We start from the raw sequence: 72089 nt of genomic DNA on the forward strand, positions 1-72089 counted from the left end.
GTGAATAAAACTACTGTATATTGTAATGGCCAAACTACTTATTAAAAGAAAATAATTGACATCGTTTCTGCTTCTGGGATTTTAAAATTGCTCATTATTAAAATTGCTTTTATTTTATAAACTTGTTAGTTTTATGGAAACACTAAAAATAATAAACACTGGCTCTCAAATTGAACTTAATGGATATATAGGGATAACAAAAAACTAAATGAATCAAAAATGTGCTTTATTACTACATTTGTTTACAAGTAACTTTATTCAAGTTAAAAAATAATAAAATCAATAGGATTTACGTAATATAGGCTACTGTAGAATTTAGCTTCTTTTTTTTTTTGGTCACTGGCGGCCACCCCGTTTGGAGGCAGTGCCCCAGCATGGCCCCCCCACTGAAAATGCTCTAGACACGCCCCTGCAGCCAGCACACACAGTTGCAACACATATCTGGCTACAGTGTGATCCAGGAGGTGACTGCAAACACGCAAATTCACAGGTCACTCATTTGCAGCAGACACAGAAGATATAAACTGCTAGGAGAAGCAGTGTAAAGTATTAATTAATAGGAATCTTGCCTACAATATTCACAGGGTAAATAATATTGAAGACTAAAATATGCATATGTGTAAAAAAGATCATCATAATTCTAGCTATACAGTATTAACCGTTTTAAAGACTTCAAGAAATTTTAAAAGGATAATCTTTTTTACTGAACACATTATTACATAGAGATGTTGCAAAAGAAACAAGGTGTTGTATTTGTTCTGACACAGCCACACTTGAATGCATGAGTTATTTCCTCAAGGGTTAGAGTAATAGTAGTTTTTTTCTAATGAAAATCTAGAAAACACAGAAGCTGTGTCTTCAGAGCGTACACAGTAGTCCATTTAACTTAAGGTCAAGGCCAAGGGAGGTCCAAACATAGCTAGCCATTATGAGTGTCTGTTGAATATGAGTTTGACATATTGAATTTTCTTTAAAACCAGGACAATCCAAACGAAGACAGACATGTCAAGGCTTTTTTAATTGCTAAAATTTTTATTGCTGTATTTTCTTAAGAACAGTAGTTTAGTTCAGACAACACCCGCTTGTTTTGTTTGAGGCCTACTTATCTGTTCTCAGTTTGTAACATACGACCACTCACTAGTGCATTTGGAAATCAGGACATTGTGCATATTTCCATCTCTTTATGCAATGAAAAAATGTGGATGAGGCAAAGTGGTATTTGCCTGTGCAGGAATCCCAGGAGATCCATGCTTGGTTGTAATGCCTGTAAAAAAAATCCCTTCAAGAGAACGAGGTCCCAAGAGGAGTAAGATATAAACTGTCAGCTTTTGGAAACTTCCCTCTGTTCCAGTAAATGTTTCCTTTTGGTTTGCTGAATATATTTATTTCTCTTTGTATCAAATGGCTTGGTAGTCTTGCTTTAGATTTACTGTTAACTTTTCAGCCTGCTGATACACTTCTCATAAAGAACAAAAATTAATGATCTGCTTCAAAGATAAAGATGAAGTTTTTTGAAGGTATATCAGAGCTTTTCCCCCATACTCTTACCAAGTCATTTTACATGCATTGTATGAATATATATTCATCAGTTCTATGGTGTCACTGCCACCCCTGACCTTTACAGGTAATCTGACAACCACAGTGATTGAAATTTCGTCAGTTCACCATTTTGTCAGTGGCATGAATACGATTATTGAATGCTAATGTTGGGGGTGTATTTTCAGGACTATCCTGCTGCCCATTCAATCTAAAGCAATCAAATAACCAATCAGAAAATATTTGAAGTACCTCGGGTCACAGTGCGGTCAAACTGATGATTCAAAGTACTACACAGTGCCTATGCAGGATAGTAAAGAAAATGTTGCTTTTATTTAAGTTTGTGTGATTGGGATTTCAATTTGATGGGATGCTCAACATTTGCCATAATGCAATATAAAAATAAACTACAACTCAAAGATGCAGCCTTCGTCCTATTCTATACCTATATCTCTCTCATCAGATATCTGCTACTTATTTTTTTTGCTTCCCTGGCAGTTATGTCACAGAATATGGCTAAATAATAATTTCAGTTACATTTAACCTGTCCTATTGCAGATTAATTATCATGTTTAAAGAGGACATATTATGCATTATGCTACTTTCTTTAGGGTGTAATGTTGCTGTTTGAGCATGAAAAAGGTCAGCAAAGTTGCAAAGCACAAATCTATGCAAAGTTACTCTTTATAAGCATTGTTTCTGAACTCCCTGAATCACCTCAATTGTATTCTCAATTGTATTTTCTTCCGGAAATGTACGCATCACAATATTTCTCATTTAAATAATTCCTGCCAAGGAATGCTCAAAATAAAAGGGAGCAAGGGCTGGTTGAGTTGCGTTAGTAGTGTGTTGTCGCCATGTTCAAGAGATGCTCTTTTTTCAACCCGGAGAACAGGGTAAAGGGCATGACATTTCGCTCAAAACGGTTGACCGATCACAACACACTGACCAGTCAACCAAACAAAGCACATTGCACTTTTCGGAAGGAGGGGCTTCATAGAGACAGAAGATAAACAGCGTTACTGACAGACTGCGAAGAGAGGTGCTGCAACAATGTAAAATTATGTGAAAAAAGATCATGTTTTTTTAACATTCAAGCATGAAAACCTATTCTAGTAGACCCCAAAAAATAAGACTTTATTAAAGAGGACCTGCTGTATTATGGCCTTTTACACTCAATGACTGTATACATCAGACTTTACATTGACATAGTTGAGTATATTCACCATTGGTGGGTGGCGGACGGGACTATCTGTTGACTGAACAATGAATGATGGGGACTGTTTGGAAAATCAAACTGAAAACAGTCATCATGTTTTCAGTTCAGTTTGGTAACGCTAATGGTGCAGACATTTCGTCTTCAGGTTCAGCTTTAAATCTCACTTTCTATGTCTTTCTCCCCCCTCTCTCTCTTTCCAACACATGCACATGTTTCCCTCCACAAGGTGCCAATCAATTATTTCACCATTATACCAATCTATCTCAGAGTTGTCAATATTCCAGCAGGCCCTGTAGAGGCAGCCAAGCCTCTCATTGTCTCTCTGGCTCGTGTCCTCACATGCCCACACATGCCTTAAGTGCTCTGATACAAGAGCAAAACCTTTCTCCAAATACTGGAGGGAAAAAAAAAGATTCAAGTCTAAAGGACAAACAAATGTACTTTCTATTTTCATACCAGGTTTACAAAAAATGTTGACCGTGCTTTTCAGTGTGTATTTGGTTAGTATAGTTCAAGAAATTTATCAAATGGTTTAAAAATGAATGGACTTATAGGCTGCTGAAAGATATGTGCAGCTAAATGAAGAAGCTCCACTGCAAATATTTGGTCTCAGAGCCATTTATCACGCATGTGCATTCCAAATCTGGTTGATCGAGTTACCCCCCTCTTACGAGATCAATGTTTGTTTTAATTTAAGCATGAACCCCTGAATACCTGATGAACCAGAGATTAGTTTCTGCAGCATATGTTTCTTGTAAACATTGTGGTTTATGACATACGCCAATGGCAAATCACCCTGCTGGCTGAAGTACTTATCCACAGGCCTCCCAGCTCTGTGACTCTTTCAGCAGAATTAAAGGAACTTTATGTCCACAAAACAAATGGTGGCTTCACACGGTGACTCCCATGAAAGATGGCAGCTCCAAAGGCATATTTCTTCCGGACTGAATGTGGTGGATGATGAATGTTAGGCGACGGCCGCTTCTGAGCACGCTCTTTCCTCGACCGTAGAGATTTTCAGCTGATACTCATCTCAGCCAACGGGGCGCCACGGCCATCCGCACAGGATGAAGATTCTCCCCCTTATGTCACCTTTACGTGTCACCTTCGGGCTCAGCGTAATCCATAGACAGACTCCACACTGCTACCGGCATCTTCGGCTGTGTTGTGCAAATAGAAAGGATATCAAACGTGATGCGAGCGGAGCCTTTTCATCTTCTTCCAATATATTTCAAATGACCTTTTCCTGGTTTCGTGACTGGAGCGACAGCAAATTATGAAAATGAAAATGGACAGCAGACATTTAAACCATACCACGATTCATTCTCAGTATTCAGATTTTTAAATTAACTACACAGTTACAGATAATTGCGGTGCTCAGCAAGAAAACCGTGTCGACAGAGACACATTGACATTTATAAGTCATTTGTATTTTTAATCATTTCAAAGTTATTGCTATTTTCTGCAGTTCAGAGGAAATGTACTTGAGGAGAGAACCACAAATCTTTAGAAAGATATACAGTTTGACTTTTGTTTTTGGGCCAATGTCAAATAAGATTGCCCATGATATTTATGTATATGTTTGTTTGTTTGTTTGTTTTATCTGCATGTTTCTAAATGTTTGTTGGGCCACATGACTTCCAAATATTAATAAGCTGAGAAGCTGTACTTTAAATATGTTACATATTATATAAACTGCTAGGGTTTCAACTTCATTCTTGTAATGTTTGGTTATATCACACTTAAAGAAGATCTATATTGAAGTCACTATGAATGGCACTTTAATGTTTTTTTTTTTTTTTTTTTTTTTTTAATAAATGAATAGATGGGGCAAAAAAATGTGTGCCATGCCACTGACCCATTTGACAATTTCATAAAAATGTCAATGCGCATTTTAACATTGAAGAATATCGCTTTAAGCTCACTGAATTAAATATGGGCCTTTATTAAAACAGTGTGGCACAAGGAAAAAAAATCTTTCTTTTTCTTAGAATGATGAGCACTAATGTCAAGAACAAAATTCTCCTAAAATCTATTCACAAGAGAGACAAACAACCTTTGTTTTCAGGTCCGCAGATGAATAAATTGTATTGTAATAGCAGAACTCAGTGGACCTTGGTGCTGTGCTTCATACCAAGGCGATCTGCAAGCAATGACATGGAAGCAGAGGTATTCCGCTCATGTTGTCGTGACAACTCACAAAGGTCGATGAAAGAATTGGAGTGTGCTGTACCTGTGAAAGCAAGGACAATAGTGGAAGTTTATCAGTTCAAGATCTTAAATCTAACAATGTATACCATCTGCCTGATACTACAGTTTGTCCTGTGACAAGCTTTCTCAGAATGCCTGGTCATTCACAGATAGACTTCAATTACTTGTCAAGCAGTGAATAGTTTGGTCCCATTTAAAGGGATAGTTCACCCAAAATCCTAAATTCTGTCATCATTTACTCACCCTCAAGTTCTTCCAAACCTGTATGAATGTCTTTCTTCTGCTGAACACAAAAGGTGATATACTGAAGAATATTGGTAAACAATTTCTTGTCCCCATTGACTTCCATACTTTTTTTTTTTTTTCATACTATGGAAGTCAATGGGGTCCATCAGCTGTTTCTTGATATTCTTCAAAATATCTTCTTTTGTGTTCAGCAAAGAAAGAAACTCATACAGGTTTGGAACAACTTGAGGGCGAGTAAAGTACAGAATTTTAATTTTTGCATGAACTGTCCCTTTAAGAACTTAAAATGACAGCCTCCAGTAAGTTCTAGACTAAATTTGCAAACCTTATTTAGCATTTTAACACAAAGTGACATGTTACACAAAACTGTCTTCATGAAATTTTGACCAGCTTATTTTCACTCTTGTTTTGTTCTCTCTGAAACACGTGCACATCTCTCATGCAAGGATCAGGTCAAGTGCAGAATGCACCTACATATTCAAACGCCTGTCCCCCGTGTTAGAGACAAACACCAGGGACACACTTCCAGATGGTGGGTTTCACGGTAAACTGGGTTATCCCTTGTTCCTTCCACAACACATTAGTCAAGTTACTACATGCTGAGGCAATGACGGACCAGTTATGTATGTATGCAATTTTGTACCAACTCTTCGGAGTCCACATTTTTTGTGCGTACAACTTCATTACGGACTCGTCTTTGAACGGCTTCACATTAATCAAACATGGTAGGGAAGAAGGCTGGGGCACAAACAGCACGCCTGGGGAGAGCTTTGGCTTTTAAATTTGGTGACATCGAGAGAAAACACATCCACGGGTCAAGCTCTTTGAATCTTTTGGGACAATCAGGAAAGCAAAAACCTGCCATTGAGCAGACAATTTGATCAGCCAACCCCAGCCTCGCTCCCTATTACCGACTGGAAATGGGCCGTTCCCAAGAGGACCAAGGCTCATTGAGCAGCAGAGGTGGATGCAGTAATTATATCTCAGGCTAACCCCCAAATCACTCCTCATTAGTCTGGGCTAGACCTGTGCCTCAAACTCTCGATATGTCACTATCCGCTTGGAGAGGCCTTAATTCTCCTCCTCTCAGTCTTGTGAGGCAGGATATCGTCCCTGGTTAATATATTAATTGCATGTTTTGGTGTTGGTTGGCGTTTAGATGAACGTCAACTTGCCTGTTTTCAGAAATAGAAGGGTCCTCTGGGATTTGCTTTGATTTCCCATGTCAAGTTGTTGGCGATGTCATTGGCAGACACTTTATATTCAGTCATCTGCTGTGACAGGAAACCAAACCAAAAACCACCCACTAACAGAGCCTTAATTGAAAAATAAAAATCATTTTACAGCTCACCAGCACCACACCACCCAAGTTATGTGCAATTATTTGATGAATGCAGCTTAATGGCTATCCCAATTGCCCTGGCAAAGAGGAAATGGATAGGGATCCAACATAAACGAGGTTAGAACTGGGTCACATGAACGGGAGAGGATGGAAGGGTCAGGTGCTTTCTTACATGTAGCGCTGCGGTGCCGATGTGCACAGACCTTTTAATCACATCTGCTCTGCGGCTGGTACAAGACACACCTGCAGGCCTCAGGACCGAAGGCCTGACTGAGCTGAACAGGGAAATGAGGGAACATAAAACATGCTAACTAGAAACTTCAGACACAAACCAACCAGGAGCACCCGGCCCGCCGCCATATGTCTAGATGTTTAACAATGTGATCTACCTAATTGCAAAGAAACTAACTAAAAATGGCATGTTTGGGAATCGGCATGTGCCTCAAGCTGAATTCATGAATAATGACTTCAGAACAAATAAAGGTTTCCATTGAGTTATATAGCTAAGCACAAGGATAAAGTGATATTTCTAATGAACATATTAAAAACTACAATGCAGTAGTAAGTCTTTGAAACCCATATGTCTGAAGTGTGAATCTGAAAAGATTCTTCTCTTTCTTCACTTCATACATTTTAAAGAAATTCTAATTTCTTACTTTTTATCCTTGCTTTTATTTCGTATGCATCTGTAATGATTATGAGCCAATTTAAGTAAAGCCCTTTGAATTACCATTATGTATGAAATGTGCTATATAAATAAACTTGCTTGTAAAAAAAAAAAAAAAAAAATTATAAACATATTTACACATTTTATGAATACAAGGCATATTTGCTTTATGGAAAGTTGGACACTAAAACGTGCACTTCTGGTTTAAGCCTCATCCACATTTGGTTCTATCTGAATACAGATAGAATTAATTTTGTCATTGCAACAGATACACATTGCATATGCATTCTCCATACATGCCCATTTGAGAATATGCTATGGCATAAATATTCACCAACACAGTATATATGTCATACTCTGTGTAGTATTGTGACAGTGAAAAAGTCAGTTTAAAGTAGAACTTCTCTCTCTCAGTAATGCTGGATGGGCGCACATCTTAGACTGAAGGGTGGTACATTGAGGAAGCAGTTGTCACACTGCCATGATGAAAATCAGGAGTATCCTGACAACACATCAGAAATAAAGAGCTCTCCAACTAGTCCAGCATACTAGAACAGTCCAAAATAATCACATGAGAACTTCCTTCCATGACAACTGCTTCTCCATCACAGTTTGACATAAAAATATTCATACATCTGCATAGTTTCACAAGCACAATGATAGTCTATAAGCATTGCTGTGTTTTATTAAAGCCCAAATAAAAAAGAAAAAGGTTTTGCTTAAGGAAAGAAAAAAGCAGGTTTTTTTTCCATTTTAGTAACTCATTCAAACAAAAGTTTGTTTACGCCTTTGGAACGTCAATGGGTGATAGTAACGTCAAACGCTCTCCTGAGAGCGTGTTTCTTCTGACTTAACATGATACAAATTTCCATTTGGATCTGCGAGACAGAGAAGATCAAGTCAAGGTCATGCATGTTTTTGCTTTCATTCTTTTTCCAAGCACAAATAAATCATACATGGCCTATGGGTTCTCCTGCTCTCTGAGCTGCGTCGGCCCAGAAGATGAGGACCTGATTAATTGATTCAGCCGCTCAGATCAATACAAAGCAAGTCCCTCTCTTCAGAAGAGCAGTCGGAATCGGCCCTCAGAGATTATTCGAAGATGTAGAATGCCTCTTACTCCCTCACTTCATCTTTCTCTCTGCCTGTCCATCCTTTTTCCTTGAGCTTTGTGGAGAATAAACCACTTTCTTGCCCCAAACTGCAATTAGTGCAGACATGTGTCTGGGCAGCTGTGGAGAGCAGTCAGGGCCCCAGCTGTGCTGATGGGACAGCAGGTGTCCTCCTGGCCTGACTGAATTATTCAGAGCTCCAGCACAGTGAGGGCAACCCTACACATCGTCTCAAAGGACTGCAGTTTTTCAAAGGATGTGAGAATATTGAGCCGCGATACAGGAGGACGCATACTGTACTCTCTTGTAGAGAAATGAGGCGATCTCCATTTCCGCACAGATGAACATGGGAAATCTATTGGACAAGGATGTTATTGATGTTTTATTCATGGCAGAACAGTATGGTGTCACTTGCTAATCTCAGTCCAAGCGTAATGAAGTAGCCGGAATGTGGGAATTGTGATGAGCAGATGGCAGGCGGAGGCAGTACTAGCACTGTTTGGGAAATATATATGACCAAACTAGCAATGGCATAAATGAATTGTTGTGTTAACCTTGCAGCAGAGGGTTTGTGCAAATGCTACGGTGTTGCATAAGCCTTTTCACAGTCCTATTGCCATGACATCAAACTCATAATTGGGAAGACAAACTTGCATCTGCAAATGGACAATTGCCTTTGACAAACCACTTTTTTAATTAATGTGGTACCTTACTTTGAGTCATCTTTATAGTATCTGTGATGATGAATAGCAAGATGATATCAGGGCAAAGTTTTACGGTCTATAAGGAAAACTCAAGCAGAGTTTTAAACTTTTAACATCAGAGTTTTCAATGCTGATGCCATTGCAGCATGTTAATCTCCTGTTTATATTTAAAACCTATTGCAATTGCAGATCAGTGTTGTCAGTGTGGTTTTCCCATGGAAATGGGCTACTTTTGCACTGTTGCTGCAGGTTGAAGCAACCCCACGAACACGATTTTTAACCCCCAGAACGCGACTAGGTTTGGCCATGATTGGGCTAGTTTTGATTACCAACTGGTCTACCTTTGTTATGAAGACCTGGCATGCCTGTTGCAGACACACACACACGTTCAAAGGTTTGGGGTTGGTAAGATTTTGTAAAATATATTTTTTTAAAGAAGTCTTTTATTCTCACCAAGGCTTTTTTTTATCAAAATACAGTCAAATTCAATAAAAATGACAATTTAAACTGTTTTCTTTTTATATATTTTAACATTTATTTTAATCCCACGACAGTAACGCTGAATTTTCAGCGGCCATTACTCCAGTCTTCAGTGTCACATGGTCCTTCATTAATCATTCTAAAATTATGGTTCAGTGCTCAAGAAACATTTCTTATTATTTACCAATGTTGAAAACATTAAACGCTATCTCACAACTAATTCGTACGAGTGAGTAAAAGGTGGCTAATTTGTACGATTTGTCTGAAACCCAGTGATGGGTAGGTTTAGAGGTGGGGTCAGGCGCAGGACATTCATACGTCATTCATACGAAGTGGGCAACTCGTAAAATATGTACGATTTAGAAAAAAACGTTCAAGTGAGGTTGTATGAATTCGTACGAATTATCCACCTCATAAAATTTGTAAAAATTGCTGTGAGATCGGGTTGAAACAGTTGTCCTGCTTCCTATTGTTGTGAAAAATGTGATACTTTTTTGCAGGATTCTTTAATGAATAGAATGTTTTTTTTTTTTAAACTGCATTTATTTTAAATGGAAAACTTGTGTAACAATATAAGTGTATTTACTGTCACTTTTTGATCAATTTAAAGGATCTTTGCTAAATAAAAGAACACCTTTCTTTGAAAAAAATATTTGTATTCTTACAATGCATTCAAACCAAAATGAGGACGCCCAAATTTAAACTCACATTGGCAATTTATCTTTGTATGTAGGACTACTGCATAATTTTGTTAGTAAGTGAACATTTTCACAATTCTTCCACTAAAACAGGTAGGGTATACATACTTGTAATTCTCAAATCTCAATGTGAAAATAGTGAACTAAAAAAAATGACATCATCAAATAACATTACATCAATATTTACAAAGTAAAAACCGTGTTAATTGTAGCAACCGTTGAAGAGCCAAATGTAATTCACAGTACTGTAGTGCACTAAGACAGATTTCATTGATAGTTCTCTTTGCAGTGACTGTTTCTACAGGTTACATCATTAACCCATGGGGTTACAAGTGACTGTCTACGAGTCTTCGAATCATTCATTCAACTGATTTGAGAAAAAGTGAGTATGGTAGTTGTTAAGTTTAGGTCATGCAGAATACGGCATTTCTATGTTTCTATGAGAAAAAGGCCACCTATTTTGATTTGATTTAGGACACACAATGGTTCATTATGAGGACAAGACATACAGTAGATGAAAAAGGCATATTTACTAATAAGTCATCTTCAATCACATCAAATCATACCAATATTTTACTTTATCACACAGTTGATGCTTCTTGGAGTCGAATTATGATGTATATGTGCAAAAAAGAAAGTGTAGCACTCTTATAACTATTCATTTTATATTTGCAAACTTCACAAGTTCCATATAGATACTGTATAAATGCAATAGTTAAGTGTCTTATTGCCCTTCATTTTAAGTGGCAAGAATGAATGATTTTGAAATGAAAGTACTGTGCTAAGGTCAGGTACTTAGAGTTTTCCTTTTAAAAGGCCTTTATTTGTTGCTTCATTTTCATATATTGGAAATTATATTGAAGGGTCATTAACAGTGTTCGTTATTTATAAACCTACAAATTAAATACAGTCCTGCAAGTTTATATGTTCTTTGTTACTATGGTAACAGAGGGTCTAACAAGGAGTATGTAGGTGGCTGAGTGACAGACTATAAAGCCATATACTGTATGCAAGATTTTTTCTTTGTCTGTAAAAGTGATTAACTCTTAAACACATACCTCTGGGCCCGTATTCATAAAGAATCTTAATGCAAAGAGTAGCTCCTAGTGACAAAATTCTAAGAAAATTCTTAGAAATGTGGGCGTTTACTCTTAAATTTAAAGAAAAAATCCTAGTAAAGAAAAAAGTAATTCAGAAAGCATCTTAACCCTTAAAAGAGGTCTTAAGGTCAAAATTGTTAGGAGCACGGACGAGGACTTTTAAGAGGCTTAAGAGTTTCTTTAGCAGAGGAGAAAATGGCAGAAAGACGAAGAAGGAGAAGAAATGTGTTGCAGACAATGGATGACAGTGAGTTAATAAGACGCTTTAAATTAGATCATGCAGGGATCATGTTTGTGACAGATCTTTTTAGAGACACGCTAATATCTCCAACACAGCGCAGAAATGCCATAGCGCCCGAAATGAAAGTAATCACTACATTACGATATTTGGCAACTGGGAAAATTCCATGTTTGATACATTAAAACCAACATTCAAACCACCATTTAAATAGACATGCCAACAATCAGTGTAATTAGAAAGAGTGGAACAATTTTTATCATTCTAAGCCAAGCAAATACCTTATAGGAAATCAACAGCATGGTTAATAAAATAAGGATTTATAAATATAATGTGTGTGTGTGAGAACGGTCAAATAGGAAAAATTACGCATGTAATTTCAAAGTGAAGGCTTAGAATAGACCCTATACTTAAAGGAGAACTTGGTAGCTTTTTTAACTTAATAAAACTGTCTAGAAATCATTTGGATGGTTAAACAACCTGTTCTGGTGATATTGGTGACTTTCCCCGCTCCCCCCAGCGTTCCCAGGCGGAAAACCAACCTTGCAACTTGTTCACTACCGTCCCGGCAAGATAGAAATTGGAAGTCTCGTGAGAAGCGAAAGCGAGAACGAGAACGAGCGCGAAACACAAATTGCTTTACGGCAATTCGACATAAACACACACGCATTTATGATGTATTACCAGATTACCCACCTCAGTAGACATAGCTCCACGCGATACAGTTGGCTTGCTCCGATCAAAACAAACGCACATGAGCAGCGGTAGAGAGGGGGAGGAGGCTGCCGCAAGTGAGTTTTTTACGACTGTGTTGTGAAATATACGCCCCACCACAGCTGTAGGGGGAGCTCGTGGGGAAAACATGCGACAACAAAAGGGAAAATCAGCGAAGAAGTGACTAGAGTTCGCTAGAGTTGCCGAGTTCTCCTTTAAAATCACTTTTTTCCCCTTCTTGGACAACCAACCAATCACAGTCTTCAAAAGATTGTGTCATACATAGCAACGGGTTCAACCCCGCCTTCTTACTAAGATAAAAGTTTTTGTCTTTTCCTTACTCAGAGTTGCTCTCAGATCAGTCCCGAATTGCTCTTAAGCTAAGACTCCTACATAAAAGTTTTTAAGCTAAATTAAGAGTTTTCTGAGAGGATTCTTAGAATCTTTATGAATACGGGCCCTGGTCTTTAGTGACCCGGGATATCATTTACAACCCTCCTTTCCAACCCTCCATTCATTTTTTAAAGTCAGACATCAACCTTCTTAGTATTCCTCGATCAGTTCATTATAAACAATATAACAAGAAAAAAAATGATAAAAAAATATATAGATAATTAAATAAAGATAAAAATAAAATTATAAAAGAATGCTTGTTTTCCCATTATTATTATTTTTAAATGTATAAGTGTGCTAATGACCTGAGGTCTGAAACAGTATAAGAATATTTTTTTCTGCACAACAGTAATTTAATCTTTGATGACTTAATAAATGGAACTCACCTTTATTCCACAAGGTGGCAATGTCTGATACACAATGATGAAGTGACGTTTCACTCATAGTTGCCGCAGGCAGAAAACAAAAGAATAGGAAGCATCATTAGCTAAACTTGAAATGACTCAGTGATTTACTGCAGAGCAAGTACTGAACGCAATCAAATATTAGTGTCACTGTCACTAATGGTGGATCTGGTGAAGAAGATGTCAGCGATCAAAATATTGATTTTAAATATGTTGAAAATTATAGTTCTGAGAATATGTTAAGATCGCGAATTTGAGCCAGATGCTGTACTGTGAAATGAGCTCTGACGAGGACAGTAGACAGCTCAAACTGAACCCTCTCAAGCTTTAAAAGATAACACAATATGCTTTATTTTTATTCTTCTGTAAGTGTTACACTAATATCAGGATCCATCCATGTTAGATATAGATCCGGGTCGCTAAATACCCGAATATGTAATACTGACTGGTGAAACTTTCATGCATTTAAGGGTTAAATAAATAAATTTGTAATGGCTTTAGACATTACATCCTACTTATGCACTACTTAGGAACACATGATTTCGCCTCACCAAAAAACGCTTTTAGAATGCAAATCACATGCTTTTTCAATTCTGAATGCTTCAGAATTACTATTCAAATAAGACAAGTGAAAAGCTTAGGTATGTTCAATTACTGTTAAAAAAATAATCACTTCATTCTTCTTTAGTGCACTTTTCACTCATTTCAGCTTAATTATAAAACAAATCAGGCTAATTAACAGTATATAAAACCAATAATCAGTTACAAAGACAGATATCTAGAAAAGTCTTTAAAAGTTCATAATAACAGACTTTTTATGAATCAATTGAGGGATTTCACAGTTTCGTTTACAGAAGCAGAGTTACGGAATGGCTGTGTCAATGAAGCACACAACGAAGAATGATTCCAGGAAGTCTTTTAATAAAAACCCACAAGAAGAGAAACTCAAAAACAACCATCCAACAAAGACGACGACAGACAACTAGACAGCACAAGACTAAGACTTAAATACACAGGTGACAGGGAGGAACTGATTGACAAGATAATTGACACACAGCTGAACCAAAAGAACTAATGAGGAGGGTTACCATGGGAACAAATGAAACAAAGAGTAGAGTCCAAAAACAAACAGACATGTAACACAAAGCACGTTTGCAGGTGCAGATGGTATAATTTACGTTACTCTTGGCAAACTTTGAGCAGATTTTTATAACTATCAGTCAGTGGCGTAGGCAGAAATTGTATTTTGGGCGGGCCAGTGAAAAAGTGAGTGGGCCAATAGTTTTTCCTAGAAAAAAAATTACTTAAATAATAATTAATAAGTAAATAATAATAATATATTAATAAGCATGGTTTGAAATGAATAACAACACACTCCCCAATTTCTGTTAAATCAACCATATACAATGCAGCCTGGTGGAAATTAAGCTTTTGTGCCAAAAAAATTGCAACTAATTTAAACTAAACAATGTACAGTAGGATAGCCGATAAGGCATTCAGCTATACAGTACACAACACACCAGTAACTTAAGGCGAGACAGGTGAATAGGGTAACATTTTAAAATAATAGATATTACCATAAAACTTCCTCAGTTATTCTGGAGAATGACAAACAACTAATTTTGAGAAAACAGCATTTAAAGATTTGTAATGTAAAAAATCATACTTTTTAGCAGAAACAACTATTTACAGACACAATATCTTATCAAATCATCAGCAACAACAATACAAACCACCTAAAACACATCAAAACTTATAACACAGCATTTATGGCCAACAACTGAACAGAACCCCAGTCAAAAACAGTCAAAAACACACATCAAAATGTCAGAGCACGTCACGTGATGCATCTGAACGAATCACATTGTCAGAAATTGATATCAGCCAATGAGATTTCGCTTTTAGAGTTAAATGCCCCATTGTACTTTCACGATTGGTTGCTGATTAAAGGAAATTACCATATTTGGTTCCGACAGCAGTGTTGCCAGATTGGGCGGGTTCCCGCCCAATTGGGCGGTTTTGAATTTGATTGTGCGGGTAAAAAAGGGTTTGGGCGGGTGGACAAAATTTGGGCTGGTTTGGGATCAGTTCGGCGGTTTTCAAACATCTACATTTTAAAGTCTAATTGGTTAAAAAACTAAAATAAAGTGTGCATGTAGTCCATAAAATCAGTCATCATGACATTACTGTACACACACGCCCATGCAGAGTCAGCTGGCATTGGTGTTGACATCACCGACGAGCACGCACTTTTAGCCAATCAGCGATCAGCAGGCAGATGCGATTGAGCGCGATAAGTTGTAGCTGTATATTCAAGTGATGGCTAATGCCTCTACTAAGTTGTATGTACACAGTAAAGAGTGAGATAGTGAGCAACTCTAAAAATGTACACGTGGTGGGAGATATCGATGGTGACTATAACTCTGAGAGGAGAGCACAGTTATGTCCATGGTCATGTGCACACTAGCCTAACTGTACCAGACATCGTCAACTTTACACCGTCCAGACTGCACTATACTCGCCCCTGACACCTGCTGAAAAAGGTTTGAATCAACGATGAATCAGTTTTGACTGCTAAATTCTGCGTTATGTTCTGCATTGTGTACTTTCCTAGGGTTAAAGTCATCGGTTCATTTCTTGATTGCCGTTTTGACAGTGTCCATCTGGACATTTTAGTCATATTGGCTAATTCTCCTTAATTATTGCCGTTTTGATCTGTTTTCCTGGATTTTTTTTTTTTTTTTATTTATTTTTTTATCATTGTTATTTGTTTTAAGGAGATACAAATTGTGCTTATCAACCTTGAATGACATGGTAATGAAATTATATCATATTATTTTGGCAGTAAAATTTTGGGCGGTTTTTTCTTGTAGTGGGCGGGTTTTGGTGAGCTTTTGGGCTGGAAATCACCGTTCCAATCTGGCAACACTGTCCGACAGCATTGTGTACAGGAGAAAGTAGAGAGCTTTTCAACGGTGTTTGTGTTATGACAGGTGCAGAAAGCGATCGCGGTGCAGCATATTGATTAACAACGCCAACTTTTGTTGAATTTAGGAGAAATATACAGACGCAAATAGACAAAATGTAGTAAAATAAAGACCTAAATGTGTATTTTGGATTTTTTTTTTCACCACAAGTCTGAAATAATGCATTGAAGAAGACAAATAGCCCAAAATCTTAAAATTGACCAGTGAAAAAAAAAAAACCCGATGTTTTTGCCGTGTCTCGCCTTAAATCACTTCACGGGCAAAAATTAAGGAAATTAGTTAAACAACTGGCCTACCTTTGTTGTTTTCATTCTACAAAACAAGATGCAAGTGCCTGGGTTATGTATTAAAAGCAGAATGAGTCACAGAGTTATTTTTCAAAGAACTAAAGGCCGCCAGAGCCCGCCGCCTAGAGAGTCTGCCTGTCGGACTCGGAACCCCTAGCAACCAATTACGTTCCGGAGGGAGGCTTTCACGCATTTTATTCGGAAACAGAATTAAACACACACGCCAGTCAACAATAAATCAGGTTTATATTAATATATTTTCTTAAATACATTTGAATAATAAAAATAAACTAAAAATGTATTTTGATCAAACTTGCCTGGGCGGGCCAGTGAGTTATGTGGGTGGGCCAGTGCCGCCCTGGCCCATTACTGGCTACGCGCCTGCTATCAGTTCAGACTGAGAGGTTCTGCAGTACAAAGAATCTTGAGAGCAAACTGTCCATCAATTGAACCCTACAAAAACCCTTTGAAGTATTTTTTTTAAGCACTTCTGTTTTGAACGACCCCATAATATGGCTGGCAGTATTGTACTCCTTTAGAAGTCCCCTGCGTAGGCTGAAAAAGTTCAGAAAGAACCTGATTTTCCAAGCCTACTTGTTTTTAAGTTTTTATTCACCATCCCATCAGCATTATACTTCATGTACTCGCTTTCTAAAGTCGTTTTCTTCACAAAATTCAGGATTAGAAGTCCATGACTAGATTTATTTACAAATTTAACAATCAGCATTTCTTCAATCAAGGAGCAATAATCAAAGAAGACATTACTTATTACTATAACTTTTTTTAACAATTGTTTATTTTCCTGTATAAGCTGACAAATGAAATGTGAAAGGTAATTTTATTTGAGACAGAACTTAATAATGTTTGTTGTCAGATTATTGCAATCATACATAACTAATATAACTTCATATTCACATGACCTTGTGTATCTCTCATCAAGGACAGCAGTCATTGATTTTGGCCAGGAGATGAATATACCTCTATATTTATTTAATGTGAGAAGCAAAAAAAGTGTTACAACCATCCCCCGGTCTCACCTGTATATTTTAAATTAGCGTATTGTAATTCGTTTCGTGTGGCTGTAAAACAGCTGCAAGGGAAATAGGAAAGCACGATAAATTAAATGGAGAACTGTGATGAATGAATCTGCAGGCATATGCATAGAAAACTGAAAAAAATGTTGTGGCTTTGACTTCATTCGTTCCACTGCGTGAGTGAACACATTGTCTTTCTATTTATATCAGTCTGCTATTGTTTCCGAACGTTTGGAAGAAGAAATTAATTTGTCACAGCAATGTCAACAGTATTTCTGAGTGACAAAGTGGGAGCAGAGGTTCCCAATCTGACAAACTGACAAAGATCAGCAGGATGTTTGACTTGAAATCGTGACCTGCTGTGATGTTGTGCCCCTTCTGCTAGTCCAGCCAGTCAAAGGTTGGACATGATTTATTTGTTCTAGGGGAACAAAAATCAGCCTGCATAACTGTCACTGTCTCTCAGAGAATAAATGCCTGCAGATGAAGGGAAGTTATGACGGCAGATGGACTCTTCAGACTGGGTTCACCAGTCACCTAGTCAGCCTGAAAAGCCAAGAGCCTTGCCGTTACAACTGTTGGTTTTGACAAAGTGGAGGATGACAAGGAGAGGTAAGGATGCTGATCAAATGCTCCAGGCTCAGGTTCATGACCCTTCTAGGCTGGAAAAAAAAAATCTGTTTGACTGTGATGGACTGCTTGTTTGTGAGCTCCTAGAATACATATAACAGATGTTTGCTCTTTTCCATAGGGAATTGATTGGATCGTTGTGGTTTGCTATTGCTGTGATTTCATGTAACTGACAGGTTGAAACAAATTTCTTTCATCAATAGATTTCAAGATAATTACTAAAGGAATGAAAAAAAGAACTTTGTGTTTTGAAGCCACACAGTTAATGCAGTGGTTTAAATCCCTTTATGAGAAATATGAATGCTAAAGATACGGGCATGTCAAGGAAGCATTGCATCATTGAAAGTGGAACAAAAAGTCAGTCAGTAACTGATAAATAAGTAACTAGATTCAGCCTCATCTCTCACGAGGATCGTTTCACTTTTGACACCTCACCGTGCCAGAAAATTGTAGTAGCTCTATGATTAGTTCAACTATTCTGACAACCAAAAGTTTGACCTGCCTAGTTTTGTTATTATCTGAATTTCTAAGTTTCTTTTATTTTTCATCTGGAAACTTTAGGAAAGTCTGAAAACTCAAAAATACTTTACAATCTGAACATTTGCAGCTAATTTTCCCAGAACAAAAACATTTCTAATTTCAAAAAAGAGAGAGCGAGCAATTCAAAATGTACAAACTTGCAGAAAACTCAAAATGATCAAATGCAAAAAAATATATATTTTGTGTTAGGCTACATCACATCTTCAATTCAAATGTACAAAGTTTGTAACACTTTAGTTTAGGGTCCAATGCTCACTATAAACTAGCTGCTTATTAACATGCATATTACTAGGATATTGGCTGTTTATTAGTACTTATAAAGCACATAGAAATGCCGTATTCTGCATGACCTAAACTTAACAACTACCATACTCACTATAAGTAAGTAATTAGGAGTTTATGGAGGCAAAAGTCGTAGTTAATAGTGAGTCAATAATGAGAATTGTACCCTAATCAAAAGTGTGACCCAGAGTTTTTATATAAATAAAAGGCTATGGGCCCTATCTTGCACCCAGCTCAATTGACTTTGTACACCGATGCATGTATCATTCCTATTTTGACCCGCGCAAAGCAGACTTTTCCCTCCACAGATGCACGTCGGTAAACTAGTAAATACACTTGCGCTCCCTGGGCGGTTCAGCGCAAAGAGGAGGCGTGTTCCGGCGCAAACGTTCCTTCATGCTATTTAGCAGGTTTAGAAAACAATTGCGCCACTAACCAGGAAAAAATAGTTTAAAGTCAGTGGCGCGTTGCGCATGTTATTCATATGCTATTTTAAGGGCGCATGCTTGGCCATAATCAATGTAGCGTGTGCACAACGCGCATACACTTTGATTCTCTCATCTACACAGAAGCAGCAGTTTTCATTTTTGCAAATCATACATTATTACGATACTACTTCAGACCAACCCCTTTTAGATTTGCGCCAGGAGCAAGAGTCATTTATCCCGGAAAATAGCAACAGCGCCAAAGACCCGCCCACAAAGTTACTGTTACCGTTTCAGATCGTTAAAATAGGGCCCTATATGGTTTAACCTGCTCATTTGTTGAATATCTATTTGCAAGAGGCTGCAGGCTATTGAATTTGGTCTGTGTTATTTTTTAGCACAATTATGCATCCTAAGAAACATACCAAAGTTTGGTCTGGCTGGTCCTAATTAACCAGGTCTTACTTTAATTGATTTAGTCAATATTGAAAACATTTAGTTTTGCATATGAATATCACGCCACTAGTATGTGTGTGAAACTTTATTCTGAGTCAGCACTCCTGAACACACTTTGGAGAAGATTTAACAGAAATGGGATGCTGTCTTCTAAAATGGAGTTTATGGGTTTGCGAGCATCTCGTACATTCAGACTGCATGATGGGAGGTTTTCGAGAGGCGGGTCAATGGTTTACCATGCTAAATGTCAAGCATGACTGCTCCTCAGCGCGGCCTCCATTTTCAGTCAGTAGTCGGCTTTGGGCAGAAAATTAATTCTTGGCCAGCCTTTTTCTGGGGATGAAAGAGGATCTATCTGTGACTGCCAAGTCAGGCTGACTGCAGTCTTTCGTTCAACACAATAAGTGTTTAAGCTGACATAAGCCATTACTTCTCTCAACCACTCAACTGTGCACCAGGCCATGAGGGATTGTGTCATGCACTGTTTTGACAGCTGGCACCGGAACGGTTCTGTTTTCTAATGATACTTTATGCTGCTCATTGGATCACCATAGCCTTGGCTCGGTCGTGTCATCAAAATGAATGTTTACAGTAAGCCTATGGGATTTCACCACTTTTAGAAGTGAGACTCATTAAGAGCATGACTCAGCCAAAAGGATATGTTTATTATCTGTTCTGTTTCTCCATCAGCTATCCAAAAAAAGGACTGCGCAGAAATGGTACTTGACTTCTGCTATGACCCTCTTATATTAATAGCTCTGTGTGGTGTCGCTTTCAGTTAGCATCTGGAACTGTTAGCGGACGAGTTAACAAATCAGTTGTTTTCATGAAGAAATCCATTGATGCGCAGCTGGGAAGGACTCGATACATTCCTATCAACATGACCACGGAAAAAGCCCAGAGGCCATTATCAGATTGAGAAGTTAGTCTAGATAAAAAGTGCTATGTTGGTGTGGGTCTGCGTATTGATTTTCAGTGTCTAGCATAAAGCTAGACTGTAGGACTATAAAGCGATAGCAAATGTAAACGGTATGCAAAATAACAAGCTAAATTTGTGCATTTGACCTTTTCAAGTTACCAGGTTGAAAATAAGATTTCTGTTTCATGCCTCATATCAATTACTCTCAAGCGAAACATTTCGAGAAGAGAATTTCACACAATTCCAAAGGTCATTGATGTGTTTTACCTTGTGTTATCATTCAACTTACAATAAATGCTTTTAGTTCTTTCCGCGTCCTCTTTCTCCCTTTGGACCTCCGAGTCCTCCATTGTCATGTACGTAAGAGAAAGACTCCGCTACGGTTGTTAAATCCTGTGGGGGTTATTGTATCTATGTTGTCCTCTGGGGCAAGTTTTATGATTCTGCACTTTTTAAATACCTCAACCCTTTCCCACCCTTGTGGTCCTGCCGCTGTTCAATTTATGCAAATTCTCCCCAAACTAAAATCCAATGGACTATGTCAGTGAGGTAAATCAAGCAGCAGTTTTTATCTCGTTGTCATTACAGATGTGGCAGATGTATAACGAGCCATTAGAATGATAAATTTGATACGATGTCTCAGCACCATTACACAAGCATTATCTTACTGGGGAGATGGTGCTGGTGCAGAAAGCTTTTTCAAAACAATGAAACTGCGGGCGACAGCAAGGAACCAGGGGTGTGATAAAGAATAGATGGCAATGTGTCAAAAGAAAGAAGATACATTTGATGTTATGATACAGCTCTCTCTTCACTCTCTCATAATAAATATCATTATATCTCATATTTGGCTTTGATTGTAAGGAGCTTGTTGAGGTCTTTTACATGTTCTTTATTCATGTAATTAATTCATGCTATTTACTTTAGCACACCTTGGGGGTTATGAAAAAGTTTAGCATGCAGTAAACAAGTATACTGCATATACTGTGTATTACATATAAATATGTGCAGTATATATAAATACAAATGAGGCATTCAAGGAAGATGCTCATCTTTTACCATTTTCACTGCGTTTACAATTTGCACCGCTTCTCACTGTTTTATATACACATTGATTACACTATACTTACAGTAGAAAGTCATTATAAAGATGCATAACAATGCAAATAAATTATGCATCGAGTCTTTTTAAATGAAGTTTGTATGCCACTTTGTGACTGCTTTTCCAATCTGCATTACAGATATAATTGTATTCTTTAATAAGCTTAGTGTCAAAGAAATATCCCGCCTGCACACTGCATGCTAAACATGCATAATCCATAAAATGTGCTAAAATAAATTACATGCATTAATCACACAACTGAAGGACATTCGGTTATGTAGAATTTTCAAAGACACAGAGACAGGCTCTTTAGAATCAAAGCCATTTCAAGTCTACATTATGTTTTTACTGGCATTCTGGCAATATAAGTTTCCTTCTTGTATAATTTGGTCTCAAACTCTAATCTCAGATTACAGGCCTGGGTAATTTATAGTAGAGATAAACAATATGACCAGATGCTAAAAGTAATGTTGCTATGATTCATTTTTATAGGGTCACTTCTGTCACCTTCAGAGATATTATTAAAATGGCATCTTGTCATAGTGACAGATTTATTAAAAGCAGAAGCCATAAAAATTAGAGGCACTGTAAAATGGAACGCAACCATATTATTAAAAGGACAAATAAAGCAGTTTTCTAAACCTCAAAAGAAAATGTTACATATTTCTATAAATCCTTGCCAGTAGCCAAAATCACTGTAATTGAACATCATGGCACCAATGAACACAGTATATTCATTAATTTGAAAGTGAACCAAAAATATTATGCGCTACCTCCTACCCTTTTCAACCAGAAAAAAACACAATCACATATTACTGACATTTGGATGAACTGATGGAATTCGGTTAATTACCATTCAACAATTCAAACTCAAAAATTACTTTCAGATACTTTCAAACACTAATTAGCAAACAGTGTGTTCAGAATACACTTGCACCAGATGGGCCGTTCATGTCAGCCAATTTCAGGAACCAGGATTTACACATTCATTAGCATTCATGTTTTGAACAGCCTCCACTCACCACTTCGCGAATGAATCATATTTTATCTTCATACCATTGGGTTTTGTGTCTAAGGTTGGTCAAGTGCTTATTCGTTATATCAAGCTATTTCCCTCAGGGCAAAAAAAATAAATATCCCCAGTGTGGTTCAAATAGCTAAGGAAAACAGTTTTTTTTTAATGTAATCAAACCACAAATATTGATAATATCCTCTATGTGCGCCTCAGGGTTTATAGTTATATGTTGTCAGCTCGAGTTTTAATAAAAAAATCTTGCTCCCTCAGTCACCAGTGATCTTCAATACTAAACACATTTGTCTTTGAGCAATATGTGTACATCTTCATTAAATGTCATCAGTTCACAAATGTATTCATCATCAAACAATTCATTTGAGCACTGAAAAATCTCATATCTCTTTAGGGGATGGGGCACCAGATTCAGGAATTGTCTGCATTTCAGTCTGGAAAAATACTCATTTTTTTACAGTGATGTCTTAGTACAGGGGCTAAAGCAAGTGTAATTTTTTTGTTACAAGACAAACTGAATAAAGAATTAATCACAACACATTCACAATCAATATCTCAGAATAAGGAAAGTAACATATTTACTAAAACACTGTAAAGTCACTTTACAACGGCTTTTAATGTGGCTCAACCAGTCATATGTTAGGGTCGTAACTAACTAACTAACTAAATAAAGTGTGATTATTTGCCTATCAGATTTCATGGTGAGCGGAGCTACCATAATGTGACTGTATAAATAGAAACCAGGCAAAAATGTCCAATCACTCATTTGTGTCATGTCGGTTATCAAAAACTTTGATTCACATGAGTGACAGCTTTTAGCCCTTTATTTCAACAGCCCTGTTAGGACACTAAATGAGTGTTATTTAGGCTAAATGAGAACTTTGGAATTTAGAAATTTCCAGTTAACACAAAATTTTCACAGATCACTAAACCATTTAGCCAATTATAACATTGAACAGAAAGAAGAACTCCCACTGACATCTCATTATTTGACCAAATTGTAGAGCAAATGAAAGTCATGATATGTGTTGACTGATCCATTTTACTTTGTGAGTGAGGATGTGGACATCAAGATCAAATGGCTTTGTTAAAATCCATTACAATGGAGTAATGCACTACATTTGTAAATCACATTTACTATTAGATCACTGATAGTCTTGATATCCTTATACAATTACCACTGAAGCCCAACAAGGGTTACAGTTCATGCTCACAGACAACATTCAGTCCCAGCAGCATGCTACTTTACTTTAAAGTTCAATGCACTGAGAGTATGTTTTTGGACATTGATATTGGTGGCTCTTCACATAATGAATCACTGAGCCATTTGCTTTTTCATCTGACATTCAAACTTCTACACAACCCCCATCCATCAATATCAGTGCTCACTAAATTTATTACCAGGTATTTTTAGAGAAGTGCTTCAGATTCCAGCTGAACAATTGCGTGCCTCATTCGCCATACTGAGATTTGTGATAGACGTGCATTAAAATCGATGGGGAGATACACAAGCAGCCAATTTCAATTATCTAGAGCAGTTACTCTTTAACAATAATGATCCTTCAAGCTTGAGCCCAATTAATTTTCAAGCAACTATTTACATGGTTCAGGCATAATTTCAATTTCCTTGCATTACAAACGTCCGTAGTGGCCCCTTTTTTTTAGGACAACCTGTAGACTTTTAGAACGCAGCACCGCCGTAAGGACAATTACTTCCTTTGACCTTGTTTTTTCCCCCCACCACGTCCCATTAATACGTAGCCACAAAGACGGCGTGTAGGCGATAGGCACCTGCAGACATGTGAAAGCCAACATCTTTTCATGTGCACAGTGCATGCAGAGGAATGGCATGAGCGCCGGATAGGATCAAAGGCAGCCGAGTGATTGGCAGAGTTTCCACGGGGCAGAGGCTGATTGAGTCTGCCGTACACTGTGCCAGCGTGGCGCACAACCCCAGCTGGAACCTAGGTAAAATAAGCAATCAACAGTACAGGCCCCTTGAGAGCCTCCGGGCTCCATGTGAGAGAGTTTTTGTGCATGCGTGCACGTGTGTGTGAGAGTGGAGGGAGAACAAAGGATTGATTTGGTGTTACTCCCCTAATGAGGAGACATACTAGCCACCGCCCGTCATGTCCTTGTCTTTAACCTTTACTCTAAATAGATTATCTGCAGCGTGACAGCGTGGAGCCAAGTGTGAGGTCCCCACCTGGATGTTCGCTCATGTCAAAAGCTCAAGGGTTTGGGTGTGCCGTGAGGACAGCGGGTCCGGCAGGTGCTCAGCGGTGCGTTCAAGAAATGGACCCTGATGAACAAATAGGAAACCTGCGGACAGCTTGCCGCTTTACCATTATAGAGCAGAATTGGTATGCGAGGGACACAGTTCGTTACAGCCCTGTAGTTTCTGTGAGACCCTCAGATAAGCGTGGAGTGCCACCTCTTGGCTGTATGTTTTTAAGCAGGACCCCAGAAGTCCTGTAATTTCACTGTCTGATCTTCAGTTGAATTCAAGTGTGACTTCCTGCTAAGCCTTTCATTTCGAAGAAATCATCATGCTGCATGCAGATGAAGTATATACCCCTGGCAGGAAGTTAAAAGTGGTGCTGTTCCTTCATGGTACAGTATATTCTAATGTCTCTAGTGAGGATGAGATATTAAACCTCTCTCATTTCAGCATGCCGCACCACATGGGGCACTCCACTGCACTAATGCCCACGGGATCCATTCATTCAACCAATGAGAGATTCTGCCATCCCACCCTCATTTGAATAATATTAGAGGATAAATTACTACTATTATGAGGCGAAAACCTTAATAACGTTCTACAATCCAATCAAAACTTTGCAGAAGTCGTGTTGTCCAAAGGACGGAAGACTCATTAAAGAGGTTTAAGTTGGGAGCGTTTCCAAGACGTTCAGTAACCTCCTAAGCTGGTCTTCCATGTAAATCCCTAAACAAATGGAATCAGGACAGACTGCACCAATTAGAAAAGTCAGAAATGTTGCAGCTTTCTCTCCTTCCCACACCCTTGAGGGTTCACCAAAACTTCAAAGTGCGCACATACACAACTATACTCACAGATGGTTAAACATGCTGATGATGAGCCAGCTAAATTTCACATTTGTACTTTTAAAGAAGACGGGGTTAGAGAGAACTTAACATAGTTTGGCAAAGTTTACAGAATAGACAGCAGGCCATTAAGCATCTGATTAATTGAGTGAACTGCAAATGGCATTTTGGAACTCTCGAAGGTCACTGCAGAAATGGGACGCTACGACGTGGTTTGTAAACGTGGTTTGAAAGTTTAAAAAAAATGCCAGTTTCTTTTATGACATTCAGATAAAAATAAAGTATCAGTAAAGTATACTTTTGCACAAGAGCTCTTTGGAGTGTTCACTTCAAGTACTCTGCCCTTCAGAGTGAGTAGGACACAGTAATGCTCTCTTCCGTGTTGAATTTTCCCAAAGATTTGTGCATCACACACTATACAAACAGGTGGAACGGTTACTGTTGTTCATCCATTTGTGGATGAACTCATCCCCAAGTGAGGTTTGCAACGCTGCCCTGGCAAGTGCTGTCAAATTGCCTGCATATGAAGAGTTTCAAGAGGATATAAACCACAAATGCCAAATACTTCCGTCTTCTTAGGTAAATTCAAGACAGCATTAAAAACTACCTGTTCATTTTACCACACAATTGTTTTTAATTCTCCTTGACCGTGGACAAGTGAAACAGGGGAAAAGTACGGCAGCCGAGAGGCCCGGTTGGGACATGCTTATAGCTCAAAGTCTACTTTTTTTTTTTTTTTTGCAAAACATAGATGACATGTTTATGACACATAACTTTGTCATGATATGTTTAAATAAGTTCCATTATAATGTTAGGTAATGCAGGGTCCAAAGATGAGAAGGCAAGCTTTAAAGTTGAGACACTCACACACAGATATAATGCATATTTTAAAAACTTTTTTGTATAAAATGTATATTTATTTGCACCATTTATGTTACGTGCAATAAGAAAAACGCGCAAAGAACAGCTATTCAGCTGATGGACACCGCGCTGCGTTGTCATGGGAACATCCCAGGTGAAAATAATGAGGAAATTAAGTTGTCTTTCATTGCTCCCTTCACCAATCCGAAGGGATCCAAACGGCTACATAATGGCACACAAGTGCCCTGCTCACTCCAAAGCCCCCACTTCAAGGGCTCTGCCGTATACCCTTCGAAGGGAGTAGGGCATAGGGATGCTCACGAGCAATAAGCACGTCCCAGCCGGGTTCGTGACTTATTGGGGTCCCCTGGAAACATTTCCGTTGTGGTCTGTGCTATTTGCAGCGCATCTCTGTATTTGGTTGTGTTGTGAGTATTTGGAGCACACATGTATTGTGAAACTGATAAAGATGTTTTCTTAATTTGCAGGTGATTTTCTATTTGCATGTGTTTTCTTCAGTTGCAGCTCGTTGAGCTCTCTCGGCCACCGTAGAAAATACCTTATTAAAACTGTTCCTCTCACACAAAGCAGAGCAAGGCAATGATTCTCTGGCATTTAAAAGTAAATAATAAGAAGAAGGAGGTGGCATCAGGCAGGAAAGCATGGCCTGCTGGAAATTGGTGTCAGTTCCCCAAATTAGTAGTTACGCAGTGAATCCGAATGGAGTCATTTGAGCTTGATCATTCGTGCCACATGATTTTGTCCTTGCATAATTTTCCCTATTCTGAGCATACGGTATAGAGAAGTAATTTGACATTTCTGGGTCAAAGCCTACTGCCAAAGCAAGATTTTCTTCATTTTCCTTTCCCCCCCCCCCCCCCTTCTCCCTCAAATTGGTACAAGGGGCAATATGGCTTCTGGCACACAATGATTTGCTCGCAGTGTGCATGTGTACGTACAAGCATAGATAAAATACAGAACGGATGCCTCTGTGGCTTTCTATGGTGCCTTCAAATGGTCTAAGTGGATTTCATCCACTAAATCTGGCCGTAACCCAGGATTCACAGAAAAGCCCACTCAGGGCTGAAAGCCCAGCCTGACCTCTGGAGACGCATATAACTGTGTTTCTGGTGCTCTGAGAGTTGAGGAGGGGCTTCGAGCCAGATTTACAGAGGTAGCATGACAAGTTCATAACTGTCAAAGGAGGCTGAGAACTGAGGACAACAGAAAAGAAGAAAAGAAAACACAATGCTCTGTTTATTTTAAGCACTGATTTTGAGAAATGCTTCAAACAACAGATAGTCTTTTATTAATCACTGATTCTTGAGATAAGGGACAAAACATGTTTAAGTTGTTACTTTTTATTATTTAATAATACATTATTATAAACTGATAAATTTGTAGACAAAGGTCTCAGCTAATGAATCATGTAAAGGAACAGGTTATTATATATATATATATATATATATATATATATATATATATATATGTATAATATTCTTTTTTCGACAAAAACTGAATGTGTTGACAAAGGTCCAACTGAGGTTACAAGAACTGACTGACAAGACAATTTAATACAATCCTCTTAGCGGTACACTATCTCATTTTGGGTATCCAGTAGCTCACAGAATACAAGAAGCATGTGTTAGGTTCACTGTAATGTAAGCATTATTATCCCTGTTGTAGCAAAATAAATGTTCCCAATGTGAATCCAAAGGATCTGTATCCTTTCTTTAAACAGCATCAATTACGCAAATTTTATTTGTGCCTGACCTGCATGACTTAAGCAGTGGCAACTGGCATGTTCGCTCTCTTTGAAGCTATTTCTATCTCTATCAGGATTTGGTATTGCTGTGATCTGATTCTCATGTGAATAATATTTGTTAAAAAAATAATGTGCATGAATAAATCATTTATAGTAAGAACTGCAATATTTCATAAAAAAAGATTAATCAATTTTGATGTCATGGTGACAGTAGATATAAAAATGTTATGTATATAAGGCATGTAAATCAGGCCAAATATATATGTAAATAATCAATCATATTAATCAATAAATAACATTAGAATAATTCCACATATGCAAAAAAATATATCACTATATAAAGAGATTTGCGAACACCATCAGCTTACAAGTCAACTCCGTCAGACATAAAACCTGTCGGAGTTGACAAAATGTAATATTTTTCCACCTTAACCTCGTTTTGAACAGTGGAGCAATTCCGTTTGTTTCCTCAGTTGTAGCTGCCTTAATAAACATATAAAAAATGGCCATATTTATCCCACAACTATTTACAGAAACCCTGGGATGACGGAGTTGACATGTTAAAGCTGTAAACGCAGAGACTTCAACATTGTTAGTATAAAATATTTCAAAATATATAAAACTTCTAGGACTATGTGTCCTACTGTGAGATACACAACGAGCAGGACATAGGAAATGGTTCCTCAGAATTAAAGATGACCATGACATTGCCTGATTTATTCAGAATTATATAAAAAAAATAAAAAAAAATCCTGACTGAGTTGACGCAAAATTAGGACACAAATTTGACAGGCTTTTTTTTATTTTATGGAAAATATAATCTTTATTATTTGATATGGCACAGATTTCTGCCTATTGAAATGTAATTTTTTTAATTTGCTGCATTTTTAACACTTTCTTTTTCAGTTTTAAGTTGTGACCTCATGCGGAGGACAGGTTACATTACATGTATTTTTCAAGTATAGAGCATGTATTTAAAATAATACAAAAAAACTTTGAACATTCATTGCTATGGTAAAAACTTGATTGGTTAACAGTACATTTCTTTTCATAAATTTTTTTCTCATTGGTTATGTACATTAGGGTTTAATGTTAAATTAATGTTTATTGCATTATTTTAGTGTTGTGTGTGTGTTACCATGATTTGAATATTTTTACACGACACTGTTTTTATGGCAGTATTTTCCTCGGCTTGTGGAAAAGTAACTTGTGAACTCTGATTCATCATGTGACTTTTACTTTTACCACCTGTGTTTTCTGATGAATTTTAGTGTATTATAAAGGTACAAAAAAGATTTTAGTACTGTATGATCGTATATTAACAGTATCAGTTAATGAAATATATGTTTTTTTACTTTCAGTTTTAATGTTGCTACCATATTTTTTTACAGTGAAGTTCTGGCAATCACCACTGCCATTGTTTTACCCTAAATTTCACAGATTTTTTGTACAATGAGTTTGTGGTTCTTCTGGCTAGTATTATACAGTACAATATGATGTTTTTTTTCCCATTGTCTGCTATGTGGATGATACACAAAGCACAAGATATTATCACATCATAATTAAACGGCTAAATATGAGAAATGTTCAAATCTCTATTACAGTTAGATTTAACCCCAGAACTAATGTTGCCTTAACAGTGATTTAAAGGTTTGGTCAAAAGGCCTTGCCCCAGCCCTTCTTCTGTTGGGCCTCTGATTCAATGGCAAATAAAAGTACATCCTTATAGCCATTCTAAATCTGTCACTTGCAATCACTTTATCTGTGGATGCAGACTGCACCTTTCTCTTCATACAAAGAGGATGAAGGCATTAGACGGTTCTATAAGAGTTACTACCTTCTCTATCTACTTTAGATCTATATAAAAAAGTATCTTGACAAAATTCAGGTTTTTCTTATCAGAAAATTGAGGCTGTATTGCTGGGAGCAGATGCAATTGAAGGAAAAGTGGCACGTTAAAAGGGCTGAGGATACAGTGCACAAGCACAACTCTAGTAAAGACAGTCAATGTATGAGCAGGAAGCTTGAATGACTGACTGGCACCTATCTCAAAAAAGAGATATGAGCAAATGGGGCAAAGGGTTGAAATTCTTAGCAAAATCGCTCGTTAGCTTGAACAATAGTTTCATTTAAGAGCAAATTCAAAAGATACAGTGTGGACCTTGTAGAATCTATCCGATGTGAAATTTAGCAATTCAAATACATGAAGACAGAGTGATTGGAACCGCAATTTTAAGCAATTCAGGGGTCAATCCACACAATTATGGAATTACAAAATTATTTCTTATAGTACAAAAGGAAGTACATTATGAGCATTGATTTTGATTTGAATGATTTTCAGATTTCAGTTGTTAATGCTTACAGCATTGAAAGTTTAGGCTACATCATTTCACTGTCCAACAGAAACATAAATGGCAGAAATTCTGCACATTTGCTTCTCTCCCCAGGAGAGTCCTTTGTAGGTGTCCTACAGAGACCAGTGCAAGGTTATTTTGTAGAATCTGCAAGTTACAAAAACCCACTGAGTCACAACAAGGGACCTGACATCTCTTGAACGTGTCTGTGTTCATCTACCATCGTGTTCATGTTTACAATGTTCTTGTTTATAAAATAATAGCATTAAAATATAGTTCATTCAACAACAACAAAAAGAAATTCTGTCATTATTTACACAACCTCATGTCATTCCTTGTGAAAAAGAAGTACACTTTAGCATACTGTTTACAGAATTAATATACTTTAAAGAATTTATGGATAAATCCTTTATAATAAATACTGCAATATTCCATAAACTAGAACTGCCTATTTTTATTTCATGGTATCTATTCTATTGCACTTCTTTAAAGCATGACAATAGATTAAAATAATATTTTAAAATGTTCTTTGAAAGTAAAACTTCATTTGACATTACAAAGTGTCCTTAAGTGTGCTCTCTTTTAGTACCTTTGAGTGGACTTCATACCATTAACATTATATATCTGCAATAGTTTTTTTTTTTTATATATATACACCTTTAAGGTATGAAGTACACATTTAATAAAATTAAGCGCACTTCTTTTTCACAAGGGAATCCAAACACACTGGTCTTGAGTATCATCGTACTTGAATGTTTTCTACTGTGAAGGTAATGACTGAGGACGAGATGATGTCAGCTTAAGTGTTTCATTCAGATTTTTGTCACATTGGATTTACCACCAAAACCTATGTTGTTGTTGTATGGAAAAGTCTACGCAAGTAAGGCTTTTAAAGAATAATGGCATATGAGTTTGGAACAACATTGGGGTGAGTAAATAATGACAGAATTTTTGTTTTTGTATTCATTTTTATATAAGGAATAAGCCATTCACTACTCTTCCAAAATAAAATGTCTGCCAATCTAAAGTTCTCTTAAAAACAACTGCTTACAACTTACACTAATTTCACTGTCACTGACAGCAAATACAAAGTATTCTACAAAGTTCTACAGCATTCTGATTTTCTCTGCATTAATAAATGTAGAAAGTATAATGTTGCAACTTCAAAGTTTTAGTAGAACAAAACTTATAGTTACTATTTTTATTATGACTTTGAGAAGCACCTCAAGAATAATCTTTCCAGTAAAGATTGGTCTGTGGCTTGTATGCATAGCTATCTGTTGCACCCTTGGCTAGCTGCGATAAGGCCTCACATGCGCCTTTTCTATCTCACGTGTCTTTTATTCACAGTGGACAGCAACACCTGCAGTAGATACGGCGGAAATCACAAGCTCCATCTCTCCTCAATTGGACTGTGCTAGCCAGAGCATAACCTCCATTAAAAATAACAAGAGCAGAATAGTAATAGAGCGGAGCATGTTGGTCAAAAATGAAGGAAAACAAATCTTTGCATGATGACTCAGTCTGTTCTTACCTCAACCATCCAAAACATTTATTTTCAGGACCAGACCACTGATTCAGTTCCATAGCAGTTAGAACTTAGATAAGGTTAAGGTGGAGATGAGGTTAAAAAAAACTGACGTCTGGAAAACTTCTCAAACTGTACAGTACATGAAACACAGTTAGCTCTGTATCTACCTACATCTGAGCTGTGTTTTTGGACACTTAAGACAAACTTAAAATAAATGCATGAAATATATGTACACTATATGTATGTGCTGTATGCACTATATCAATCAAATCACATTAAGGAAATATAACCTTTCAAATTAAACAAGAACTATTTGAGCACTTTTTAGTTTTCAGACATTAGCAGAACATATCCATAGTTAACGTGATGGACTACATCTGAATTTATACATCCAGCTAATGCAAAAAAAAAAATATTTGAAGAGTGACGTAAAAAAGTGCACTGTATGATATACTGATGATTGACTTGAAAGCTTTTGTTTCTGACGCAAGTTGCACATTCACAGTATAAACTAAATATACTTAACAAAAGTCTTGAACTCATGAGACAAGAGATCTCATAAAGCACTCTTAGCATTCTCTAAACGTGTTGTGATTGTGTTGAGTAAAAAATAGCCTACCAAAATCGATGCAAGAAAAAATCGATTAGTACTTGTGAATGCCACAATAGTCATGTCCTTCTCCTTTTATTGAACATTTCTCTCATGAGTACTGCCCTTCTTGCAGTAGCACATTCAGTTTTCATTCTTTCTCCTCATTAAATGATAACCTGTTTATTACTCAATTCAATCTCCTCTCCGATGCTTATGATAATTTTGCTAGATTTTATGTGGCCTTGAGAAGTTATACATTAGAGTCTTTGTAACACACCCCTTCATTAGCGTTTACAGCTGTGCTACTATAAACGTGTGGCCCTATTCATCATTGTTATGATGGCATGTCAGCAAGAGAGCTCTGCGGCTGCTGAAAGGCTCTTGTAAAAGAACGTTCGCGTTGAATGGCTACCGGTTATGGAACTTTAATTGCCTGATTGTCCATGGCAAGAATGGGATGCTGTCTTGTGAATGGATGGCCAATAAGGCCAAGACGGTCCTCTGGGGCATAAGCCTACCTATTAGCGCCTGTTTTATACCTCAACGCCAGGCCTTGTCGTCCCCCTCTTTTTGTCCATTAGAGTCTTGAACTCAAACTCAAATAAAAGTTTGGTCATTGCTCAGTAAAAGTAAATGCCATATGGCAGCGATTAATTCATATTAGAACTCTATAATTAGTCCCACAATCCCTCACCTTTCCTGTGACTGCTCTTCCAGCTGGAAGCACACCAAAAAGGTTTACTGAATGGAATCTCTGTATGGGATGGTCAAAACTATTGTGATAAATCGTGATTGATTGGTATTGTGAGTAGTTGAGCTTTTCACAAAGCTTCACATAGGTTAAGAGAAAACTCTTAACTAAGACCTTTTACTGCCATTTAGGAGAACTCTTAGTGGTAAGATAAAAGGTTTTGTGAATACGGCCCTAGATTTTTACAGTACCTACCCTGCTAAAATGCACAAAAAAGTTATTGTTTTTGATTTTCAGGTAGGTCTAACAGGTAAATATTGCCTATATAAATTGAATAAATTATCTGTGCAGTTAATAAACACTGCACAGTCGTTACTGCATCATAAATCAAATATAAATGAATGCTTATTAAAGCTCACAAGTGATTCAGTCCAACGTGATCTCATGAGAATACGTGTGTATTTTTACGTAAAGTGTAGTTCTACCATACGTACATTTATTTACGTTTTATACACACAGAAACGTATAATACTGACGTATTTACAGCACAAAAACGTATAAAATGTACATATGGACAGCACAAAAACGTAATTTATTTACATATAAACAACTTTACCGACGTACAAATTTGTACGTATCCCTATTTAACTTATGCATATTCAAATCGTGGCATTAATGTTTTGACTCTACTGCAGTCAATTGTCTTATCAATTAAATTTTCAGTCGAAAACCCATAGTAGACCCATAATACACTAAAACACAACATAAATTCTCAAAAGACATCAATTTTATTAGCTTGATGTAATCCAAATCTTTAGAATCCATACGTTGTTTGCAAGAAACAGATCCAAATTCAGCCCTTTATCCAGTGATCTTCATCTCCATTTCTCAGCAGAGACCGTAAACGTCAAATCCCGCGCTCGTGGTTAATTCAAATTCAAAAATTGCGCCCGAAGGCGTTACGACATGTTTTACGGCAGTGATATCAAACGCTCATTGGCTCTCGCATGCTTCGTCACAGATTGCGACATGCCGTGTTTAAGTTGGTGTGCTACATTTGAAACAAAGAGTATAGAAGTACTAAATTATTGTGATTATATGTGTCTGTGTTGTTTTTCTTTATAATTGTAGCCTAACGTAGTTTTAAGAAATTGTTAGGTTTAGGGGTAGGGGTAGGATTAGTGGCTCAAACTATTTTTGAATGCTATATTGTTAATAAAACTGCCAATTCCCTACACATATCTATCCATTACGTTTTATCCTTTTAATATTGTCAATAAAATGGGTATGTTTAGGTGTGGGAGTAGGGTTAAGGGATCTTACATTTATAATCTATAAAATGGTAAAAAGGAAATTATACAGATATCTTTATGATATGAAATAATCGTTAAGCTAAATAGTTTTTTAGCTGTAAAAACGTAATAATGTTACGTTTAAACGTTGCAGATACGTCCATATTATACGTTTCAGCATATATCCAAACGTACAAAAAAGTACGTTATCTATCTTTGAAAATTACGTATTAATACCTACGTATTAACAGTGAGACCAGGCTGTTCAGTCAAGAGCAGTAAGTGATTTTCTCTTTGTCTTTTGTTCTTTGATTTACATTAATGACAGAGAGCAGCAGGTTTATTAGGCTGCTGTCACTTTAAGACCTGCCGCACGACACAAATCTGACACAAATCCTATTTTCTCACAACTCTTTACACTAATTTAAAACTTTTTAACTCATTTAAGACCCTGCTTACGAGGATACTCGCCGATAACGAGCATTTCAACATCATTTTGTGTTTTTGTCCGTTTATGCGCAGAAGAGAAATCAATACGGTGCTGGCGCGCTGTGTTAAGCGGCATTCTGTGCGCACGTTCCAGGTGTTTGTTCACAGAGAGCCATGCACGTCACAGACAGCGCACCAGTATAGCACTTGAATGAATGATAGTGTCATCATATGATGTAATGCTATCCAAAGGATGCCAGGAAAAAAACAGATGTTGTGTTGTTTTAAATATTTTTAATGCGTTAAACTGAAAGAAATAATTGCATGCGTTAACACGTTCATTTTGACATACCTAAATATTATATAATATATAGGTTGGTCACTAGTGATAAATACAAAGACACGTATATGAAATTGGCACACACAAAAAAGTGGCAAGTGGCAAGGCATGTTTGTGGATAACTAGAAACTAGATGTCCATACAATAATTACAGCATTTTCTCTTTCAAAAATGCCTGGAAGCAGAGAATATTGCAGAAATAGCAACACACTACCTTCTTTTAATCTGACACAGACCACATGGTCTAAACTGAAGCATGGCAATGAACTTTGATCCAAAGTGTGATTATTGCATTATGAAGAGGAACTCCCCACCTTCCTTAGTAATTAACTGAGTAATTACCCTAATGATAAAATCGGTAGGGGGTAAATGTTGGATTCAGTACCTCTGGTCAGCTAATTTGATCCGATCACATTTCCTGTGGGAGACAAAAGACAGAAAAGAAAAGCAGGACTGTTCCAGACAGTGTATCAGTGCTTTATTCCAATATTACGCGATTTCAGCATGTGGACTTATACAAAAGGCATAGTAAAAGAAAAGCATCTGTATAAAAATGTCTCTTTAGAGAGAAGGTCAGGCTATAGTTCATATAATTAGCTCTAATTATCAAGCTGTGCTTTAGCTGTTCGGGCAGTTGCGTCATTAAATTAAACCTCTTTAAAGCAGCACTGCTACATCTAATGATATTCAGACAGACGTCTTTAGCAGTCTTGTTTAGTGTCACGTCCCACGCTGTATTTTGAGCTTGAAGTGAATGAGGTTCAACTGGTCATACAAACTCAACTTGTCAGCCTCTCCAGGGCAGCTTTTATTAGGATTTAGTTTTGCATTGTGTTGAATGTGCAAATATAGTGGTACTTCAAATCTTAAAAGCATATTTAAACAACTATACAGATAATATAATATTAATCAAATGAAAACTCTTAAGAGAACTTAGAGTACACTTTCATGAACATGTTTCTTAACACACTTAAGTTCACTGATGCACTGAACTGTGTAACTACAAATTATATTAAAGTATGGTTTAGTTTACTTATTTTAGATGCTTGTCAGTGCATTCAGCAGTACACTTTACCCATAGACAAATACAATTCAAATTAAATCAAAGACAATCAAATTATAAAAATATGAAATAATGAAGTCCTACTTAAAGGGATACTTCAGGATTTAGCATTAAGCTTTGTATTAGTAGAAAACCTGTAGTATTTTCGAATTACCATGCTTTCCACCCTCATATCCCCCTGAGACAAGAGATTTACGCATTTTTTGTCTGGAAAAAATCCTCTGATGACGCAAAAATCGTCAGTTTGCGCCATCGGAGGATTTTTTGGCCAGAGGCTAAAGACTACAGCCAGTAGGAGGAGCTGTCCCGCATGTTCACAACCCGCCCATAGGGGGTGGGATCTTACTCACACAGAATGTACACATAGTGTCAGCCATCTTTTTTTGGAAGCTAAGCTAGCAGGCTCTTGTTCTGTGGAGAAAGCTGAGTAGTAGGGGTTACCATCCTCTTTTTCCCGGACATGTCCGGCCGTCGAGATCGTCCAAAATGTCCAGGATTCGGCTTTTGCTTTCTGCAGTCGCCATTCATTGTTTACATGCACACCTCTTGTTTCAATCTAACTGAATTCATTCCGATTGGTGAATCTGAATGTAGTGTTTACATGAATGCTAAACAAGTGATCGGTTGATGTGCATTTTAACATTTCTAAGAAAATTCCCGCTCCTCCGTGAGAGATGCGAGACTGGTGCGTCTCAGTAATCACACCACCGGCCTCGCGCCGTTCTCCCGCGGCCCTCAGCCTCGTCCTGCTCGCCACATTAAACATAATGAATGGCGAATGTAGAACGCAAAAGCCGAATCCCGGACATTTTGGGCGATCTCGAAAGACTCGTCAAGGAGACTCACTAGTAGCCTAGCCTTGTTGTTTTAAACAGCGCTCTCTTACCGGTAGGCGTGGCTTGGGAGTGGCCTCCTAGGGCAGCAAAGCAAGTGCATTCTGGGAGTTGTTGTCTTTCATCCACATAAGGCAAAAATTTTCTGGCTTTTCTCAGTCTAGAAAGCTCAAATTCAAAAATAATTTCACATTTCTTCTACATAAATGACCCATTTTAAATACACATTCATCCTTCCAGAGGTGAAGTATCCCTTTAAGTGGGTCAAAAATGACTAACTTTATTTAATATCAATTTCAACTACTGTATAATAGATTTTCATTTAATTGCAATGAACATTGAATTAAAAGTCTGAAAACATTACATTCAGTTCACACTTAAGCATACTTTTAAAGTATATATTTCCATAAGTACTCTTTTTAAAAGTATGCAAAAGTGTACTTTTTCACAAGAGATAAACAACTTATAATTTTTACGACTGAGACAAATCAGACACAATAATTTGTTATATTTAGCAAATGATTGTTAAAACCCTTAACCCCCAAATAGCAATTTACACTGAGGACCATGCCTCTGGTTACCATGGCAAGCAACAAAAAAATCATCTGATAAAACTGTTTTATTTCCCAAAGGAATGTGGGGAGTAATTCTCACTCCATCTCCCCATAGGAAAGACACATAAGGTCTTCTTTCCATTAATTCATAGGCAACCCTTCTATGAATGAAGATGCATATCTCCATATTTGTATTGTATACCATTTGATGCATGCTTTATGATATATGTAATCTCACCTATACCATTTTTGGGATCTACAAATTTGTATTTTGATGATCTAAATAATTGTGTATATCATATGTTGATACCTATGCAACATATTATTATTATAAGAATATTTAATAATTTCTTCATCAGCACCCAATCCAGTTACCATGCTCGAAGACAACGGATCGTAAACTCTTCCTCCGAAAGTTTAAGTCCCTATAGCTCACTGGTCCCCTGGAGGTGTGACCTCTACAGAAGTTAAAGGGAAACGTCACAGTTCCCCTCCCTCTCTTCTGCTCGCCTCGGGTTGCTGTTCATGTGGAACGCCACAGGACCTTTGTTCCAGAGACGCGCAACAGCGCTGACAGGACCTCAATGACCGAGTCAGACTAACATTGCAAGTTCATCATAATTTCTTCTGTCAACACGGAAGAAATTGATTGCAACTTCAACAGCATCGACTTACTGAACCATCAAGACTTTCTCCCGAGACTGCATCCGGTCGCTCGTTGTACGGCTAAGACATTGCACGTATCCTACAATTAACTAACCAAACAGAGATTTGGTATACGCTGTACACATCTTGTTAACAAGGTGCTTTGAAATAAGAAACTGATGGTTCTGTTCAGATGGTTACACTACACATGACTCTTTCCCATAGCTTCATTTCATTTTATTCACTTCCACTTTCCATTTTACCCATGTTTGCGTGATTGTGAGTAGGTGTTTGTTTAGATTAGTTGTATGTGTTCATGGTTAAGTTAATAAAATTTTCTGCAATCACGTGAGTTTGATTCTGCTCCCTGCTTGGAAATCAATGTCCCTTTAACGATGCAATCACAGCTCCATGTTAAGAAAGAGTTATTTTTCTGTGACCATGAAAAATATCCTTTCTAAAAGAGTTGATAGACGATCAATATGGAGTGTTCGCTGGACGAAAAGATTAACTGATTGTAATTTTAATTCAGCTAGCTACATCAAGTTACTTTATTAACTGTTCCAAATATTTGAAATTAATTGTGAGTTATAATTCATTATTCATATTTCTCTCTTTTGAGCTAATTTGCTACATTATGTAAAAAGCCAATATGTATTATATATCAATATATATTTATTTATTTATATTTAAGAAAGGTAAAAAAATAGCCATACTTAAGACGTACTAGTCTTTCAAATGACCCACCCGCTTAAAATATAGTTTTAAACATCTCTCCAATTAAGCATGTCTAAATAAATATCTTAAAATTTCACCCTTGACCCATAATATTATAAGTTAATTAGTAATCATCCAAATAATGCTTATGTAAGCACAATCGCCATTCCCTCCATTCACTACCATGCATTGCTGGAGATAAAGAGAGACGTGAGCAGTATTCATTGAGGGGAAAAGGCACTGGGACATCGCCCTGTCTCAGAGATGGCTTTGCAGTATTAGGACTGGCATTTCAACTGATAGCGTGTGATGTCCCTCAGTCATCACTACAGAAGACAAACGACTACACTGGCTCTCAGCAAGTATCAAGAGAAAAGAGATGAACTAGTACGTGCCATCATTTCTGACAATGAAATCAAAGGCACAGAGATAGTATAACATAAGGGAGAAGGTAAAATGATGCATTTGCAGTGATTCAGTAAACTGTATTATAGCTCATAGTTTCTAAATCTATGATTGTGTTATCTCACTCGCAACTCTACATGTTTTGCATAGGATTCTGGGATATGGCTCATGATTAATGTTTTCCTCTGCTCTGGTTAAAGGAAAGCCATGCTCCCCTCTTTCCCCTTCTTACATTAGATTGTGCTCACCCTCCCAAGTCGCTGCCAACCTTACATGCCAATTACAAGGGCCAAAATGATGTAAATCATGAATAAGTCGTCTAGTAGTGGAGCTGGCCTTTTGATTTGTTTCACTTCTACAAACTTAGTGCAAAATTATTGACATAAGATGAATACAGCTCCACGAACAGCAGGGATAATTAGGCCCCTTAGGAGAATACACAATGTCCACAGTCTGAATGTGTAGACTAACAAACAAGGAGTACAGCATGATAAAATCACCACGCTTTCACTAGAAGAGAGATCGAGATAATCACACTCTCACTCTGGGGGAAAAAAAAAATATCACCAACACTTGCCAAAGCATGTAATTATAGAAGATACTAAACATTGTCAGACTGCATCCATCTGGGTTCATCCAAATCAGTCTGATGCCCAATATGGTGCTAGGCTATAATTAATGCGAACTTTGCTACATGTTTATTGAAATCGACCGTTCTGAAAAACATCGAGAACATAGGGTTGAGAAAAGAGATTAGCCGTCTGCCCTTGGGGTAGCATTAGCAAAAAGAAAGATACTCTTGGACTTCTGATCTAGTTGAGAACACAACAGCTATCGATAGGCATGCTATCGGTGACCTAGCTTTGAAGAGTCTCAGATGTAGCGAGAGGTGAGGGATTAGTTTTGCGTGGAGGCAGAGAGGGACAGATGAGGAGGGGGCTAAGGGAAGGAGAGGCCGCAATGCAATAAAAGGAGAAAAAGGGGGTTGAGAGAGAGAGGGTAATAGAATAAAGGCCAGACAGAGCAAAGTGATAGAGAGGCAGCGATCGAGAAATGGAAGAATTGATGAAGGGCAAAAAGAAAAAGGGGTGTCTGAATGAGGGAAAGCGAACAAGCAGAGGAGCTACTAAAAAGGAGGGATGAAGAGGACACAGCCGGAAGCTCTGAAAGAAAAGGAGCAAATGGTTTTGGCTAAAGAGAACAGACATCAAAGGGGAGAGGAGCAGCCAAGGAGTCAAGAGGGCTCTGAAAGTTAGTTAGATTGTTGGGCGACATGGCAGAGATGGAAGCTGGCATCTCTTGGCTGATGCCTGCCAATGGCCAGTTCTTTGTTCCCACCCCCCCGAGACACCACTGAGGACAGCAGTTAGAGCCTTGGATTTAATCAGTATATTATGCACTTACATAAGTCCATAAAATTTTATGCACGCTCCAAGGTTTTATGGTCTTACGCAACATTCTCAAATTTGGACATCAATCTCGGTCTCAAAAGTGGCATGGGTCTTTTATTAAGAAGAAAATATTTAATCAATACTTGAAATGTCCAATGATGTAGTTTTATGTGATTTAACAGGTGTACTTTTTAATTGTTTCCTCATTAGAAAGTTTTAGATCAGCATTATATTACAAATATAATTCTAAATTATTACTATATTGATTTATATTTACATGTACACATTTAAAAGTAATAATAATAATCAATTAATCAATATGGTAATCATTTTGAATTATATTTGTATAACAACGAGAAAACTTTCTAATTATCTAACAAATATTAATTTATATATTATTATTAATTAATATTTGTTAGATAATGCTGTGTTAAAATATTTGGGGTCAGTATGAACTTTTTTTAAGAAGACTCTTATGTACCATGAAGGCTGCATTTAATTGATCATAAATACAGCGAAAACAGTGATTGTGAAAATGTATTACAATATATATATACAGTACTGTGCAAAAGTCTTAGTATTTTCACCCAAAAAAATAATAATAGGGTTTAAGCCAGTTATTTGTATATTTTGCTGTAGTGTGTCAGTATAGGAAATATCAGTTTACATTTCCAAACATTATTTTTGCCATTAATTGTAATAATCCAGTAAGATTTTTGTATGCACAAGGAGTCTGACAACAGCTGATATACATGCTCCATGCGGAGATCTGATCTCAACATCTGTCTGTCTGTGATTACATGAAGAAACAGAAAAAAACAGAGTGTGCGCGTGTGTGTGTTTGCAGATATATATAAAATGTGCATGCATAAATACAATATATGTTTATGTATATATTCCATATTAATTCTTGCAACATACAAATAATTACGTTGAGTAACCAAGTTTAATGCACAAATCAGTGGGAATGACAGTGTTATATGAATGAACCCACAAATTTTGTATGTAAGAAGCACATTCTACGCGCTGCTGGTTTCGGTGCGAAACATCTGAAGCTCTAACATGTTCTCTTTTATTGCTACACATGCAAATGCATTAAATGGATTGCTGCAGTCATTTCTCCTGAAAAACAGTGCCAAAACAATTTAAAGCCTGAGGTCGAATCTATTGTAGCACAAATAATGCTTTCCACGTCGGTAATGAAGTATTACCAAGCTATTATTCCACGCGGAGTTAGCTCTTGAGGTTGTTTTCGTCCATTGTCAGAATTAACATAATCATATTTTTCAGATCCATAGTTCACATAATGGCAATTATGCAAAGCAAGGAAGACACAACAATCTGTTGGTTACTTTTGACTGCCTAAAACAAATAATTCATTGTAAAACACTTTCTAGTCCTCCCCGCAGCGATGTCCCAATTCAGTGAGCATGTGCCATGTATTACAGCGTATGCTCAAGAGTCTCAAATGAGAAGTTTTAACCAGAAATTAAACTAAATTAATAAGATCCAAGTTTTAGGCCAGTGGCTGATATTAATCATTCCATAATCGTCTTTTAAAATGTAACTAGATTTGGTTTATCAGGTTACGTTTCTATTTTTCAATGCAAGATTTAATAAAAACCTTTCAAAACTATTGAAAACTTGGTCCCACTTTATATTAAGAGGCTTTAAGTACTACTGTATGTACTTACATTGAAATTAATAATTTGATACAATGTACTTATTATGTTACTACATGTTTCTACATTGTACTTACATTTTAAAAATTCCTGCATGTAATAACAGCTGTAATTAATTTATGTAATTACATTTGTAATTACAAAGTTGACCCTTCCCTTACACCTTAAACCTACCCAATCCACCACACCTGTCCCTAACCTTACCTGTATTACACACCTCAATAGCAGCAAAAGTGTTTTACAATACAACATGAACACAATAAGTACATTGTACTTAATTTTTTATGCAAGTACATAGTACTTAACGCCACTTAATATAAAGTGGGGCCGAAAACTTAAACAACAACTAGAAATGTTGCCTTTGCAACTGAAGATTAGCCTAGAAATCTAGACGCACCCTAGTGGCAGCAAAATGTATTTTGCAGCCAGGGTAGTCTAGCAACTCTCTGTTGACTTTCGGAGCTGTAAAAAACTAAATTGGGTCAGGCCAATCACATCGCGTATAGAGTTGGCGGGGCGGGCTTAACATAATGACAACAAAGTTGCGACGGTTGCTGCTTCTGGCGAACAGTCTTTTTTCGAATCGGCTTTGTCCGCGACTCTGGAGGACTTGGAGTTCATTTTTTCTTTGAGAAAAGAGCAAAGAACGTCACTTAAGTCATTCTTAAAAAAGGAAGATGTGTTCGTAGTTTTGCCGACCAGATTCAAAAGTTGAATCTATCAACTAACGTTAGCTCCGCTGTTGGGAAAACGCTCTGGTTGGTTGAAGCGCTGTCCTATTGCGTGCAGAGGGAATTTGAAAGACAGCCGTTTATCCCGCCCCTCGGATTGAGCCGTGTCTATGGTGAGTTGCCAGACCTAACATCTTGATGTAGGTCTGCCTTGCCAGGCTAACTGAAGATAAGTGTAAGCTTTAAATGGCTAAAATGGAAATAAAATTTAAATAAAGCGAAACAGGAATATTCAAAAACTAATTTTTTTTTTTTACAAAAGCACAAACCAAAATTACTAAAATTAAAATATAATGTAAACTGTAAAGGTAAATAAAATCGAATTAAATGTATTAATAAATACTATAATATTATATAAATAATACACTTACATGTATATGCAATGTATATAAAAAATTCTAAAAATGATTTCAGCCACATTACAACTGCCTTCCCCTCTGATGGCCAGAAACAAAGGATTTGAACATATTTTTTTCATTCCAAGAATGGCACACCAACATTCCATGCAGACGTACTATATGCCACCACATTAAGTGTTCTGAATCCAGACTGACAGCTCTGATGAACAGTCGCACTGAGCTAATTTCAGTGTCATATCAACAACAGCCTCATGTGAATTCAAAAGGCTCCTTGCGCAGTAAGGTCTTAAAATGCATTATATATGCTCTCGTAGACTTAATTGAAACTGAAAATGTTATGTTCCACCCCAGTACCCTCTTAATAAGCAGGCAATCACCTACCAATGTTGTGGCACTATTACAAGCACCCTCTGCCCCTGGCCTCGGTTGGTCGAACAGATAAGACAGTGAGGGGAGGCTCTCGACTCTATACCTGGCTGAACCTACAGTACATAAGGAGCCTGAAGTCCAGCACTAATTATTGCTGCTTTACCCTCTTATCCGGCAGAGCAATTTATCAACATACAGCCAATCTGCTGCGCACTGTATACAGCGACGGCATTAGGAATTGCTGGCTTTTCTAACCACTAAACAGAGGGAAAGCAGAAGGAGGCGAAAAACTGCGTAGTCATCATGAAATGGGATTGTACGCTTTTCGGCAGCAGCAAATAGAGAAGCACATCAGTATTTGTCAGATATTTATAAGGGCTGCACTGCCACAAGCAGTGATGTAAAATGCATGAACGCTGGACTCGTCGGAATGTGAATGGTCGGTTACAAAAAAACACAGTGGACGAGTAGGACGGACCTGAGAGAGGAATTGTAGTCATTTGTGTCATTTAGTCAGCTAATCTAAAATCCTACACCGCTCTAACAGAATGTATAACATAGGGGCAAAAGAGTTCAATGCGGCAGCAAGGTCAAAAAAGCACGGGCTTCAAATTTAAACCCCTCAAAGAGAGAAAATATGATTAATAAATGAATTCCTATTCAAAATTTATCCGCCCTGAGCTTAGTTTGACCTTATGAGATTCACAGAAAGGCCTATTTTAATTATGATAATAAATGTGGCATTCCAAAGCCAATTGGATGTCACTAAGGATTCTCATGGTCTCTTTGATTGTTTCTCCCCTGTCTCTACTTTCAATTATTGTTTAGTATAATAATTTAATGTTATGCAGCTGTATTGCCTAGAGCGGCAAGTACATTTTGCTTTCCGTTTATTGGATTATCGCTATTTTTTTGCAGCTAGTAAAGTCCACCAGCTGACCGTGCCTGTGGAAACAGGAGACTATTTTACCCAGACTAAGATACCAGTTTCTGCATGAAATGCAATTTAAATGTTGCGTTGTCAGGGCCCTATGATTTCCGAGTGCAATAAAAATGCAGACAGAATTGCGAAATCCAGTCACAAAAATGACGCTGAATTTGGCAAAATGTAGATACATAAATCAAAAGTATGGCTGTACACCTATATGGACTAGTGTCTGTGACTATCAAACCGCAAAAAGACTGCTTAAATCTGAAGTATGTGTGCCTCTAGGCTCTATGTGAATGATAGGCGCAGTTTTATATTACATACTCAAGCACACGCGATGCTCAGGGTTTTCAGCATCTGCCGTCTCAATATATGAGGACAGTCCACAACTTCATCTCCAGAGCTGTTCACTTCAACAGCATTTCAATATTTCTTCAGATAAACACACTGAAACTCAAAGGTCATCACTAAAACCCGTAAAAATAAAGGTTCAGTTTAACTTATAGAAAGTATGTAAGAATTATACCATGGTCTGTCTGAATACTCAATTCCGATTGGCTGGAAGGTGTGCATTAAAATTGTTTGATGCACAGGTAGTTCCAGTCAGTTTAATCACCATTGTATATTAATGTGCTGCTTTCAGTAAAGCGAGCACGCACACAAATCGGAGATGGCGCTGCACACACACAGAAACATTCAGGAGGACAGAAACTTATCAGTGTTCCCCCGTGTCTTTTATTTATAAATTAGCTTCGCTACTGAATTGCTACATTATAATCACCAGCGTTGACAGGATAACATAGCTGTTTTTGAAGATTCTGAAACTCGCAGCTTCATTATCAGCAGACGCCACACAGACGCAGGTAATTTACACATGCATGTCTCTCTCTCTCTCGCTCTCTTTCGATATTTCATTCAAATAAAGCTACAATTCATTCCTTCAAATAATCTTCCACACTAGTTTATCTCTGTGTCTGGTTTAAAGAGGGCAGAATGCTAACGAGCAGTAACTGACGATATAACATTTTTACCTTTCCAGTCAAATATTTTGCTGCAAACATCGATAACAGCTTTAACTTGGCAATGCTTGCAAATGACCATGGTATAAGCGGGATAATCTATGGTTACCTATGCATTAAACAAGTTGAATGCGCACTGTTTCGAGTCAGGTGGTTCTTTGCTGCCACGTCATGCATTAAAATCGCTTAATGCACAGATAGGAATGTTACATTTTAAATGATAATTCAAGATTAACTTAATATTAATTAAATTGTTAGAAAAATTGCATAAAAAATTGTATGCATTCATTTGATTACCACAGTTTTTGATTTTTTCATTTGTGGAAAGCAGAGAGAACTTTGCCTGACAACACTGATTTGAGGGAGATCTACAGCACTGTACATTTCTGCATCAGTTTCACTTCTCCACAAGCTGCGAGAACCTTATGAAATGGTGGCTATCTATTCCCACATCGCTCCAAGTAGGACATCATCACTGTAGTGACCTTGATTGATTAGGCCTCGGCCGTGCACTGCATATTAATGATCCATAATGAGGCTTAATGCGCAACTTTTAATAGATATTTTTTTTAATTGGCTGAAACATCACCATGCAAAATCTATTTTATGATTCATTTGATGATTAATAAAGTTCTAATATCTGGGGACTGTAGCCAATCATGATGATTGTCCATTTGCTTTGGGTAAATAGGACTTTGATGCTGCCCGAGACAGACACCCAAAAGAATCATGAGAACTACTAAATCCAAGATATTGCTAATTTTGAAAAATTTACATTGAAAATCCAGGCCAACTAATTTAAGTACTAATGGGTGATAAAAAATAATGATAATACAGCACTAAGCTACAATAAAATTGTGATAAAATAACCCAACCACAAAAAAACAAAACAAAAAAAACAAGCACTTTGTTGTCTCCGAGGCACTATAATTTCTCATTTTATTATTAGCGATTATTTTCAAGCAAGCAAAGCAAAATGAAAAGACCATGGTGTCTTGAATATTTAATAACTTGTCAATAGCAACAATCCTCTCAAGGTTTATGCCTGGTTGTTTCGTATGACATTTGTCAGCACAGCCCCTATCCTACTCTGTTATTGACGACAATGAAGTCAAAGTTCCAGAGGGAGTCGTATCATTCATGTCCTTTGTATAGTGCTCTCATGGTCGACAAATACCCTGAATAAACCAAAGCTTCAGAAATCCAGGTGTTTGTCGATAAGTGCCACTCATGGCAAATGTTAAGTGACCCAGTGGTACATCAAACATAATGTCAAAGGAGCTTTGTGGGAATCCCTGGCTGGTGTTGCTTATATTTGTTATTTGCACACATTCCTCACTTTGCTTTAGGTTGAGGACACACTAAGCTCCCCTTCATCCTTAAAGATTTTGTCAGTATAATAAGATCCATGTCATTATGCCACAAGACAGAGTAACTTAAGAACAAACTGTTTTTACTCTTCTAATTTAAGCACAGATCAGCGGAGCATTTCTGCCACTGAAGTGAAATTAGTCAGCAGATGGCACTAGCAGCCTTTGAAGAAACATTGGATTTTAAACAAGCGCTAGCAAATGAATCCTTTGTTGAGCTATTTTCTAGCATATTGGTAGTTGATGGACACGTTTCAGCTCTCAAACGGAAACAACGCTAATGTGTCAACAGTGCCCCCTTGTGAAAGTGGCCAGGAATTGTTTAAGACTGTACCAATGAAACAGAATATGTTTTGGGGAAATGTATGCAGTAAACAGCAAAATAATAGGCTTTTAATTTCTCTGTGTGTGTGTTTATGTGTGTTAAAATTTAGGTTAGCATGTACAGGATGATAATGCAATATATCCAATATGTTATGTGGAGATTGTGCAATTTAGTTATTGCACAAAACTATACAAAAAAAAAAAAAGAAATCAACCCTTTATCCCAGCTTCTTTTTGATTCATTATTTCTTTCAAAAGATTAATAAGAGTATAACCTTTCAAAAATGTGTTGCAATGAGATTTAGTGACTTCATTAAAAATAAATTTAAGATAATGGTGATTTTATTTTTTATTTTTTTCTCAAATAGAAGTGGGGCGGAGGGGTGTCACCTATACCCTTTCTTGCCTTATAAAAACTTTTTAAAAAAAATCTGACTGCAAAAATGATGACGGTTTTTAAACAGGTTTCTGTAAGTGGCATACTGTATACACCTTTGAGAAACAGCTGTTGTATATTTACTTCTAGAAAAGGGTTATTCTACCCTTTTATAGCTGTTCATTTGTTTCTCGAGGCTGCCTGTCAAATGTTTTTGTTCATGTGTTGCTTGCATGCTCATGTGAGAGACTCTCGAAGATTCAGGCAGGCTGTCTTCACACAATCTAACACCTGCGTAAAGCCACCTGTCTACTCTAACAGGGCTGTGCTAACAGGCTTTTGTGGTGACACATCATCAATTCAAGAGGGGCAAAGACATACAACAACAACAGAAGCTGAAAAAAGCAAGCCGGAGAAGGACAATGTCCCCGCGTGAATTACAAAAGCACTCACAGTGGGAAACCTTATTTTAGCTTTGCCAGGGTCGAAAAGTGCTGCTCACCTTCCCACCTTCCTGTCACAGTTGTACCTCAGGCTCCAAAATGTACCTGAAGACTGGCATATGTCAGAGTTTGAGCAATGCTAGTCTGATGGAGGCGTCACAGGTCATAGCGAGCTGTGTAGGGCGACAGCGTTCCCCTCTCGACACGCACTACTGCGGAGAGCACAGGATGTTGTCACAATGCCGCTACACTATTGATTACTGAGTCTAAAAAGGGCAAAGGTGCCGCCTCGTCATGAGGAGATGTTGCAGGGCAATGATTTAAAGTGTTTGAAAATTGAATTTGGAGGTTTGCCTCTATAGTCTCTCAATGTTGTAGGTTGTTTCATACTGTGGTAGAGCTGCAAGACAAATGATTGCTTGGTACAGTGTTCAGCACTCTTGGAAAGCCTCTTGTTCTTATACAGTATGCGAGTTTAATATCTAAAGAAAGACAAAAAATGTAATCTAATCTAAATACTTGTATTCTAAATTTCGGAATACTGTACACAATAACAGTTTTTTTTTTCTCTCTGAATTTTGCAATATTGTTTAGATATTTTTTTTTTTTTTATTATTCTTAGGTTAACAGTCCCTCCACTGATAAATGTACTTGATTAAACTAATTTTAAAATTATGGCAAGTAAAACCTTGTAAACTTTACCTTAGATAAGTATGAATAAATGATGCTGGGTTGTTTCTGTAAACACATTGTTGGGTTGATTGTGCTGGGTCAAAATATTGGGTTGTTTGGGGTACTGTAAACACATTATTGGGTTGCTCATGCTGGGTCAAATGAGTTGTAAGGGGGTTATTTACAAATAAACAGTTGGTTGGGTTATTTTGACCCAGCAACTGGTTTATTCTTGGCGGAACTTTCTGGATCTTCACTTCAGACTCGAGGAGCACGCCACACGGGAGCAGGCAGTGTTTTATGGTAAGTTAATAATGTTTACCTATATTTTTAAAAAGTTGTGGTAACTGCAAGCTAATTTCACTGTTCAACATACAGTCTTTGATATGGAAGTAAGAGGGGTAACGTATTTATTCTGTGAAACCTAAATAGCCACAGCTAAGTTAGCCGGTTAGATTTGTTGACAAAATTCCGCATCGTTAAATCCTTAATTGTAAACCAGCTAGGCCTATGTCAGCAGCCTTTTTAAAATATGCAGTTTAAATTGTAAATTCATCACGTAATTATCGCATTCATTGTGGACGTTGTGTATTTAAAAGTGAGGAAAGCGTTTTGAATGAAATCCATACAAGCGCGGTATAATTTTAGTCCCTCACAGGGCTTGCACGTAAAATTGCGGGAAAAGACAGAGAAATGAGACGCAGTCTCGAGGCTATATCTACTAGGCCTAGCTAGTGAGTTGTGTGTGGAAAGTGTGCTGGTAGATTGTAGAAATACTCGTCAGAAGAAGCGACTGGGGTAAGTTCCAGCATTTTCCTCCTGCGTGTGTCTTCTGTAATGTCTGTCGGGATCGTTCAGAAAAAAATGAACTGAGGAATAACATCACGATACGCGCCGTCACATTGTGATCTGGTTAGTATAGTGTAAGGAATTTCAGCCTGGATTGTCAATGGACAGGCGCCAGTTTTGAGAAGAAAATTATTAAGAATGATCGTCAATATTTAAAACTTAAAAAATGTAGACTTACATGATACCCTGCCATGCATGTCATCTTTCATTTTATTGTGTAACATTATCTAAGCGTGACGATCATCAGCTCTGCCAGTCAGGAGATTAACGAGCAGCTTTGTTGGTTTTAATGTTAAAGAAAGACACTATCAACATTAGGCTACAGTAATATTTTTACTTTTATTGCCTAAATGTTGAAAATATTAGTCCAAAGTACTCTTTTATTACTATAATTCAGTTTGCAAATAATGAATTTAAATAGACATTTTGTTTGTTTGCCACATTTAGTCATATTTGGTAATGTTTGCAATAACATTTTTTTGATACTTCCACAAAAAAAAGCTTAACTTGCATGTTAGTTATATTGCAACACTCTAAGTGATTGTGTGTAATCAACAGGTGGGGACCAACGTGGTTGAATATTCACAAAATGAGATGACTGGAGCATTGCTGCATATTCTGTGCCTCAAGGATGAGACGAGGGGGACATGTCAGACCTTTGCCATTGTTCCAGGCCACGCCATCGAGACCGAGTCTTTGCTGAAGGCTGTTCATCTTTGTTTCAAAGCTTTTTTTGTTTTTGATGTTAAATACACTCCCGCCTGGGAGTTTCTCCAGCATGCCATATATCAAATTAATGGAAAGAGTCCTCCTCTGTACAATTTGAGGACAACAGTTGTTTCAGGCCCACGTGATATTTAGTCGCATTTTAAATGTTTGTTGCTGTTCTTAATAAATTAACACATCTTAATAAATGAATTCGTAATCGTATAAGTTCAAATGAGTTGCTTAATGACTTTTAAAGGTGCATTGTGTAATATTTACGAGGATCTGTTGACAGAAATGCAATATCATATAGGCCTACATAACTATACATATACATTGTATAATTGTAATAATTGTATACAAAAAATTATTAAAGATATGTATTAAAAATTAATAAAATTAAACGAGATTTAAATCAAATTTACAGTGGTCTCTCTGGTTTATTGTATTACAGAGACAATAATTATTTTATATTCGTAATATAACAAATATTTGTTACTAATTCTATTAAGGCAATGAGACACGAAATAACCCAGCATATAAGTAGGACTTAACCCAGCAAGAGGGTTAATTCCACCCACTGGTTGGGTCAAATGAATGACCCAGAAATATGGGTTAAATGGTAAAACCCAGCACTTGGGTCAAACCAACCCAGCGTGTGTTCTGTCCAATAGTGACCCAGCCGTGTGGTTAAGGTTGGGTTATTTTTTAACCCAGCAGTATATAAGTATATATGAATTTTAATGAGCAAGTATGTGGTTAGGTGTAAGTAGTTGATAACTGTTTTACAATATAAAAATTGAATGACTGATATAATATCAACTGTTTTATCACATTTTTCCATTTTGAATTGAAAATACATTTACATGTTTCATGTAATTCATAACTGAATGTGATGAAGTTTGCATTTTTGATATTAGACATACAAGAGTGAATGTGTGCATATTTTGAAAATAAAATTACATTGATTACATTTAGCGTAGTTAAAACCATAAACTTTATTAATTTAAATCCCTTAATAGTTATTTAATTCCTTTATATAAAAAACCTAAAAGACTCCCACCTGCTCATCTAAGAACTATGACCTGCAAGGAAGAGAAAGACTCCAACAATAAAAATTCCTATAAGGCCTATATCTGCCAAAATTAAGTCTTCAGTCAACTTTTAGGAGCACACTTGCTGAATATAGGCCATTTCAGATCAGATCTGTCACGCATGGTCCCAATTCTGATTTCATGGGTCATTAATATAGGCAGCACTCACTTTGTACCATCCAATTCAAAGATTCTCATCCTGTCTCAGTTATACAGTGTGATTGCAAGCCAGCTCGATGCCTATCAGCGTTGCCCTGGGCAACAATAATCTCCTGGTCATATGAGCAAGAAAGGCAAATGAGCTAGGGATATCTGTGCCCCATCGGTCAGAATCGAAGGTGAGAACAAAATGTGTGACAGGATCTCAATAAAGTGAGCTCTAAATCTCATACACATCACATTTTCCACTGGAAGGAAGTGAGAAAACTGGGACGCCTGCTTGCCCCCACAAGTCACTATAACCCTGACACTTCCCAGCACAACAACACCAGAGGACACACTTACTATATTCTCTTGTACAAAATAAACACCCCTCCAGGGATTTTTCACTTGAACTTGTGCCTGCCTTCATCAGTCTGCCACAGCAGTAAACAACAAATCACGTCACACACATTTCTTATGCCTGATATTGGATAAGGACAACTTTGCCATTTTGTACGAGTAAATTCGTTTTTTTATGCGCATATAATTTGTATTTCTATTGGAACTTTCCAGAAAACAGCTCTTTAGCATTTCCAAGAATGCACGTTCGCATTTACCTGCATGTTTCTTTCGGTTTCACTCTGTTCTCTGAAAAAGAGTGTTCTCACAGCGATTAGTAGTGACAAAGCGATCCGAAGTCATTTATTTTCAACGAGATTTGCTGATTTCTGATGACATGCCCATCTGGTCATTTTCTCAACTTCTCAAAGCTGAAAAATGTGAGAAATCTTGTGAGATACTGTAGACCGGTGTATAGCCAATATGGTTATAGTTGCAATGTAATGGAAGTAGCGACCAGAGTTGGGAAAGCTACTTTTAAAATTAGTGTTATAATATTGCGTTACTTTCTAAAAAAGTAACAATTTGCATTATTTAGTTTCTTTTTATGGAAAGTAACATGTTACGCTATACTTTTGTGTTACATTTTCTCACATGGGCTGTGCCAACTTGTTTGTTATTTTAACTAAACAAAAGTTCTGTTTTTTGCAAATATAAAGGCCCTTTTACACCAAACATGAAATGAATAAGCCTCAGGCTGAAGGAGATGCAAATTCACGCATGTACAGTAGAAGACACAGCTCAAATAAACCTTTCAGCTGTGCTTCCATTCTGGATGGCAGAAGAATAAGATGCAGGAGAATAAAGTGCAACACTCTTACTTCAGCAATAAAATTGGGGGGGAAATGAAACACAAATGTGATGTTTATCTAAAGTCATTTTTGCTTATTTGTATGGTTGAATTGGATTATCGAAGGTCAGCAGCAAAAACGTTGGTTATTTAACATATTATTTATATTTGTGTTATTTAACATATTTATTTACTGCAGATTTACGTGATATTGAGTTTGCTTTTCACTCTTTTTATTCCTTTTGAGGAATACTGAATTTGTTTTTGTGCAAGTGAGATGAGTAAATGCATGCTCACATTTAGTCTAGGACTACAATAAGCGTCACGTTTACACAGCGCACCCAACGCCTGTGCACTTTTCATTTCTCTCAACGTGGACAGGATGTCTAATAAATGAGAAAACAATTAGAATTACTTGTTTGAAAAAGTAACTCCTATTTTGTTGTAAATTTAAAAGTAATGCAAAACTTTACTAGTTACTTGAAAAAGTAATCTAAAAACATAACTTGCATTACCTGTAATCGGATCTGAATTCAAGTTTGCAGACAATTTTAAGAAAGGGGCGGAGTTTATGAGGACGCAATGATTGGAGGAGTCAAGCATATGTCACAAGAGAGAAGAATCAGATTGTTTCCATTCCGAATGAGTTTGATTCATACATCCTGTATGTTACCGATTCATTTCCCTGCATAATATTTCTTTTTTTCTTTTTCTTTTTTTTATCAGCAACAGAACTGATTGTAAAAATAAAATGTCTTTTTTTTTTATCCGCTATACAACTATTGTCAACTAACTTTAAAGTGGCAGAATACTGCATGAACACCTACTAAAGAGACTAAAAATTTAATCATGGTGAGGTCAAAATCCCTTTAAAGCAAGTCAGTTACTCTGCAGCCATATTCATAACACCCACAGGCAGCTATTAGCAATAAGATCAATAAGATACTACAAAAATAAAACATTTTGTTGTTGTTCAGTTGTTATATATGTTACCGGCAAAGTGTGAAATCCCGGTATTGTATAGAATGCCTAGGCATTGTACAGAATGCCTGTTGGTTTTTGGCAAAAATACATTACCTAATTCTATACATTACCTATAGGCATTCTATAGAATGCCGGATTACACACTTTGCCGGTAACATATATGTTACATATGTGTGTGTGTGTGTGTGTGTGTGTGTGTGTGTGTGTGTGTGTGTGTGTGTGTGTGTGTGTGTGTGTGTGTGTGTGTGTGTGTGTGTGTGTGTGTGTGTGTGTGTGTGTGTGTGTGTGTGTGTGTGTGTGTGTGTGTGTGTGTGTGTGTGTGTGCGTGTGTGTGCGCGCGCGTGTGTGTGTGTGTGTGTGTGTGTGTGTGTGTGTGTGTGTTCCAAAGACATCAGTGTATAACATTCTATAGAATGCCGGATTACACACTTTGCCGGTAACATATATGTTACATATATATGTGTGTGTGTGTGTGTGTGTGTGTGTGTGTGTATGTGTGTGTGTGTGTGTGTGTGTGTGTGTGTGTGTGTGTGTGTGTGTGTGTGTGTGTGTGTGTGTGTGTGTGTGTGTGTGTGTGTGTGTGTGTGTGTGTGTGTGTGTGTGTGTTCCAAAGACATCAGTGTGATTAAATGATGACAGAATGTTTATTTTTGGGTGAACTGGCCCTTTAAGTTTGTGGCGTGACTACATTCGTCATAACGAGTGTTACAGTTTCTACCATTTACATAAAATGTACGAGCTGACGGTCTCTGGTGTGTTTGTTTGTTTGTTTGTTTGTTTGTTTGTTTGTTTGTTTGTTTGTTTGTTTGTTTTCTGGGAAGTTTGTTGTAGTTTTGCTCAAATAGTAGGAAAATATTTAGAGGGCATGATTAATTGAGTTTGAAAATCTTTATCATTAATTTTACTCATTTAATGCATTAAATTGACCCACCTACAACGATTTAATTTTGAGAAGTTTGCTTGTTGCTGACTCTTGTTTGTTTCTGTTTGTCATTTATATTAGCATATGGGTGGGTGACGTGACATGGCAGTTTTGCTGTCTTCAGTGTCAAACATGTATGAATACAAAATATATTTGCCAAAAACCTTCTTAATATTGTGCAGAACATTATGCTTTATGTGAACATATTCAACATTAAAACAGTTCATCACTCAATTTTTCAGAATTTTCAACCAAACATAACAAAACTCATATGGTGTGACTGTCCTGCACTTGTTTCTCAAAGTGAGAACTTGAATAAAACTAAAAAAAATAAATGCAAAAATTCTCAAAAAAATACAGAAAAATAATACAGATGTCTATTTGTGAGCCTACTCTTTTCAAAGTCCAAGCATAATGTTTTGAGTCAGTTCTAATCAAAAAGATTTTGTCACACAAATCAAAATCATATGGTGTGACACTATTTTGGGATATTTTAACGGGCAACTGTTTTGACACCCTTGGGAAGGAGAGGACCTTCTTCAGCAATGTTGTACAGAACTATCAGTGTATTGCTACTGTTCAACCTGAGGTTAATCATCATTTTTATTTTTACAATAAATCAGATCTTGTTGGCACTCTGACAAAAGTCCCACTTCCAGATGTCTTTTGGTGTGACACATTTTTTTATAAAAATGCAAAAGAAATGTTATTATTTTGTCATAATTATATGTAAATCTACACTGCTTTGTTATAGCTAGCATGTTGTTAGTATGCTAATGTGTAGCTACAAGACTCAAAGTTGTGCTAAGTGCAGAAAACATAATATGGTGTGACACTTCATCATATGGTGTGACATTCCAAATTGTGAAAATAACATACCTTTATTAATGATAAAACCTGAAAATGTTCATGGAATACATAGAAAATAGTATCAGCAAGAGTCACAAATATTTTTATAATTTTCTTGCAAGGTTTGTCACAATAAATAGAAAATATGTTGAAAGACCGACGGCATAGGTCTCACATTGAGCAATGTTTTAGAAAATAATACTCAAATTTAATTAATTTTCACAAAACTATAATGAATGGCAGTTTAGTTATGATAAATGACTTTGATAAAGTCATTTTGTTTGTGGCTTATCACAACCTCAGCAAGGCAGTCGGTTTGCTACTCTCTCCAAATTTGACTGGCTTATGTACAATGGAGACTAGATGAACTGATTTATTTGTGGATCCACTCAGCTACGCTGTATGTTCACGGTTCATATGATATAAAAAAATTGGTTGTTTTACTTATATTAATACATATTGCAGACCAGTTTTGAATTGAAATTAAATTTTATACACAAACATACACTCACCTAAAGGATTATTAGGAACACCTGATCAATTTCTCATTAATGCAATTATCTAATCAACCAATCACATGGCAGTTGCTTCATTGCATTTAGGGGTGTGGTCCTGGTCAAGACAATCTCCTGAACTCCAAACTGAATGTCAGAATGGGAAAGAAAGGGGATTTAAGCAATTTTGAGCGTGGCATGGTTGTTGGTGCTAGACGGGCCGGTCTGAGTATTTCACAATCTGCTCAGTTACTGGGATTTTCACGCACAACCATATCTAGGGTTTACAAAGAATGGTGTGAAAAAGGAAAAACATCCAGTATGCGGCAGTCCTGTGGGCGAAAATGCCTTGTTGATGCTAGAGGTCAGAGGAGAATGGGCCGACTGATTCAAGCTGATAGAAGAGCAACTTTGACTGAAATAACCACTCGTTACAACCGAGGTATGCAGCAAAGCATTTGTGAAGCCACAACACGCACAACCTTGAGGCGGATGGGCTACAACAGCAGAAGACCCCACCGGGTACCACTCATCTCCACTACAAATAGGAAAAAGAGGCTACAATTTGCACGAGCTCACCAAAATTGGACAGTTGAAGACTGGAAAAATGTTGCCTGGTCTGATGAGTCTCGATTTCTGTTGAGACATTCAGATGGTAGAGTCAGAATTTGGCGTTTAGAACGAGAACATGGATCCATCATGCCCTGTTGCCACTGTGCAGGCTGGTGGTGGTGGTGTAATGGTGTGGGGGATGTTTTCTTGACACACTTTAGGCCCCTTAGTGCCAATTGGGCATCGTTTAAATGCCACGGCCTACCTGAGCATTGTTTCTGACCATGTCCATCCCTTTATGACCACCATGTACCCATCCTCTGATGGCTACTTCCAGCAGGATAATGCACCATGTCACAAAGCTCTAATCATTTCAAACTGGTTTCTTGAACATGACAATGAGTTCACTGTACTAAAATGGCCCCCACAGTCACCAGATCTCAACCCAATAGAGCATCTTTGGCATGTGGTGGAACGGGAGCTTCGTGCCCTGGATGTGCATCCCACAAATCTCCATCAACTGCAAGATGCTATCCTATTAATATGGGCCAACATTTCTAAAGAATGCTTTCAGCACCTTGTTGAATCAATGCCACGTAGAATTAAGGCAGTTCTGAAGGCGAAAGGGGGTCAAACACAGTATTAAGGCTGATTTATACTTCTGCGTCAGACCTACTCCGGAGCCTCTACGCTGTAGGCAACGCGTTGGTTTTCATTTATACTTCTGCGTCGTTGTCCGCGTTCACGCGCGCAGAGGGAGCATGTGAAACCCGAGGGAGCGGTCCTAGCAGACCAATCACAGCGCTTGCGTCCGCGTATTGACGCGTTGTTACAGTTTTGGAGAGGTGCACGTCAGGGTACGCCAAAGGGTACGCGCGCTACACACAGCCTACGATGTAGCTACGGCGTAAGTTCGACGCAGAAGTATAAATTGGGCATTAGTATGGTGTTTCTAATAATCCTTTAGGTGAGTGTATGTTCATATGGTTCATACAATATAAAAAAAATGTTTGTTTTATTGTTAAATATCAAATAAATCAATAAAATTTGAATATTGCCTTCCAGCATTTAAGAGTGGTTAAATATTTCCTGCCATATGAGTGATCAGTACTCACCAATAAGTAGGATAATACATGGTTTGCATTGACACATGGCGATATTATCATATGGTGTGACACTATATCATTTGGTGTGACATTCCAAATTGTGAAAATAACACCTTTATTAATGATAAAACCTGAAAATGTTCATAGAATACATAGAAAATAGTATCAGCAAGAGTCACAAATATTTTTAGAATTTTCTAGCAAGGTTTGTCACAATAAATAGAAAATATGTTGAAAGGCTGACGGCATAGGTCTCACATTGAGCAATGTTTTAGAAAATAATACACAAATTTAATTAATTTTCACAAAACTATAATGGATCACAGTTTAGTTATGATAAATGACTTTGATAAAGTGAGTAACTTAAGAAAGGTATAATCCATTTTCAGTTTATATACAATTATTTTCATGTCACACCATATGACGATTGTACGCACTAATACAACAAATTGTCACATAAATTCTGATTCCAATTGAAAATTTTGAAACAACATATGTTTCTATAAAGATGAGAGTTAGTAGAACAAAAGTCAAGCATTTTTATGCCTGTTATTTGAAATTTTTGAAAAAACACTTTTTTATGGTACATATGTCACTGACCCATATAAATCCTTTACCACACCCCGCAAGGCCTGTCATAATTAATCACCACAAATATGTCTGTGCTGACTCATTTATTTCATTATCATATTCTCATGAAGATATTAAACCCACTGAAAGATCATTAGCAACTCTGACCTACTTCCTACTTCACCTCTGGTGCTGAATATGAGATCACCTCTATTATAGCTCATTATTTTCATCTAGGGCATAAGGGTTGATTAAACGCATACCTCATACAGTGTGTGGTCAGTACTACTTACCGCATGCAATTAGTATTGATCCAGTGGGGTAGGATGAGACAGATAAGCCTTGCTCTGTACCGATGGCTATATTCCATTAGCCGCATAGATCATGGAGGAAATACTATAGGCCTATGTCTTGACTTTCTTTGCAAATGGGAATATTTTTCACTCCCAGGATCGTGGTTCACAGACTGATATTTCACATTCACACTGGACGAATAGACAAAAATGATCGAGCTTAATGATTGATCACCTGTTGGCCTGTAGGTCAATCACTGAAGATTAACAGTTGTCAAGAGAGACCCCTAGCGGTCAAGGATAGAATGGCTCATTACATATGCATTCTAGTTGTGTAATTCAGAATAATCCCAGTTGTGTAACGGTTTAAAATAGAACACATCTTACTGTAAAAATGAAAACAAAATAAGATTACGATTTTCAAGACTTTCTATAATCATTTTAATATTACATAACCAGCACAAATGTATTCTCCTGCAGGCATCACAAGCACAGCTATTCATGGAGACAAAAAAGACATACAATACATGAACTATAAGACTGTCTATAAATAAGGGTTTTGTAGCCTTAGAGAATTGTCTATTTTAATTCCATGATGACTTTAAGGCCCCCAAACTTACAATGGAGATTTAAATAGCCAGTCCTAAATTAGGCTCAATTGTATCTTGTAGCCTTGATATATAAAAATAGAAGAACATATGAGATTGTAAAGGCAGGGCCAACAATTCTGCTTATCTTCTGTGCAGAACAGTGTTAGTGTATGTGTGACATGTAATGTTAACAACTTAGATGAAAACTGGTCATGATAAATGCTGTGATTTCACCTCTTACTTTGACTGTGGTGATTAAAACCAAAGGCTGAAAGGAAGTTTTTATACCTCTGTGCTTGGTGTTTCATTCTCAATAAGATGGAAAGGACAATCACATACACTCTTTTGTAGAAGGATATTTCACACTTGTTTCTTAAAGGAGAACTCAGGTCAATTTTAACATTGAGCTCATTTTTTTGTAAATTCGGAGTGCTGTCAATACAGAGAACAACGACAAAAATCGGTGTTGCCTACACCGTGTTATCCTCTTTTTAAAATTTGCACCCTGTTGACTTCAATGGGGCAAGTTTTAAACCTGCTTTTAGCCTCTTAACATCCTTGATGTGTCATTACAAGTGCACAGCTATTGTGAGTGATTCCTTCAGAGTGAACACGGGGTAATCTGACTGCAGTAGATGTGAAAGATATGAATAAAAATTATGTTTATTCAGCCAGCGCACAAAGCTGTATTTTCTTCCTGTTTTCGGTTGAAGTCCATAGTAATCGATTGTCGAGTTCACGCGCGTGATCATAGGTAACTAAACCTATGCGTGTGAACTCGACAATCGATTACTATGGACTTCGACCGAAAACAGGATGTAAATACAGGTATGAGCTGGCTGAAATAACATCACTTTTATTAATATCTTTCACATCTACTGCAGTCAGATTCACTCGTGTTCACTCTGAAGGAATCACTCACATGGCTGGGCATTTGTAATGACACATCAAGGATGTTAAGAGGCTAAAAGCAGGTTTAAAACTTGCCCCATTTAAGTCAACAGGGTGCAAATTTTAAAAAGAGGATAACACGGTGTAGGCAACACCGATTTTTGTCGTTGTTCTCTGTATTGACAGCACTCCAAATTTACAAAAAAATGAGCTTAATGTTAAAATTGACCGGAGTTCTCCTTTAAGGCACTAGACATGGACGTTCTCTACTTTGGTGGTTATTTATTAAAATATATTTATAAAAACGACTATAAAACATGAAATGGACTTTTTTTCTGGTCCTTTTGACATCACTGGGAGGAGGTGAAGTAGCCTAATGTTCCTCTATGCCCACAAGAGGGCAGAGCAACTATACTAATACATTTGTAACTTGATTTTGTGCTGTGGATTCTGCCATGCATAACCTGCTTTTCTAAAAAGTCAACCGTAGAAGCTGTTCTGGATACATTTTTGATAATTTGTCAACAAGCTAAAGGCCACAAAACCTATAAAAAGAACCCAAATCAAAATCTAAATTGATTTAGTCTCGAAATAAAAAAAGCTTTTGTCCACTGTTTATGTAACACGCCATTAATCATTTGCCATGCATGCAACCGGTGCTAACAATAGTTCAAATGTCTGCATCCAAAGCCACTTTTGTTTAACATTGCTTCCAGTCTTATGAGTGATGATTAGCTGTAACCACAAGACTGCTAATGTTATTTTTCACTTTGTTTGGGGCAAAAAAAGTGACATTCAAGCCTGAGATGAACTCCTTTTATAAAATACTTTTATAACCATGACACTGGAAGATGGAAGTTCTGTGCTGGAAAATAATGCTAATTCATTATTACACTAATGTTGTTGTTGTCATCCTGTTTCTTAATAAAGCCTAATAGTTACCAAGACAGTATTGCCACAATTTCATTCAATGGAAAATTCTCTGTAGATGAATGAATGGTAAATTTGAAATGGTAAGTGGAGGGAGATTTATGAAGAGTCATGTCTTTCATATAATCCTCCATTAACATCTATGCTAGTTAAGTTGTCTGTGGGTGTGCAAGTAGCTCAGTTCATTACAGCGAAAGGTCCTTAGAGACATTTGGATCAGGTGAAAAGCTTTGGGTCGTCATTCACCGCCCGGGCGCTCTCATTCTGCACATTAGCTTCAACACACTCCCTGCAAATCTACATATCTTAGATCTGATGTAAGAATGACAACAACAAAAAATCAATCTATCTATCTATCTATCTATCTATCTATCTATCTATCTATCTATCTATCTATCTATCTATCTATCTATCTATCTATCTATCTATCTATCTATCTATCTATCTATCTATCTATCTATCTATCTATCTGCAGTATCCTCAATTTTAACTAAATACAAATGGGCATATGAATACATAGCCTACCTAAAGTTTTAAAAAGTAAAAATGACCATGATGTAATTTGCTTGTTGTAAAGTTTGAGAAACAGTGCCACAGACATAAGCTCAATAGCTATAGTTGGAACACTGTTATCAGCTGAGTCTAATTGGAATGGAGTTTGCACACTTGCCTCACTTTATGCTTCCTCATGCTGTCATCTTTGTTTCCACTGTGACAAAGACTTCCTCTTATGTCATCTATGGTGACATAATGTTTAATGTCTTGTGTTTACTTATAGCTTAACGGTTATAGTCATTATGTTTGCACTAACTATTGAGCTTAATAACTGTTACGTAAGAACTATTTGCATTAGTAGGTACACTTCCACATCCAATTTAAGACTCTTAATAATTTATTCAATTATTTTGATCACTGAGCTGAGGAGATGTGCATATCACACCAGGATGTCAAACTAAATATTATTATATCCTGTTTCATTTTATATGATTCAAAGTTGAAGTTTAAAACTGTGATTCTTGAAACTGAAATAGCAATATTTCTTCTCTTTGTTGCAATAACTTTGGTAACATGATTGAAAAAAAATAGAGCTTTTTTTATTAGCTTTCTTCACATTATGGTGTATTAAGGATCCAGATTATGTAATTTCCTGTGTCACACTTATATGGGGGGGGGGGGGGGTAAAGTGTGGTAAAGTTTGACATACCACAGTATGTCAAACTTTCTAAAGATTATTGGTGTTGTGCCTGTAATGATTTTTTGTAAAAAGTAATTTAATTAAAGTGTTTTTCAGTTGCCATTGTTCCGCATGCTGTTGTGTTCAACACTTTTGGAAATGTTGAGGGTCCACTTTAGACATTCAACTAATTAAAAGTAACTTTGCCACTACATGTCAACTAACTCTCACTAGAGTATTAGTAGACCGTCTGCTTAATATCTGCTATCACTTTATTGTGATGCTCTCCCAACAGACATTCTACTGACTATAAGTAACTTAGCATGTACCTGTGTACTTATTCTACTAACTTGAACCCTAACACCTATCAGTCTAATATTCTGAGGGTTAGTTGATATGTAGTTGCAAAGTTACTTACAGTTAACAGAATGTCAAAAGTTGACCATCGAAATAAAGTATAACCTTTTGAGATTCAAATTCTCACTCTATTATGTTGTTCGTTATGAAAATCAGAAGGTGTCTTTATGTGCAGGATCAACTTTAGACAGATGATTGACATTCCAAATTTGGACATGAACTACAAGCATTACAAATCAATCGTCCAACAGATAAGGCCATACAAAGCGGTCTCCTGCAGAGGCATCTGAAAGGCATTCTTTCATCTTCATAATCTCTCCACCTACAGTGTGTGGGTGTAGAACTGTCCCCTCTCTCCTGTCATCACGTTACAATGAACGAGCTTCCCTGAACGCTGTGCTTTCACTAGTGATCTTTTGTGATTCCTGCCAACGTGTAATCAGTGACTCCATGGAAAGTGACAAAAAGGGGGAATCTAATGGCTGTAAGAGTAGGTTAATTACAGAGGGAATACATACTTGTCACAGGGGGCAACCCAGAGTTAAAAGAGAAAGTAGGAGGCATTTAAACAGACTGATATCTGGGAGAGAACTGTGGGGCAGAAAGAACAGGGGAGCACACTGTATAATAACACAACTGCTGATCTTTTGTTGTTTGAGGGCAGCTGGGTTAATAAGCCCATTGAGTAGACATACCTTTTGTAGCTCACCTTCAGCACCATGAGTGCCATTATTGCACTCGCTCTTGATGAAATAATAATGAGTTTCAATATAAACACATCTGTTTTGGATGTACAGTATCACTGGCACTTTGGCAGGTTGAGTGTGCTTAGCTCTCAATGCTCAACAACTCTCCATTAAAACTCTTCAGGGACAATAATGCTATTAGCATTCCCAATAATCTTGTATAGGCTATAATATTTGTTGAAAAGAAAAAAGATATATTTAACTTAAATGCATGTTTTATGTAAGCATGAGAGTTTATATCTCACAGTTGTGACTTTATTCATCTCAGTTGCGAGTTAATAACTTTTTTTTTTTCTCAGAGATGCTGAAACTGTAATCATGGCATCTACCAGCAGGGACAAGCTAACCAGTCTACCTTTAACCCTTTATTCTTAATTGTAATGTGGTCATGCATTCATTCACCTAAATTTATGTATATTACTGTAATACTTTTATTCACGTCAAAATTCCTGTGCAAAAACATCTTGCAAAGTGCCACATCAAGTCTGAGCATGGAGCTGCATAAATCTGCAGTGACTTTCTATTCAAAGACATCAAAATAGGCATTTGCTGTGTGTATTTTTTTTTTACATTATGTCATATCTTTTCATTTCAAAAGAGCATTTAACAACCTTCATCACATCAGGCTTTTCCAGAGATTTAAAAGCTTACTAAATCCACCTTTGAAGCTGATTAAACTGGGATGTTCCCTCTGACCAGATAACAACATTTATGGCTGAGTGCTACCCTACTTATAAGCTACCGACTAAAATCACTCCAGCACTCATTGTCTGACTTTCCACAGTGACCCACTCTACAAGATATTTTACAGATTTATGTCAGTGCAATTTTAAGAGATTTAAATAAATACCATACTATAAATATCATATGAACCTATTTATATAACCTACAGTATAGTGCACACACTCACTGGCCACTTTATGGTACACTTTGCTGGTACCGGGTTGGACCCCCTTTTGTCCTTTCTTTTTCTTCATGGCATGGATTCAACAAAGTGCTGGAAACATTCCTCAAAGATTTTAGTGATTCATATTGACATGATAGTAGCCTGCATGGTAGGCTACTATCATGTCAATATGAATCACTAAAATCTTTGAGGAATGTTTCCAGCACTTTGTTGAATCTTGCTGCAGATTTGTCGGCTACACATCCATGATGCGAATCTTCAGTTCCACCACATCCCAAAGGTGCTCTATTGGATTGAGATCTGGTGACTAAGGACACCATTTGAGTATAGTGAACTCATTGTCATGTTCAAGAATTAGTTTGAGATGATTTGAGCTTTGTGACATGGCATGTTATCCTGCTGGAAGTAGCCATCAGAAGATGGGTACATTGTGGTCACAAAGGGATGGACATGGTCAGCAACAATACACAGGTAGACTGTGATGTTTAAACGATACTCAATTGGTACTAAGGATGGTCACAGCCTGAACTGTTTATACAAGGGAGGATCCCAGCTTTCATGTTGTTTACACCAAATTCTGAATGTCGCAGTAGAAATCGAGACTCATCAGACTAGGCAACGTTTTTCCAATCTTCTATTGTCCAATTTTGGTGCCTGTGCGAATTGTAGCCTCAATTTCCTGTTCTTAACTGACAGGAGTGGCACCAGCTGTGGTCTTCTGCTGCTGTAGCCCATCTGTTTCAAGGTTTGAGGTGTTGTGCGCTCAGAGATGCTCTTCTGCAAACCTCGGTTGTAATAAGTGGTTATTTGAGTTACTATGACCTCTAGAATCAACAACAATGCATTTTTGCCTACAGAATTGCTGCTCACTGAATATTTTCTCTTTTTCTGACCATTTTCTGTAAACCCTTGATATGGTTGTGTGTGAAAATCCCAGTAGATCAGCATTTTCTGAAATACTCAGACCAGGCCGCCTGGTACCAGCAACCATGCCACGTTCAAAGTCACTTAAATCACCTTTCTCCCCCATTCTGATGCTCAGGTTGAACTTCAACAGAAGTTCCCTTTCTATCTTTCTCTTATGATTGTGTGCAAACTAGTGTTTGCATACTATTATTTAGGTTATGGTTCTTTTTGCTTGAGATTAGAATATGAAAAATATTCAGCCTGTCATTCAGACCATGTATTCTTGTCTGCTTGTTTCTGGCTGCATTTAATTTTGACGAAATTAAATGTTAAATACTCTTCTGATTTGAAGTCTTTATTAATACACTATATTCAGCCTTTCACCTAAACCGTTTCTACTTGTCTGGTTGATATTTGGCTGCATTTAATTTTTGAGAAAATTAAATATGAACTCATATTATCTTTGAGGAGTTAGATGTCTGTATTAATACTATTCAGCTTTTTCATCCAGACCGTGTTTAGTTTTCTGGTTGATATTTGGCTGTATTTGTTTTTTGAGAAAATTAAATATATACTTATATGACCTTTGAGGAGTCATTTAATTCTGAGGAAATAAATGGTGAATTCCTGGGGGGAAATGGATAACACCTCATTATATGGTGCCCATTTCCCTTTGGTGCCCTCCAGCAAGTTCTAGTCTCAGTGTCTGACTCGCAGAAGGAGGGTTTATGAGGGGTTAGTTTGGTTGTTTCCTGCCGGTCATCCATTTCAGGATGCTGGATTCTGGTTCCTTTAGTAGTCTCAGCCGTAGTCGTCTTGGGATAAGACAGATCTGAGGACAGTCGTTATCTTGAAGAAGGCTTTGACTAAGAAGTAGCCCTGATGCTAATGCCGTCAGACTTCTGAGGGTAGATTCAGTCCAAGGATTGGTTCGTAGAACAGTCAGTTCGGTTGTTCCCTGCCGGTTCGCCTTTACATGGCACCGAAGTGGCTGTTCGACCAATACCAGAGGCCAGTCTCGAGAGACTGGTCCCCTTAGTAGATTTTCTGTCAGCGTAGAAGCTACTGCCACATATATCTTGTTGGGTCCTGCTCACTATAGAAAAGAGTTACAGAATTCAGCGGTTCTCGTCCGCCCAGATTTCTAGGGGTCCTCCCTACGGTGGTGGACCCCGAGCAGGCTCTGGTTATGGAGCAAGAAGTACAGACTCTTCTGCGAAAGGAGGCTATAGAAAGGGTTCCTCCTCTCAGCAGGGAGTCAGGGGTTTACAGCCGTTACTTCATTGTTCCAAAGAAGGATGGAGGCTTACATTCAAACAGATTGGGTCATAGATTCAGTCCAAGGATTGGTTTGTCACAATAGATTTGAAGGACGCGTCCTTCCATGTAGCCATCCATCCTCATCACAGGAAGTCCCGGAGGTTCGCTTTTGGGGGTGAAGTATACCAATATCAGTATACCAATAAGTATACCAGTTCTTCCCTTCGGCCTAGGTTTACCATAGCTCAATTCGAGCAGGTGGCGGTTCGTTATCGAGATGGTGGTGTTGAGCTCCCAAACACTTCCTCCCAGACCTGAGGGGCCATCATGTGCTTGTCCGCACAGACAACACATCGGTGGTCTCTCACATCACCATATGTCTAAGGTCACATTAAGGAGCTCCTATGAAAAACTTTGGTCGAGCGGAAGTAGACCTGTTTGCATCTTAAGAGATGACACACTGTCCACTGTGGTTCTCACTCAGTCAGCCAGCTCCTCTGGGGCTGGACGCTATGATTCAGAGGTGGCAGAGGTCACGTCTGTACGCATTTCCCCTGATCTCTCTGCTCCCAGGAGTTCTGGAGAGAGTTTGCTGGGACGGGGCCCGTCTTCTGTTAATATCCCCATTTTGGCAGGCCCGAGAATGGTTCTCCCGAGTCTCTCCTCGATGGCTCTACTCTGGAGATTCCGCTCAGGGAGGCCCTTTTCTCTCAGGCGATAGGGTTGATCCTTCACCCCTGCCCAGAATTGTGGAAACTTTGGGCTTGGCCTCTGAGGGGGCCCAGCTCATAAGTTCAGGTCTCTCAACTGAGGTTGTTGAGACCACCCTCCAGAAAAAATTAATTACTGGACTCTATTGTCATGAACATTTCCTTGATGATTAGTCATCCAGTGAGCATGCTATCTCTTCAGCCCTAGAGAGGGGTGCTTATTCTAACATGCATGCAGAGTTTATCAAACAGCTGCTTCAGAAAAGGCCCATCGTCCTTGAGAATCCACAGGGTGGCTCTCCACATCATGCACTTTGTGGAGCCATTTCATCAAATATAAAATTATTTATTAACTCTTTCCCAGCCATTGACAGACATTTCCGTCATTTATGAGAGACAATGCTTCCCATTTACGGAATTTTACGGCTTCCGTGTTTTCCAGATCTCCAGATCAAAACACAGGCAAAAAAGAAGCAGAAACAAGCAAAAGCATATGTAAGCAGATGCATATCGTCGCTGTCGGGCGGAATCCTTGTATCTCCAAAACCATTATTTTTCAGGAAATTAAAAAAACTGCATATTTTTTTAATTATTAAACATTGCATCGTTAAAGTTGGTATTATAACTTATATTGCTATCATATACTGTTGTATACCAACATTAACACAACATTTCCCCAAAATCATGTTTAATCGGAGATACGAGCTTTGTGACTTGGGAGCAGGGAGATACGAGGTTACGCTGTCATTGATTAGAATAGTAGGGACACAGACGTCGCTGCTGCCAGCAGTGTTCATCAAAGTCTGCGAATGAGCCTTTTGACAAGAGATAAGGCTTTAAGAGCTATTCAAATCTAATGATTGTGGTTACATACATCTTCCTGAACTCTATTTTAAACGTTTAAGAGATATGAGTGCGCAATACCAAGATATAGGCTGTCTAAAATAGGCGGAAATTAATCTGCACGCAAAAAGTCGGCGGTCGCGTTGAGCCTCTTGACAAGAGAAAAGGCTTCAATAGTTACCAAAGCTGTGGTTACATACATCTTCCTAAACTCTATTTTAAAGGTTTAAGAGCTATACGTGAAGCAGAACAAAAAACGATGAGGTAAATAGGCTGTCTAATAGGCGGAAATTTGCCTAATCTGCATGCAAACTTACCGTGGCTCACAGGCTTCCTTCTGCACCAAAGCATTACAGCAATCGATTTTTAACAAAACAAGCCTACTCAAATGTATCTAACCTAACTATTTTCACTCGTTATTGTCTAAAAAAACAGACAGAGTTATGCAATGATAGCTTACTGGCGCCACTAACGTTAGACAGACCCTTTTTCTCCCATAAATAAAACCTGCTAACTTACTTGGGGTATTTTACATGCACAGTGCCAACTTCGAGTCAGTAAAATAATAATAAAAACAATAATTTAATGCTGGTATCCAAAACATTTATTTCAATTCAAGTACATTTTAAAACAATGCACACGTATAATAAGCCTAGTAATAATAAGCCTATAATACGTAGACATTTAAAATACATCAATAACTGATATCATAGTTTAACACAGATAAAATCAGAGTTAAGGCTTGCTTTACGTGTTGCTCGACGAGGATTTCTTATCGTTGCGACGTTCAATCCTGAGGAGACAAAATGCCGGATTATGCCGCGTAAGATCCCGCCGCGGAGTGAAGAAGAGGTGGAGTTACGAGGATTCTCAGACAATTGAAGTGTCCAATGGAGTTACGAGATTTGCTCTCAAGCTATTTTCAACACTTTAGATTGGTTAAAAATTTGTAAAAAATAACAGAACCACGTGGGGACTGACCAATAGAGAGCCTAAGTCCCGCCCCTCCGCTTCCGGCTCATGGGACCTTATTTCGGAAAAAATATGTATGGAAGTCAATGGCGAGAGATAACTTATCTTTTTATTCCGTCTGAACTGTGCCCTGAACTACACATATGATGTTTGTCAATTTAAAAGGTAATTATGAAAGTCAAGAAAGTCGCAGTTTGTCATAAAACAGAAGAGTAACGTTTAGTTTTATGTGAAAATCGCTCAATGAACTACATCTCTCGTCTCGCTCTATGTACGTCACAAGATCCGTTGCTCGTATGTGTGTATTCTGGCTCAAAACACTCAGGCATGACGGCGTAACGTTACGATTATAAGGTAAGACTATAGAAAAAATGTCAGACGTTAGCTTCAGTAAAGTTAGCTTCATTCATTGAGAGAAAAGGTATGACGTCACGTGTGCGCCTTCTGGGTTTGTAGTCTCTGTAATTACGTATTTTCACAGTCTTATACCTCAGCAGTTTTACATCAAGCTGCAACTTTCTTGACTTTAAAATGTATCTTTTAAATTGACAAACATCATATGTGTAAATCAGGGCACAATTCAAACGAGATCAAAATATTTGTTGTCTCTCGCCATTGACTACCATACAATATTTTTCCGAAATAAGGTCCCATGGTGGTCGACCGGAAGGGGAGGGACTTAGGCTCTCTATAGCATCGATTTGTGAAAAAATATGAAATTGACCAAATTTGGACATACGAGGTTTCCGCCCGACAGCGACGATATGTAACATAACGCGATCATCAACATTAAACAGCATATAAATTAAAACTGCGTAATGTTACTGAATGAAATGTCGACCCAGGATGACCTATGTGAAGCATTGGGGGTGTTGATGGACTCGATCTACTCCATCTGTGTTTTGATCATCGTTTTGAATCTGATCTGGATGAAGTCTTTGACAAAAATGCAATTTTCTCAGCTTTTTGCTCAAAATGTTGCTTTTTATATTAAACTTACCCACATTCGAGTTTTGATAAAAAAGAATGCATTAAGCTAGAATAAAATGGGTTTTGTTGTTGTTGTTTAAAAGCAGAGGCTTTTTTTTCTTTTTGTGTATTGCATGTTCGGATATTCATACAACAGAATATTCTTGGGACCATGAAAAGTTTGTGAAAATGATCCAAATTTATTGTGGTGGCTAGCAACTTAAAAAATATGCTGGCAGGGTAGAGTTAATATAGATTAATAAAACAATACCAAATCAGAAAGGGAGCTGACAGAATATGGAAGCTTAACACAACTTCATCCAAACCTTTGTCTTTTTTCCCCCTAAATGTTTTTTTGTAAAAAGCAGTCCAAACACTATTATCCCCATTTCTTCGTGCCGGTCGTCTTCCATGTTTGTTTACTGTGAAGTCACGTTTGAACGCGAGAGATTTCGTGAGATTTCCTGTGTTCACAGTCGGGACCCTGGTTAACTGTGAATGGAATCTGTTCTGTTGTGCTGTCTTGGTCACATCGCGGCACTCCACACACTATAGGAACAATTTTTTTTTTAGCGTCAAGATTTTAAATATCTTTTAAATATCTTTTTGTGGGCCATCCTTAAGGCAACTGCCTTTAAAACAGTGATTCTGAAAGTTTAGGTCTATTATAGAGGCAGTGAATAGCATCAGCTGAAAAAGCTCCAATGAAGGCTTTGAACAATTTGTCAGCAACCTCCAATTCATGTGGCCTGTCGGCTGTGCATTATTCACATTTGCCTGTATGTGTTCACATGAGTGTCTAAGATGATACGACACTATTTTGAGGACATAATATGCCTCCAGTTGAGAACTGAGAATACTGGGTACTCAAGTAGTCAGTCTACAGCCCACACAGATAAGAGCTATCAAATGAGGCCAGCATGTCCCCATTTTAAACCCAGCAAGGATTTGCCACTGTGAGTGCGGGATAAAAAGGCAGCTTTGATGTCTACGCCGGCTTGATTTGGTCTCCTTGTTCCTCTCCTCAAAGGAACCCATTACCTCGGCCAAAACCTGCATGCTAGACCTCAAATTTCCCTCTTGTCTATGACATACATCCATGCAGAATAACAGTTTGACAGCGAGAGACCTCGCAACACAAACATGACAGTGAAAAGCCTAGACGGAGCAAAACAAAACGGCATAGTAATGCCCTTTGAATCTCCAGAGAGACCAGTGTGTTGACAAAGCCTCTCCCTCTGCTTATTTTTCTCCCCTCTCGTCTCATCTCTCTCCCTCCTCTCTCTCTCTCTCTCTCTCTCTCTCTCTCTCTCTCCCGTTCATCGCTCCCTCACGCTTTCACACCGATGAACACGCTGTGTGATGATTGCTACATGTGGGCAACAGTAGATATCTCTACACTAGAACAGAGCCACGTTAAACCCATCGGATAAAGCAGCGTCTCCATCCTGAATCAAAGAGCTGCCATCAACGGCAGTGAACTGTAAAGGTAAAGGCTCCATATTCATATCACTGATCGATTGTTGCATAA

At 37.6% G+C, this 72089-nt stretch overlaps 1 long non-coding RNA gene across 1 annotated transcript; it reads right to left on the reverse strand.

Moving 5' to 3' along the window:
* Nucleotides 1-2651: 2651 nt before the first annotated feature.
* LOC308699452 lies at nucleotides 2652-59548 on the reverse strand. Its single transcript, XR_014031190.1, has 3 exons — nucleotides 59304-59548; nucleotides 4812-4988; nucleotides 2652-3915 (listed from the first exon to the last, which is right to left on the reverse strand). It is a non-coding gene; the product is annotated as an uncharacterized lncRNA (long non-coding RNA).
* Nucleotides 59549-72089: the final 12541 nt, after the last annotated feature.

This window comes from Scardinius erythrophthalmus (assembly GCF_964197995.2).
Source record: "Scardinius erythrophthalmus genome assembly, chromosome: 12".
Lineage (NCBI taxonomy): Eukaryota > Metazoa > Chordata > Actinopteri > Cypriniformes > Leuciscidae > Scardinius > Scardinius erythrophthalmus.